This window comes from Rutidosis leptorrhynchoides, chromosome 5 (assembly GCF_046630445.1).
Source record: "Rutidosis leptorrhynchoides isolate AG116_Rl617_1_P2 chromosome 5, CSIRO_AGI_Rlap_v1, whole genome shotgun sequence".
Classification (NCBI taxonomy): Eukaryota; Viridiplantae; Streptophyta; class Magnoliopsida; order Asterales; family Asteraceae; genus Rutidosis; species Rutidosis leptorrhynchoides.
The window spans coordinates 433648246-433720334 of record NC_092337.1 but is presented as its reverse complement, the minus strand read 5'-3'; the positions used below and the strand labels follow the sequence as shown (position 1 = coordinate 433720334).

At 33.7% G+C, this 72089-nt stretch overlaps 2 protein-coding genes and 1 non-coding gene across 3 annotated transcripts; 2 read left to right on the top strand and 1 right to left on the bottom strand.

The window, feature by feature from the left end:
- Nucleotides 1–21341: 21341 nt before the first annotated feature.
- LOC139850074 (uncharacterized) lies at nt 21342–22033 on the top strand. The gene is made up of 2 exons (XM_071839669.1): nt 21342–21395; nt 21542–22033. Exons 1-2 carry the CDS (start codon nt 21342–21344, stop codon nt 22031–22033), a joined length of 546 nt encoding a protein of 181 aa, XP_071695770.1.
- Nucleotides 22034–22835: 802 nt separating this feature from the next.
- Nucleotides 22836–23894, top strand: LOC139847617 (abscisic acid receptor PYR1-like). The gene has a single exon (XM_071837326.1). It carries the CDS (start codon nt 22918–22920, stop codon nt 23596–23598), a length of 681 nt encoding a protein of 226 aa, XP_071693427.1. The 5' UTR covers nt 22836–22917; the 3' UTR covers nt 23599–23894.
- A 36835-nt stretch (nt 23895–60729) lies between these two features.
- On the bottom strand, nt 60730–60814 carry TRNAM-CAU (transfer RNA methionine (anticodon CAU)). The gene is given in 2 exon segments: nt 60730–60765; nt 60777–60814. It is a non-coding gene; the product is annotated as a tRNA-Met (tRNA).
- Between the last annotated feature and the right edge of the window lie 11275 nt (nt 60815–72089).

The following is a 72089-nucleotide window of genomic DNA, read 5'->3' as shown; positions in this document are numbered from 1 at the left end:
AGTTTTTGCTATAGTTATTTTTACTCCTAGATTTTTAGGCTTTGCCGTAGAATTCCTTAAGTGCTTTTTCTTTAGACTAAGATTTAGGTGCTTTAGAATTTTGCGACGCCTTTTTAAGTTTTAGTTTCTTTTTAAGTTATTTCCATTTGGGATTTAGTTTTTCCTGTAAGCCTTAATATTTTTAGACGACCTTTTACTATGTATCAATTATCATTCCAATTAGTAATTTCAATTTGCGATTATAATTTTAAGTTAGTTGTAGTAATAAGGTTAGGTTAGTCAAGTATTTTTAAGTTTTATAAGTTTCTTTTATTTTTTCGTCACCTTTTATTTTTCAACCATTTTTCTTTTTCGACCTTTTTCGACGAGCTCTTTTTCTTTCTTATTTCTCGCTATTCTAGTTTTAGGACATAGATTTTTATTCTACTTCTTATCTAAATTTCTTAAAATTACGAAAATTTATTTTAAGTGGTTAAATTAATAGACATCAAAATTTTCTGGTTCGTAGTAATAGTTGGATTTGTACGTGGACCGGGTTATTGGAGCCAAACAGTCCTCAATTATATTGAGACCAAACGAATCCTGCCCCTCTGCTGCATCTTTTGGCTATTCGAAACGTGAGCAAAATTAGAAAAGTCTATTGATTGGATAACTTATTATAATTTTTCTTTCCTTTTTAAAACTAATAGGATATTCAGTGAATGCACCGAGCAAGACGTTCACCACCTTTTGTACATTCACCACCTGTAACTAGATCAAGACATTTAGCAAATATAACCGCCGTTAATTTTTCTTTAGAATCGTCATCCAGTAGACCAAGTACTTCAGTTCAAATTTTCGATAATCCATTTTTTGAACCCGACCTCACAATTGAGAATCCGGAGAATATTCAGGAACGGTTCGTAGATCCTGAACCATTAAACTTTCCTCCGGAGCCACCAATAATTCAAACAGAGATTGTTGAGGAACGAACCATTAAATCAGAATCATCTAGTGATACCGATTCAACAAATTCAATTATGGAGAATCTGGAACCTCTAAGTATGGAAGACCGAATGAGAGCTAAACGCACTGGCCAAGGTCACGCAATTACTCATCCTGACATTAATGCGCCAGATTATGAAATCAAAGGACAAATTCTACATATGGTGACTAATCAATGCCAATTTAGTGGTGCGCCGAAGGAAGATCCAAATGAACATCTACGTACCTTTAATAGGATCTGCACACTATTTAAAATCCGAGAAGTGGAGGATGAACAGATATATCTCATGTTATTTCCCTGGACTTTAAAGGGAGAAGCCAAAGATTGGTTGGAATCGTTACCTGAAGGGGCGATTGATACATGGGATGTTTTAGTTGACAAATTTCTTAAACAATTCTTTCCTGCATCTAAAGCTGTAAGACTTCAAGCAGAAATTGTTACGTTCACGCAGAAACCAAATGAAACTCTATATGAGGCGTGGACAAGATATGGAAAGTTGTTAAGAGGATGTCCGCAACATGGTTTAGACACCTGTCAAATAGTACAAATATTCTACCAAGGATGCGACATCACTACAAGGAAAGACATAGATATAGCAGCTGGTGGTTCTATTATGAAGAAAACCGAAACTGATGCTTACAAAATTATTGATAACACTGCTTCCCACTCACATGAGTGGCACCAAGAAAAAGATATCATTAGATCATCTAAAGCAGCTAGAGCCGATTCTAGCCATGACTTAGATTCCATTTCCGCAAAGATAGATGCTGTGGAGAGACGAATGGAAAAGATGACTAAAGATATTCACTCAATACGAATTAGTTGTGAGCAGTGTGGAGGACCACATTTGACAAAAGATTGTCTCAGTATTGAATTAACAATGGAACAAAAAGAGAATATTTCATACATAAACCAAAGGCCTGGAAATAATTATCAGAGTAATTATCAACCGCCAAGACCGATTTACAATCAAAACCAGAATTATAACCGAAATATTCCATACAACAACCAACAAGGTCCTAGCAATCAACAAGTATCCAATAATACTTACAACCAGCAAAGACCGAATTTTCAAAACAAACCACCACAACAAACCGATGATAAAAAGCCGAATTTAGAAGATATGATGACGAAGCTAGTTGAAACTCAAACACAGTTTTTCACATCTCAGAAACAAACCAATGAACAAAATGCTCAAGCATTTAGAAATCAACAAGCTTCTATTCAAAATCTGGAACAAGAAGTAAGTAACCTAGCAAGGTTAATAGGTGAAAGAAAATCGGGAAGTCTACCTAGTGATACAAACGCTAACCCCCGGAATGAAACAGCTAAAGCCATAACCACAAGAAGTGGTACAACACTTAAACCACCTGAAATACCTGTAACTTCTGATGAAACTATTCCTACTCCACAAGAACCACAACCTGATCAAGATAAGGAAAAAGAACCGGTAGTTGAAAAAGTTAATGAAGATAACACAGTTAAGGATAAACCTTATGTTAAACCATACCAACCACCACTTCCTTACCCGAGTAAAATGAAGAAAGAGAAACTTGAAGCCGAGCAATCCAAATTTTTGGATATGTTTAAACAGATAAATGTAAATCTTCCTTTCATTGATGTGATTTCAGGAATGCCTAGATTTGCTAAATTCTTGAAAGATCTAATCTCAAATAGAAAGAAAATGGAAGAACTCTCGGCTGTTACTATGAATGCTAATTGTTCAGCAGTGCTGTTGAATAAGATACCAGAAAAACTATCTGATCCAGGAAGTTTCACAATTCCATGTTTTCTGGGTAGTCTTAGTTCAATAGAAGCATTGGCAGACTTAGGTGCTAGTATAAATCTAATGCCGTATTCACTATACACTAAACTAGACCTTGGAGAATTGAAACCAACAAGAATAAGCATACAACTAGCCGATAGATCAATAAAATATCCTAGAGGGATAATGGAGAACATGCTAGTTAAAGTTGGTACTTTAGTATTTCCAGTAGATTTTGTTGTTTTGGACATGGAAGAAGATTCTCAAGTTCCTCTCATATTAGGAAGACCATTCTTAAACACGGCTAAAGCAATGATAGACGTGTTCGGTAAGAAACTGACCCTAAGTATAGAGGATGAGAGTGTTACCTTTTCAGTTGATAGAGCAATGCAACAACCACAATCTGCAGATGATACATGTTATTATATTCAAACTATAGATGCACATGCAGAATTATTAGAAGAATTTCCAGAATTACAAGGAACAGGAGAATGTTCTTTAGGAGAAGGTAATGAACCAATTGATGAAGCTGAAATGTTAGCTACACTTATAGCTAATGGATATGAACCAACAACAGAAGAAATTCAAATGCTAAAAGAAGAAGACAGATATCGATATAAATCATCGATAGAAGAACCTCCGAAATTAGAGTTAAAGCCACTTCCAAACCATTTGGAATACGCTTATTTACATGGTGAATCTGAATTACCTGTAATAATATCATCTTCTCTTACTGAAAATGAGAAATCACAACTCATTTCTGTGTTGAAAGCTCATAAACCAGCCATTGCATGGAAGATTCATGATATTAAAGGAATAAGTCCTTCGTATTGCAAGCATAAAATCCTTATGGAAGAAGGTCATAAAACGTATGTGCAACGCCAACGAAGACTAAATCCTAATATGCAAGATGTAGTTAAGAAAGAGATTATTAAACTGCTAGATGCAGGTTTAATTTATTCAATCTCTGATAGTCCATGGGTAAGCCCAGTTCAATGCGTGCCTAAGAAGGGTGGCATGACTGTCATTACAAATGAGAAAAATGAGCTTATTCCTACTAGGACTGTAACATGATGGCGTGTATGTATTGATTATAGAAAATTAAATGACGCCACCAGAAAAGATCACTTTCCCTTACCTTTCATAGATCAAATGTTGGAAAGATTAGCCGGAAATAGTTACTATTGTTTTCTAGATGGATTTTCCGGATATTTTCAAATTCCAATAGCACCCGAGGACCAAGAGAAAACCACATTCACGTGCCCTTATGGTACTTTTTCTTACAAACGCATGCCATTTGGACTTTGTAACGCCCCTGCAACCTTTCAAAGGTGTATGATGGCGATTTTTCACGACATGATAGAAGAATGCATGGAAGTATTCATGGATGACTTTTCAGTCTTCGGTGATACATTTAAATCATGTCTAGTTAATCTGGAACGAATGTTAATTAGATGCGAAAAATCAAATCTAGTACTTAATTGGGAGAAATGCCATTTCATGGTTAAAGAAGGCATCGTTCTTGGACATAAAATTTCAAAAGAAGGAATTGAAGTGGATAGAGCTAAAGTAGATGTAATTGCTAAACTTCCACATCCCACAAATGTTAGAGGAGTTAGGAGTTTTCTAGGGCATGCCGGTTTTTACCGACGTTTCATAAAAGATTTTTCTAAAATTGCCACTCCTATGAATAAACTCCTAGAAAAGGATGCGCCATTCATCTTTTCAGATGAGTGTATCAAATCTTTTAATATTCTTAAAGAGAAACTCACTAATGCACCAATCATGATAACACCAAATTGGAATCTACCATTTGAACTAATGTGCGATGCAAGTGATTTTGCAATGGGAGCCGTTTTAGGACAAAGGATTGAAAAACGATTTCAACCTATATATTATGCTAGTAAGACATTACAAGGAGCACAAACGAACTATACAACTACTGAAAAAGAACTCCTTGCTATTGTCTTTGCTTTTGACAAATTTCGATCATATCTCGTTCTAGCAAAAACGGTGGTCTATACCGACCATTCTGCTCTTAGATACCTATTTTCAAAACAAGATGCTAAACCAAGATTAATCCGTTGGATCTTACTCTTACAAGAGTTTGATATTGAAATCCGAGATAAAAGAGGAGCAGAAAATCTCGCCGCTGATCATCTTTCTCGTCTTGAAAATCCCGAATTAGAAGTTCTAAATGAATCGGCCATACAAGACAACTTTCCTGATGAATATCTATTGAAGATAGATTATAAAGAAATCCCATGGTTTGCAGACTATGCAAACTACTTAGTTTGTGGATTCCTTGAAAAAGGATTATCGTACCAAAGACGAAAGAAATTCTTCAGTGATATAAAACACTATTTCTGGGAAGATCCACATTTGTTTAAAAGTTGTCCCGATGGAATAATACGCCGATGTGTATTTGGAGATGAAGCTAGTAAAATATTAAACCATTGTCACACAGGACCAACAGGAGGGCATTATGGGCCTCAACTAACAGCAAGAAAAGTTTATGAAGCTGGATTCTATTGGCCTACAATTTACAAAGACGCACACCTTCTTTGCAAATCCTGTGATGCATGTCAAAGGGCCGGAAAAATAAGTCAACGTGATGAAATGCCACAAAATGTCATCCAAGTATGTGAAGTATTTGACATTTGGGGTATTGACTTTATGGGTCCATTTCCAAAATCTCATAATAATCTATATATACTCGTAGCCATTGATTATGTATCTAAATGGGCGGAAGCACAAGCTCTCCCAACTAACGATGCACGAGTTGTAGTCAACTTTTTAAAACATCTTTTTGCAAGGTTTGGAACACCGAAAGCTTTAATAAGTGATCGGGGTACTCATTTCTGTAATAATCAACTTGAGAAAGTTCTTAAAAGATATGGAGTAACTCATAAAATCTCCACCGCATATCATCCACAAACAAGTGGACAAGTTGAAAATACCAACCGAGCTTTAAAACGGATTCTAGAGAAAACCGTAGGATCAAATCCGAAGGAATGGTCCATTAAATTGGAGGATGCACTCTGGGCTTTTAGAACAGCCTACAAAACTCCAATTGGAACCACACCTTTTAGACTTGTTTATGGAAAAGCATGTCATCTTCCAGTAGAAATTGAACACAAAGCATTTTGGGCTTTGAAAACATGTAATCTTGATTTACATGAAGCCGGACGTCTACTATTAAGTCAACTAAACGAATTAGAAGAATTAAGACATGAAGCATACGAAAATTCGTTAATCTATAAGGAAAGAACGAAGAAATGGCATGATAAAAAAATCAGAAGTTCAAAAGAATTTAAAGAAGGAGACAGAGTTCTTCTTTTCAATTCACGATTCAAGCTATTTCCTGGAAAATTGAAATCAAGATGGTCTGGACCATTCATAGTCAAAAGAGTTTTCCCATACGGAACGATAGAATTGATAAATTCAAATGGGATTGAATTTAAAGTTAATGGTCACAGAGTTAAACATTACATACATGGTCCGATGGAAGTCGACAACGAAGTTAATCACAATTTCGACACCACAGCTAACTAAGTGTGGGGAGAATCAAGTCTTTAAAGGATAATATGTATTTCTGTTAGAGTTAGATTGTCTGTTTTCGTGTAGTTCTCGAAAATGGAACCCGAATGGTCTTTCCCTAGCAGACCCTAAAGAACTAGTCTTCTCCCCCCATTCTGAATTTTTATTTTTTTTAGGTTTTTACAAAATGAAGACTGCCTGTGAACTAAACCATGGTCTAATGCTACACGCTTTGATCACTAAACGTAATAATGACATACTCCCGAGTGAATTAGTATCAGTAATCAGAGAAAGAATGGACGGAGTTAGAAAAGAATCCAGATGCGAAGATAATAAGTTACAATTTGGTAAAGGAAAATCAAAATCCGCAGCGAAAAGAAGAGCACGACACCTAGAAAGATGTCACAAATGCGGAAAATGGTCACATGGAGGTAAATGTTCAAATAATCAAACCTATTCAAATACCGAATTTGTTACTTTATGCAGAGACGGACCGTTCATATGTTTAGAAGAAAAGACACTGAATGCTCGAGGTTACGCTTATGTAGCTATGGAAAACCTATTAAACCGACTATCTTATGAATGGAATAGATCATATAACTAAGAAATCTATTTCACAGGTATGTCTGTACAGTTTTTATTTTTATTTTTATTTTTAACCTTTTGATAATAAACGCTAATTTGTTCGCTAAAAAGTATTAAATTGGTATTAAATAAAATTAGGTTTGGCGACCGAAATTATTGATATCATTCAAAAATTTATTACATCACTGCGAAATTTAACGTTTATTCTTAAGGTATAAATATCTTTAATCAATCAACCCAAAATATTTCAAAAATTCGTCATGAGTTAAATTAGGTCTTGGAACCGAAATTACTTTACCGAAAAGAGGGGCGCATATTTTTGATAATATTTGATTGATTAAAGTGGGATAAAAAGCCAAAAAAATTTTTAATTTTATTTTTACCATGTTTTTAAAATAAATATTTAAATCTTAAATTAATATTGTAAACTTTGTAAAAATAATATTTTTAAAATTGTAAATATTTGAATTTTTAAATTAAGTCTGGTGTGAATTTTTAATTTTTAAAATATGAATTTTTAATTTTATGCATTTCAAATTTTAAGTTTGGTGTGATTTTTTTAATATTAATTTTGAATTTTATATTTATTTTGTGTGAATTTAAAAACAAAAATTTACTTTATCTCATTAAGTTAAAAATATGATTTTTAAAATTCGTCGTAAGTTGAAGACTAGGTCTTTGAACCGAAATTGCTTTACCCAAGGGAGGGACGAGAACTTTTATTATCATTATTTTTAATCTTATTGAATTAAAGTATGCCAAAAACATTAAAAAATCCAAAAATCTTTACTTTTAAAAACAGCGCTTTGATTTGACAAATTTTAAAATTTTGTCGAGGGACAGACTAGGACAACGATCCGAAACGCCCTCGCTCCTAAAGGAAACCAAATTTTTAAAATTTAAATAATTATAAGTTTTATAAAGTATAAGGTTTTATAAAAAAAAAAAAAAAAAAAAAAAAAAAAGGCTGAAAACACTGTAGCCGGCACCCCATGCGATCGCATGTGGTTTGCACTTGGAACCCATGCGATCGCATGGGGACCAAATGCTGGTCAGGAACAAATACAGCAGAGGGTCTGTTCTTCACACAAAACACACACATACACCCGAAACTCACCCAAAAATTCTCCAATTTTCGCCATTTTTCCACTGTAATTCGTCATTTTTCTTGCTCTAATCATGCCTAGATTCTCATTCTTCAGCAAATTGGTAAAAATTACACTCCTAAACTCTATAAATTCCTAGTTTTTGTGATAATTATCAATTATTTTACCTAATACAATTTTGTTAATTTCTAGTGTAATTAGTGTTAAATTGTTAGTATTTTATGCATGTATAACCTAGATTGATGCTATTTAACATGATTTGAAGCCAAAAACTTCAAAAATTTTAGAAATCTAGGGTTTGTGTTCTTGAGCAATTTGGGGCTTTTTGATATAAACAGGTTATGGCCGATTTTTGTCATGAATTATTGCCAAATTGAGTAGTGTAACATGTTTAGATAGTTAAATGATCAAAACAATGATCCTAAACATGATTTTTAGAGATTAAAGTGGACTTTTTAAGTCCAAAATTCATGAACTTGATTAATTTGATATATTTGCCATTTGAGACTTGTTAAATTATTAGTAATGAATATTTTGACATGTTATTTGAGTTAAATGCTTATGAATTTTGTATACATTTTCATATGTGCTTATTTGAAAAGTGTAGAATTGTGAAAAATTGTGAAAATGTGTATAAGTTTAATTTTGATTTAACATGTTATAGTGATTGTTTTAAGTTGTTATTTTGCTAACACTAATGCATATTTGGATGCACAATTTTTGTGTTTAATGTGTTTTACAGAGAGCCGATACTGGAGGTTCAGGAGCATCATCATCTAGACGACCAGCACCAGCACCAGAACCAGAACCAGAAATGCAACACGAACAAGAACCACAACAGGAACAACAACAGCCTGATCAGCACATACCTTATTATGATCCTGTACAGTTTGTTGATGAATTCATAGTATTCCCAATGAGGCCGCCAGTAGAATTCCCAACGATTCCTGAGCACACTCTACATCCTAATCTGAGATTTGATAGAAGATGGAGAGATTACGAGACATATCAAAGGAACAAATTCAAATTGGTAACAAAAAATGTAGAGGTGCCAAGGGTAATTGATTGGGCCCCTTTGGAAACGGTCCATCTAGCTGACCGTGTTAGACAGCTTTTAGTTCAAAGGTATGGCAGTTCTTCTTTTACAGATTGGGAACGTCTTTTCACCATTCGTAGACCTGTATATAAGGAATGGTGTGTTGAGTTGATGAGTACTGTATCACTTGATACAAATATAGTTAGGATAGATGATAGAAGATTTCTTAGGTTTATCCTTGGCGGTAGGATGTACAGAATGTCCATGCTGGACATGGCCAGGGCCTTACAGATTTATACTCCTGGTGAGTTGCTATTACCCGATTGTACAAACTTGATTCATTATGGTGAACGGGTAGATAGTAACTTTGACGCTGACGCCATTTGGAGGCGTATGTCACATTTTGATGTTTTTACACGAGCAGGAGGACACTCCTATACACATATTGACAGAGCCGAGCTTCGTATTATTCATAGATTTTTGGCCAACTCGATTACACAAAGAGGTCATAATAAAGAAAAAATTACCTTATATGATTTATTCTACCTAAAGTGTATTCGGGATCCTAGAAGCTTTGTCAATATCCCTTACTGTGTTGCTTTTTATTTATCTAAAATGGTAGAGGGAATGCAGGACGGGAGTATAATAGGAGGAGGTATTTTTGTTACTCTCATTGGAGAGTATTTAGGTGTTGATAGGAACCAAGGGGGTCCATTACAGATTTGTAGAGAACAGGTTGAGCCCTTAGGATTGAAAGTTTATGTGGGTGCTAAGGTATTGAAAAGTAGACGTAACCAGGCAGTACCCTATGAGGGATCTCATCCTCAGGTAGAGAGAGGCTCAGACGAGGAAATGGAGGAGGCGGAAGACATTAGGGATGTCTTTCGAGATGCTATTCTTGACGTCCACGTTCGTATAGATGAGGAAGCAATGACGAACGCGGCAAGACATAGTATGTATGAGCAGTGGAACTCCGAGCGAGTATACGAGGATTATAGGCGACGCCAACACGATAGCTGGTTAGTTCATCAGCACCAAATCATGAGCCAGCTATCATATCAGGTACCAAATAACTATGTACCTACTCGACCTGCTCATTTTCCGCCACATAGCCCCGATATCCGACCACCCTTTAACCGGTATGACTATAACCAAGCCTATCAGAACACCTATAACCAACAATGGAACCCACCCGATGAGATGAACTGGAACCCCTATCCAGACTGATTTAGTTCCAATTGGTTATTTTTATGATTTTTATGTTTTTATCTTTTGACTTTTTCATGTTTAAACTATTGTTATTGGATAAATTTGTGTAATTTTTATTATTTTATTATTATTGTGTACTAATATTTCATATTTAGAATTTGAAAGTGGGATATTAAGTCCCATTTCAAATTGCCATGCACGATTATACTTGTATGTATGTATATTGTTGATTGTTCAAAACAGGGTAAAACAGCGCATTTTCAAAGACTGGCATTAAGTTCAGCAAAAGCTACTAATTTTGACGACAAGATGACAAATAAATGTGATGTCACAACTGACGGAATGAATAAATGATGTGCACCATTTATCATTCAGCAAACAAACGCCAATATATTTGGAAACTTTGGTAAAATTTAATCATTTTCACACAAATCACCCTCAATAATTTAAATTGTTACTGATTTCTTGCAAATGAGGGCATTGCAAGATCTTAAGTGTGGGAAGGAGTTAAATTCTTTCGGATTTTAAAATTTTTATTTTATACACTTGGTTACCATTAAAAATACTAGTAAAGCAGTAGTTGTATTAGAATCTAGTGCTCTCTGATAATAAAGAACAGCCCTGGTCTTATATACTGACTACCCAATTCTAGTATAATTTTTCAAAATTTTCAATTAAATGAATTCAAAATCATGTTTATACATATTTATGAACGATAAAACTAGGTTTTAACACCGAAATTATTGTTACCTCGGAAAGGACATAAATTGAGAAACAAACTAAAATGTTAAAATTCATTTAAAATGGAATAGAGGACGATAAAAAGGAAAATAAAAGCCAAGTGTGGGAAAATTTACCAAGTTATCTTAAACATATGTCACATATATCTGTAACAAATAACTGAAAATACTTTTGCTTTGGACTAAACTAAACTGTTTTTACCCGATGAAAGAAAAGAAGAGATGGATCTACATGATGAATCAATTCCATCATTAAAAGGAAGTAAAGTCTTCCGAAAAAGAAACGCGCTTCTTGATTTAGGTCATGAAGTTGTCGTCCAGATCAGCTGTAGGTTGAAGAAAAATCTAGAAAAGTCATCACTAAAATCAGCAGGAAATCCACGGACCTCAGCATTAAACAGGGTCGCCAAGTGGTCAGATTTATCCTAACCATGAGAAGGATTTATCTCGTACAATGGGGGGCACCATGCAAATTAGCTGGACAAGACTAATGAATCAGATCCCCAGAAAGGATAATCTCCTTTTAAAGATTAAAAATCAGCTTTTAAGACTGATATTACTCAATCCTTGAGATTGACTTTAAAGATTGAGAATTACAAACTCATGGAATTCGATGATATCTAAACTCGAGCTTGAACGAGAAAATATTTTGATCAAAATTACAAACCAATTTGTTTTCTAAAAACCCTATTTTCAATGCGTTCATTACCATTGAACGTAAAATCCTAGGAATTCACCTGGAATTCATTAGGTCACCTGAACTAAATCGGGTGTCAACCGTAAGAACGGTGGTTGCATAGCATGGTCAAAGACAGGACCTTGTGCCAGACCGAAAAATTATAAGGGTGAGCTTTACTATTGCTCCTACAAAGGATAGTAATTGCGTCCGACACGTTATAGACCATAATTAAAAGCATGTCAGGGGACATTGCCTTAACAGTTGCTTGTTCAACGCTTTCCTTTACAACCGGACGGTAGTTTACCGAAAGGTAATATACGGGACAAGTAAACTGGACGTGTTGCTTTCCAAATACAAGGTTAGCAAGTAGGTGACACAAAACCATAAGTTTTGAGCTAAAATTTTCAAATCTGAAACCCACCAAACCCACAAAAATATTTTGCAAACACCGGTAAAGGGTTATTCCGGAAAACTTATCTAGGGTAAAAACTAGATTTCAAAAGATCAAATGTTTTCATAAAGATCCAATTTTCTTAATGGATCTAAATTTTTATAGTCATGTGGGACTGTAAACCATATCGTTACTACCATTGTTTATACCGCCGTATAGAAATCACTAATGTACAAAGTGTGAAGAATAAAGAAGTGATTCTAGTATTTCAAGACGATATTGCTTGAGGACAAGCAACGCTCAAGTGTGGGAATATTTGATAATGCTAAAAACGAACATATATTTCATAGCATTATTCCTCAAGAAAGACAAGCTTTTAGTTGCAATTGTTCTATTTACAAATGATATTCGTTTAAATAATAAAAGGTGAAGACAAAAGACAGATTCGACGAATTGAAGACGCAAACGACCAAAAAGCTCAAAAGTACAAAAGACAATCAAAGAGGTTCCAATTATTGATAAGAAACGTCTCGAAATTACAAGAGTACAAAATTCAAAACGCAAAGTACAAGATATTAAATTGTACGCAAGGACGTTCGAAAATCCGGAACCGAGACCGGAGTCAACTCTCAATGCTCGACGCAACGGACTAAAAATTACAAGTCAACTATGCACATAAATATAATATAATATTTAAATAATTCTTATAATTATTTAATATATTATATTATTTATAAAACGTCGGCACAAGGAAACAAGCAACATGTGAACTCTCCCAGCTGGCCATGCGATTGCATGGCCAGGAAGAAGAAAGTCCATGCGATCGCATGGCATGAAAAGTCAGGCCACATCTCCTATAAAATCGAGTTTTGGTGAACCAAAAATCCATGCATCAATCTCTCTTCTCTCATATATACGTAAAATATATATAATTTATATTTTAATTTTAATTTTAATTATAATTCTAATAATAAGGGTATGTTAGCGAATGTTGTAAGGGTGTAAGTCGAAATTCTGTCCGTGTAACGCTACGCTATTTTTAATCATTGTAAGTTATGTTCAACCTTTTTATATTAATGTCTCGTAGCTAAGTTATTATTATGCTTATTTAAAACGAAGTAATCATGATGTTGGGCTAATTACTAAAATTGGGTAATTGGGCTTTGTACTATAATTGGGGTTTGGACAAAAGAACGACACTTGTGGAAATTAGACTATGGGCTATTAATGGGCTTTATATTTGTTTAACTAAATGAAAGTTTGTTAATGTTAATATAAAGATTTACAATTGGGCGTCCCTATAAATTACCATATACACTCAATCGGACACGATGGGCGGGGTATTTATATGTACGAATAATCGTTCATTTAACCGGACACGGGAATGGATTAATAGCCACTAGAATAATTAAAACAGGGGTGAAATTACATTCAAGGGTAATTGGTGTAATTGTTAACAAAGTAGTAAAACCTTGGTTTACACGCAGTCGATAACCTGGTGTATTCATTAAACAAAGTATTAAAACCTTGTTACAATTCGAATCCCCAATTAGTTGGAATATTTAACTTCGGGTATAATAATAATTTGACGAGGACACTCGCACTTTATATTTATGACTGATGGACTGTTATGGACAAAAAACAGACGGACAGATTAAATAATCCAGGACAAAGGACAATTAACCCATGGGCATAAAACTAAAATCAACACGTCGAACATCATGATTACGGAAGTTTAAATAAGCATAATTCTTTTATTTCATATTTAATTTCCTTTATTTTATATTTAATTGCACTTCTAATTATCGCATTTTTATTGTTGATTTATTTTATCGCACTTTTAATTATCGTACTCTTTAATTATCGCAAGTTTATTTTATCGCACTTTTATTATTCGCAATTTCATTATTGTTATTTACTTTACGCTTTAATTTAAGTCTTTTATTTATTTAATATTTTACATTAGGTTTTAACTGCGACTAAAGTTTTAAAATCGACAAACCGGTCATTAAACGGTAAAAACCCCCTTTTTATAATAATAATATTACTTATATATATATTTGTATTTTTATAAAAGTAAACTAATATAGCGTTGAGCTTTGTTTAAAGATTTCCCTGTGGAACGAACCGGACTTACTAAAAACTACACTACTTTACGATTAGGTACACTGCCTATAAGTGTTGTAGCAAGGTTTAAGTATATCCATTCTATAAATAAATAAATATCTTGTGTAAAATTGTATCGTATTTAATAGTTTTTCCTAGTAAAATATAAACTATTTCGTATACACCTCGCAAAACATCAATAGATCTATCGAGTTTAACAACCCCAACCGGGCTAGTCGCTCTAGTATCGTAAACGGTTGCATAGTACTTCGTTTTTACTACACTTGGTACAGTGTAGGGAGATTTTATAATAAAGGGAATATGCCACATTAATTGTTAAGTATGGTTACCGAAGCGCTCAACAACTTATAGAATACTTTTATACACTTGCGAGTATACGAATATTTATGAAAACTGAAATCTTGTGGTCTATTACTATTACGAAAATGATTGATTATGATAAACTATGAACTCACCAACCTTTTTGGTTGACACTTTAAAGCATGTTTATTCTCAGGTATTAAAGAAGCTTCCGCTGTTTAACTGCTATGTGCATGGAGTCTTACATGGCATATTTTTCAAGGAAACTTTGCATTCAAGCATTAATATGTATTATATTTTGACTGTTTAGGCTATTGATGTATTATTATGAACTATCATTTATCGGGATTGTCTATATGTAGAAATCACCACAAGTCGAAAACATTTATATACATATTTTAAAAATGTATATAGATTTTAATAGAAAGCGCGTCTTTTGAAATGAATGCAATGTTTGTAAAACGTATCATATAGAGGGTAAACCTCGCAATGGGACCGATGAATGATGTGCTGCGTCAATAGGGATTTTGGCGGGCCATCACAGTGAATTCCCATGCACATACCTAGGGTTACCTATTGGGAAAAATATGAATCGAGTAGAGAGTTGGAATCCCGTGATAGATAAATTCAATTCGAGGCTTGCGGTGTGGAAAACAAGAACGGTTTCATATGGCGGATGGTTAACGCTAGTGAAGTCGGTCCTTAATAGTCTACCGCTATATTACTTTTCCCTCTTTCATGCCCCGTCGAGTGTTCTAAAATATTTAGAGTGTATTAGACGAAATTTCTTTTGGGGCGGGTCGGGTGAGAGCAATAAAATCACATGGGTCAAATGGGAAGACTCTCTCTTGCCTTATAGCGAGGGAGGTCTAAACATTGGATCACTCAAGGGAAAAAATCTTGCGCTTTTAAGAAAATGGTTTTGGCGAGTCAAAGTCGAGTCTAATTCACTTTTGTAGTGACCCGAACTTTTCCATGTTTATATATATATTAAATAAAATTGTTATTTACATGATTAAGTGTTTCCAACATGTTAAGCAATCAAACTTGTTAAGACTTGATTAATTGAAATAGGTTTCATATAGATAATTGACCACCCAAGTTGACCGGTGTGACGATCGCTCCAAATCCATATGGACGAACACGTCATTCATTGATTTCATTGCGAGGTATTTGACCTCTATATGATACGTTTTGTAAACATTGCATTCTTTTGAAAAGGCACACCATAAATGTATATTTAAATCAAAGGTTTTCGACATCCGATGATTTCTACATATAGACAATCACCGTATATAATAGTTTACAATAGTACTTTCGTTGACAATGCAGTCAAAATAAGGTACATGGTGATGAATTGGTAAATGCAACGTTTTCTTGAAAAATATGCCATGTAAGACTCCATGCACATAGCTTGTATATCATAATAGCAAACAGCGGAAGACTTCTAGGGAACCTGAGAATAAACATGCTAACAAGTATCAACACAAAGGTTGGTGAGTTCATAGTTTGTATGTTTCGCATAATCTGTATATAAAGATGAATCACAAGTTTTCAGTTGTTTCATCCAGAAACGTTTATCAAAATATTCTACAAGATTGAGCACCCTGATAACTAAGCTTTAACGTCTATAATAAGTACTCCTGTTTAAACATACATGCAACCAACATTTACAATACACGCAAACCAACGTGTACTAAACTCAAATAGCATACGTCTGTTTTATGGTTCAGGCTAGGGTTTCTATACCTGGAACAGACGGGGATGTCAAACCCTATGGATCCATATACTACTACTCGCGCCCACCAATTCTTATAACTGGCAGTTACTAGTTACCAAAGCTAAGGGATTTTCGGTTCAAACTCAGTGTAGAATTAAGTATGTACTTGTATCAATTGCGTTTAAAATAAATTGCATGTATTCTCAGCCCAAAAATATATATTGCAAAAGCAATTAAAAAGGGAGCAATGAAACTCACCTTAGCAGCACCTAAAGTTGTTCATCGTAATGTGACCGAAACCCGGAATATCAAATAATCGTAGATCTCAACGTATCAATATTGTGATTCAATATTTCAGAAAAGTACGTAGACATAACGGAAATGATAAACACTAGGTTTGATTCACAAATATACCCCCGAACATTACCCATAACCTCCTTAGCAATAACCCATAATTTCCTTAACTCTGCCCCGCTCGTAAAACCCGTTTTTAAATTACTCGAACAGCACTCCGTCGTAGTATTTTATGTATAATACTAATAATAATAAGATTAATAATAATGTTAATCTTAATATTAATTTTAATAATAATAATAATAATAATAATAATAATAATAATAATAATAATAATAATAATAATAATAATAATAATAATATAAATATTAATAAAATAAATAACAGAGGGAGGTATGTGTGTGTGTCAAATGCCAGAACTCGATCGCGTTTTATAATGTTTCCTGAATCTTGATCCCATGCGATCGCATGGGTAATGTGGGTTAGTGCCATGCGATCGCATGGCCAGCTGTTTGGCACCCAATCTGTTTTGTTTTCATTCTGTCGACATATTTATATATATTATATATAATATATATAATTTAAATAATTAATTATATATTATATTAAATTCACGTGCATAGTTGACTTGTAATTTTCGTCCCGATAATTCGTACGTTGTCACTCGACTTATGCCCCGGTTCCGGTTTCTCGAACGCATTTTCGTATGCTTAGAAAACTATCACTTTACATTTCATGACTCGTACCTTTGTCAAAACATCGTCTTAAATTATCAATAAACTTTACCACTCGAGGTATAACTTATACATTTGAGTGTTTTGGTCATTTACTTCTATAAATCATCGTCTCGCTATTTGTTAATATATATATATATATATATATATATATATATATATATATATATATATATATATATAATACATACATTTTCATTTTGAAATAGTGTTTTACTGTAGCAATTCACTGTAGCAAAGTAAATTTTACTGTAGCAAATAGTGATTTTCGAAAACACTGTAGCATTTTGGGTACTGTAGCAATTTGAAAATACTGTAGCAAATTAGTATTTTACTGGTTCATCTTAAACGCTTTAGTTAACTTATCTAAATATCAATCGAATCAATAAACGAATGTTACTATCATTTACTAAATAACTTGAAATTATATATATGTATATATCTTTATTTGATATACATAAATCAGTTTTTAAATACACATTGGAAGTTATTTATAATTAATTTTAATAATAAATATTTCAACTTATCATATATATTCAAAAAGATATTTAAACCAATAAGTTTAATGTACGGTATCTAACAATTAATACATCGTTACTTTTTCAAGTTATAGTATATATGTATCTATTTACATATAATTGTTCGCGAATCGTCGAAAACAATCGAAGGGTATTTAAATATATAAAAGTAGTTCAAAAATTTTGAGATTTAAATTTACGGACTTTGCTTATCGTGTCGGAAATGTTAATCATACAAAGATTTAAGTTTAAATTTGGTCAGAAATTTCCGGGTCATCACAACCGGTGATTCAAGAACGTTAAAACTTGTAAAAACTATATGATGACATCTATATGATTATATATATAGTTAACATGATATTATGATAAGTAAGTATCTCATTAGGTATTTTAACAATGAGTTATATACATAAAATTGAGTTTATTGAATTAAGAAACTCGAAACGATATATATAACGATTATCGTTATAACAACGTCTTACTAAATACATATGAATCATATTAAGATATTGATACACTATGTTTAATCATGATAAATGATAAGTAAACATGTCATTAAGTGTATTAACAATGAACTACATATGTAAAAACAAGACTACTAACTTAATGATTTCGAAACGAGACGTATATGTAACGATTATCGTTGTAACAACATTTAACTGTATATATATCATACTAAGATATATTAATGTATCATAATATCATGATAATGTAATAATTTAACATCTCTTTAGATATAATAAATAATGGGTTAACAACATTTAACAAGATCGTTAACCTAAAGGTTTCAAAACAACATTTACATGTAACGACTAACGATGACTTAACGACTCAGTTAAAATGTATATACATGTAGTGTTTTAATATGTATTCATACACTTTTTAAAGACTTCAATACACTTATCAAAATACTTCTACTTAACAAAAATGCTTACAATTACATCCTCGTTCAGTTTCATCAACAATTCTACTCGTATGCACCCGTACTCGTACTCGTACAATACACAGCTTTTAGATGTATGTACTATTGGTATATACACTCCAATGATCAGCTCTTAGCAGCCCATGTGAGTCACCTAACACATGTGAGAATCATCATTTGGCAACTAGCATGAAATATCTCATAAAATTACAAAAATATTAGTAATCATTCATGACTTATTTACATGTAAACAAAATTACACATCCTTTATATCTAATCCATATACCAACGACCAAAAACACCTACAAACACTTTCATTCTTCAATTTTTTTTATCTAATTGATCTCTCTCAAGTTCTATCTTCAAGTTCTAAGTGTTCTTCATAAATTCTATAAGTTCTAGTTTCATAAAATCAAGAATACTTCAAGTTTGCTAGCTTACTTCCAATCTTGTAAAATGATCATCCAACCTCAAGAAATCTTTCTTATTTACAGTAAGATATCTTTCTAATACAAGGTAATACTCATATTCAAACTTTGATTCAATTTCTATAACTATAACAATCTTATTTCGAGTGGAAATCTTACTTGAACTTGTTTTCGTGTCATGATTCTGCTTCAAGAACTTTCAAGCCATCCAAGGATCCTTTGAAGCTAGATCTATTTTTCTCATTTACAGTAGGTTTATCCACAAAACCTGAGGTAGTAATGATGTTCATAACATCATTCGATTCATATATATAAAACTACCTTATTCGAAGGTTTAAACTTGAAATCACTAGAACATAGTTTAGTTAATTCTAAACTTGTTCGCAAACAAAAGTTAATCCTTCTAACTTGACTTTTAAAATCAACTAAACACATATTCTATATCTATATGATATGCTAACTTAATGATTTAAAACCTGGAAACACGAAAAATACCGTAAAACCGGACATACGCCGTCGTAGTAACACCGCGGGCTGTTTTGGGTTTGATAATTAAAAACAATGATAAACTTTGATTTAAAAGTTGTTCTTCTGGGAAAATGATTTTTCTTATGAACATGAAACTATATCCAAAAATCATGGTTAAACTCAAAGTGGAAGTATGTTTTTCAAAATAGTCATCAAGACGTCGTTCTTTCGACTGAAATGACTACCTCTTACAAAAATAACTTGTAACTTATATTTCCGACTATAAACCTATACTTTTTCTGTTTAGATTCATAAAATAGAGTTCAATATGAAACCATAGCAATTTGATTCACTCAAAACGGATTTAAAACGAAGAAGTTATGGGTAAAACAAGATTGAATATTTTTTTGATTGTTGTAGCTACGGGAAATATTGTAACAATTCTATACAAATCATATCCTAGCTAACTTATATTGTATTATACATGTATTCTAATATATTATGTAATCTTGGGATACCATAGACACGTATGCAAATGTTTTGACATATCATATCGATCCATGTATATATATTATTTAGAACAACCATAGACACTCTATATGCAGTAATGTTTGAGTTAGCTATGCAGGGTTGAGGTTGATTCCAAAAATATATATACTTTGAGTTGTGATCTAGCCTGAGACATGTATACATTGGGTCGTGGATTGATTCAAGATAATATATATCAATTTATTTATGTACATCTAACTATGGACAACTAGTTGTAGGTTACTAACGAGGACAGCTGACTTAATAAACTTAAAATATCAAAATGTATTAAAAATGTTGCAAATATATTTTGAACATACTTTGATATATATATGTATATATTTGTTATAGGTTCGTGAATCGACCAGTGGCCAAGTCTTACTCCCGGCGAAGTAAAAATCTGTGAAAGTGAGTTATAGTCCCACTTTTAAAATCTAATATTTTGGGATGAGAATACGTGCAGTTTTATAAATGTTTTACGAAATAGACACAACTAAATGAAACTACATTATATGGGTGAATGATCGAAGCCGAATATGCCTCTTTTGCTTGGTAACCTAAGAATTAGTAAACCGATCTACTAATTGACGCGAATCCTAAAGATAAATCTATTGGGCCTAACGAACCCCATCCAAAGTACCGGATGCTTTAGTACTCTGAATTCGTTTTTATCATGTCCGAAGGATTTCCCGGAATGATAGGGGATATTCTTATATGCATCTTGTTAATGTCGGTTACCAGGTGTTCACCATATGAATGATTTTTATCTCTATGTATGGGATGTATATTGAAATATGAAATCTTGTGGTCTATTATTATGATTTGATAATATATAGGTTAAACCTATAACTCACCAACATTTTTGTTGACGTTTTAAGCATGTTTATTCTCAGGTGATTATTAAGAGATTCCACTGTTGTATACTAAAATAAGGACAAGATTTGGAGTCCATGCTTGTATGATATTATGTAAAAACTGCATTCAAGAAACTTATTTTTGATGTAATATATTCTTATTGTAAACCATTATGTAATAGTCGGGTGTAAACGGTATATTTTAGATTATCATTATTTGATAATCTACGTAATGCTTTTTAAACCTTTATAGATAAAATAAAGGTTATGGTTGTTTCAAAAATGAATGCAGTCTTTGAAAAACGTCTCATATAGAGGTCAAAACCTCGCGACGAAATCAATTAATATGGAACGTTTATAATCAATATGAACGGGACATTTCAACTTTGGGTCAAAGTCTTAAAAAGCATATATGGATCGAATGGGCTACTCATACCTCCCGGTCCTCTTAGACCGAGAGGGAAAGGTAGTGTTTGGTTGAACATTGTCCATGCAGGTTGCGAAATCGATAAGCTCGGGCTGAACTTTGGCACTTCAATGATAAAATAAATTGGTGATGGCGCTACAACATGTTTCTGGACTGATTCTTGGTTAACTGATGGTCCACTAAAGGAAAGGTTCCCGCGTTTACATCATTTAGAGGTAAACCCTGAAGCTACGGTACAGGAAAGAGTGCGATGGATTGATGGTACATGGAGTCCTTCTTGGCATTGGAATCGAGAGCTTTTGGATAGAGCACATGACGAACTTCAAAAATTGTCCAAACTAATTGATCTTTATGCGAAAAAAGACAGAAACATTGATGAATGGTATTGGAAGTCTGCTACTAATGGCATTTTTACTACAAAACAGCTGGCGAAAATGGTTGATGATCGAGTTCTTACGGGTAGTGCAGGAAGACAAGCGACAATCAAAAACAATCTAGTTCCGGGTAAAGTGGAAGTTTTTATGTGGAGGGTGCTAAGGAAGCGACTATCGACGCGTGTTGACTTAGACAAAAGAGGAATGGATCTTGATTCGGTAAGGTGCCCCGTATACGACGATGATGTGGAAACAATTGACCACTCCTTAATTCTTTGTCGACACGCCCTTGATGTGTGGTAAAGAATATATAGGTGGTGGGGATTGGGTCCGGTAACGAATCTAAGCATCAACGAAGCTTTTCGGGGGAAAAACAATCAAACGATGTCATTATTGGGATCGCGTATATGGCAAGCTACGGAATGGACGTGTGCGTATCTAGTGTGGAATAATCGAAACCAAAAAGTCTTCTCAAACAAAAATTGGAATGGGCCTACGGCACTCATGGAAATCCAACTCAAATCATTTGAATGGATATCCTCTCGGGTCAAGGGATTGAAGATGGATTGGTTAACGTGGTTGCATAATCCGAATTCTTATGTCTTGTGAGTTTTTTGTGCTTGTTAGTATATAGGTTCTTTCATAATTCTCTCTGTATAGCTTTCATGATCAGTGTGTTGCCTTCTCTGCAACCTTGTTTCTTGTAGTATTCTGCTGTTAGTCGCGGCTCTAATGCCTGTAGTCAGGTTTCTGTCTGTGTCGAGTTGTATTCATGGGCTGGGCTCCCTTTAGCCCTTCGTGATTATAAGAATTTTTCCTTGCTGTTCGAAAAAAAAAAGCTATAAATTTCAAAAAACAAATGAAAAAAAATTATTTCTTAAAAGGGGATGATTCTCACACACACTTTTTTGATCCTCACACACCAATTGATTATTATTAGAAGAGTAAAAGGTTAAAATAGGTGTGTGAGGATCAAAAAAGTGTGTGTGAGAATCATCCCCTTCTTAAAAAAGTGTTTTCTGTTAATTAAAATATGTATATGTATATGTATATTATATATGTATATATACTTTTTTTCTTATCTATATGACTATATGACTATGACTATATCTACCTATCCCCCACAAACCCTTCATTCACTCTTTCTCTTTTAATCTGTACTACTACCAGATTTTAATTTCAAGAAAATGGAAACAACCGACAACATCACCGCCCCGGAACAAGACAACCCGCCGCAAACCACCACCACCACATCAACCGCCCACCACCTCTCAGTCCCACAAGGTTTGACCCAACAAGAATTCAACAAATTACAAAATTTCATAACCAATTTTCACACCTACAATCTCACATCATCTCAGTGTTCATCTCTACTCGCACAACACATCCACGCGCCAGTCTCCGTCGTCTGGTCCGTCGTTCGCCGTTTCGATAAACCACAAACGTATAAACATTTCATCAAGAGTTGCCACGTCAGCGAGGGTTTTACAATGACTGTTGGTTGTACACGTGATGTTAACGTCATATCTGGGTTACCCGCTGCCACTAGTACCGAACGATTGGATTTATTAGATGATGATAATCACGTGATGGCGTTCACTATTATTGGCGGTGAACATCGATTGAGGAATTATCATGCTGTTACTACTGTTCATGAATTGGATCAAGAAGATGATGATAAAGTTACAGTTGTTTTGGAATCGTATGTTGTTGATGTACCTGAAGGAAACACGGAAGAGGATACAAGATTGTTTGCTGATACAGTTGTGAAGTTGAATTTACAAAAACTGGCGACCGTGACTGAATCTATGGCACGTGACGTTGGCGGCGGCGGCATCAGTGGTTCCGCCGGTGTTAATATCAGATGATGATCCTTGTTCTGTTTCGGTCAACTGATTTCAATCAGACGACCCGACCCGACCCGGAATCCGCGAACAGTTTGTCCTTTTCTTTTTTCAGTTGAACTCATCCTTTTAATGTTTGTCTGCAATTACGGAAGCACCCTTGGAGTGTAGTGATGGGCTGCTATTGTTGAAAGTGTAAATTGGGGGCGTTTTGGTCAATGGAGTATTTTGTGGATGTTTATCTTTTATTTTATTTTTTTCTTTTATAGTTTTACTTTTTTTTTTTTTTTTTTTTAATGAAATTGTGTATTTGCGTTGAATTGTTGGATATCGGTTATAAGCTAGAAACGAAATTTGTAACTGACTAAAATTTGTAGTACAGTAACACTTTGTAAATAACTATTTAAAGAAAGGAGAACGAAAAATAACAAAAATAACTGAAATTTAATAGACTAGAATTGGCCCCACATACTTGAGTTGTAACAGAAAACTACAAAAAGAAAGAAAGGATTTTACATAACTAAAACAGAATTTGTTCACTACTTTGCTGGATCTGGAATGGCTAAAAAGTGTGCCGCTACAAGAAATGCGAAAATTTTGACTTGCTGATGTCACCTATATTTTCGGTATAGGTCCTTCAACTATTTTAAATGTTCCAAACATAATTATATAAAAACTTAACTATTTTAATTGTTCTAGCTGATTTTATGATTTGATTTGATTAGTTTATAGTTTATTCAGTTTGGGAGACAAACCAAGCCAAAAAAAAAAAGGATCGAAAGTTAAATCATAGGTTAAATAGTTTATTTAACAACTAAATATCTGCGAATAGGATGCGGATACGTTGATTAATGTAACGAGCACGAGCACTATGACTATTGTACTTGAGTCAAGTCAAGCATCATTGTTTGAACTGAAATAGTTAAATTACCAAGCCAAAAGAACAAGGATCGGAAGTTATGTCATAGGTTAAATAGTTTATTTAACAAGTAAATATCCGCGAATACGATGCGGATATGCTGACTAGTGTAACGAGCGTGAGCACTATGGCTATTGTACTCAAGTCAGGTCACGCATCAGTGTTTTAACAGGAGTAGTTAAACTTAAGAATAAAGAGTTAATAGTTGAAGTTCAGTCAGCAGAAAGACTTAGTTCACTAAACACTAAATGCTTATTTCTATTTGAAGAGCATCATATTGAAGCGATTTAAAGTTTAATTTGTGCATTTAATATCTAGACCAAGTGATGTGTTTACCATGTGTATGTGGTTGTTCTAGAAGTTTTAGTTGTCAAACAAGGATTGACATTTCTCATTGGTTGTTTTTATTACATGATGAACATTTCTAAAGGCAGGTTTTTACAGATTTTGTCTTATATTCTTATTGGTTGATTTCTTAGTGTTTGTTTCATTTAGTTTGTGTATTCCTTTTGATTTGTTTTATCTAGAGAGTAGTGGTTATCTTTCTTTATAAATATAGAGCTCAATGAAAAACTCATTGATGAATGAATATTGATAGAGTTTCTATATTTTAAATTTTTTTTTTTTCTTTTACGTATATGTCCCGGTGATTACGAGTGGTTTCATTTTCAGTATTGTGGCAACTCTACATATATTAAATACTGTGTGAGATCTTTAAATCTTCGTTTCATTTCTTTATAAATGTGGTGCATTTGTTTATATCAATTGTGGAGGGTAATTTGGAGTGTTTAAATATTTTGAGATGGCTCTGCTTCTATCAATTAAGGTTGGGTTCTTTATCTTGGTTAATGTTTTTGAATATTCATACTCTGTTTTTTTTGATTTCATTCTTGTTTTGATATTCGATTAAGCTTCCTCGAGTCTACTATTTTTCTTGAGATATATGCATTGTAAAATTTTTAGCATATTATAGTACATGTATTTATATTACTTCATATAATCCAAAAAATATAGTATAATGCAGTGGCGGATTCGAGATTTTAGATAACTGGAAGCAAAAAAAAATTCAAAGAATAATAAGAGTGATTAAAGTATTTCTGTTAAATAAAAATAACAAGTTATTAGAGCGGATAAAAACAACTTTAAAAAAAAGTGATATGTTACTACATAATTGAAAACACTTTTAAGAGATATGGCGAGACATTAAATACGATATATACACAATGAAAAATTATATCTATAAATAGTGTATATAGACTTTTATTTGAACCATACTACATTGACTAGTGCTTTGGGCATAACTAGTTACTCGTACAAGCTGATTCACCAAAATTAGGTACTCAGTAGTCAGTATTATCGTTTGGTTCATGGAATATAGAAAAATACATACGAAGTAATTAACAATCCAGTTATATACGATAAAATTATTAATTGGTAATATATATAGACTCTTGTATAGAGTATATAATATATATATATATATATATATATATATATATATATATATATATATATATATATATATATATATATATATATATATATATATATATATATATGCAAAAAATAAGTTTTTAAACTTTTATGTATAGATTTTGACGTTTTATATATTTTAAAAATACATCCTTTTTACATATACTGTAATAATTGTAATATTGTAATATAGAGTAGTGTTTATGATATTATAATAAAATAGTTGTGTTGTATCAAAACTCAGTTTTGTATCAAGTATTAGATGTAAGGACTACTAAAGTGTAAATATTATATAACTATATGGGAAATTAGTAAAAAACATTATAATAGAAGAGTTAACTCGTCTTTAACGTCATAACATATATAGAAACCCTCAAATTAGGTTTTTGCCATTAAAGCTTTTAAATAAATGCTTTGAAAGCGCTTAAATAAAACTCCAAAATTAAATTTAAGAAGGGCATTCTTGTGGTTGGGCTTGAAGCAAATCACAGAGAAGGTTAAAAAATAGTGAATAATCACAATCAAATACTACTAAGAAGATTCAGGGCATTAGAGCGATTGCCCTTCATGTCTTTCATTAGTTTCGCCCCTGGTATAATGTGTGAAGGAGTGCTAAAACCAAACATGTCACTAAGAATAATAGTAGTTCCATTTGAAGTTCAACGTTAACCAAATGACTACATTGAAAGATCGTTTCTTGCATTATGATTTATGATGTGATTTTTACCATGTGATTGAGGGGCCTCTTTTGCAATTTATACATTGATAGAGGATAATATAGTGTAATTGAAACATAATTATGATGAGTGGGGAATAATAATAAAATGTGGGGACGAATATGACATGGAGTACGAGCATGATCTGTATTAAACTTGTAACCAATCACAATATCCGCTTACTCTTATTACCTTATTTAATATTTAATTTTAATCTTAATTTAATAGTGAAGTGAAAGTGAATGAATGGCTAATATTAGATTTGCATGTCAATGCTTAATTATTAGTTGTACATTATTGTCTTTCCAGTCATTTTGTCACCAAATTGTATTAAAAAGATGCCTGGCCCCATACCCTTTGGGAAAATATACTGCTTTCACCCTTAAAGTTTTCATTTAATACATCAATTGATCATTCTTTGATTGGTCATAAACCATGCTTTTTTTCTTTTTTGTTTCACTACAAGAAAAATGCTAATTTGTGACGATGTTTTAGTGACGACTCAATATTTGGTCACTAATAATGCTATTTAGTTACCATTAAAAAAGTGGTCACTAAATTTTGGTCACTAAACGATATTAGTGACCAAACAAATGGTCACTATAGTGACCAATTTTGATATTTTGGTCTCTAAAAATATTTTGTGACGGATCTATAGTGACGAGAAGTGACCAACCTATTTTGGTCACTAATTTGATTTAGTGACCATTTTATTGTTATTAGTGACCAATAGTCTTCGTCACTAAAGCTCATTTTTCTTGTAGTGTTTTTTACATTATGATATACGGTAGTTATAATGAGTTTTAGTTTTAAACGAAGGAATGGTTAGTCGCGTGTTGTAGCGGGACGACTTTTTATTAATATTTTTTTGAACGCCAACATCAAGTTTTAAAAACTTCTAGCAAGAAACTAGAGGAAAAAAATAAACGCTTAAAATGACTTCAATAATCAACTGTTCAAATATGCATGTTGTCTACCTCTATGAACTGTTCAAGAAATAGAAGTAGAACGGATAAAGTCGCACAAATCTCCATTTTTAATCACAATAGTACATATTCGGGCTTTTAACGAAGCAGGCCCAACCCATGATTCAAACCAGTTTAACAACTCTTCCCAACAATCAATTTGCTGCACGGACGCATCCATTCAAAGCCTTACTTTGAGCCATAATTCGGAAGCTGTGGAACATGAAAACGTTATATGAACTCTCGAGTCCATTCTATACGTACACATAGGGCATCTAATATCCATGATCTCATGACCTCTTTAGATAATTAAGTTAGACCGCGAGCTAATTTTCATAAGAAAATATTAATCTTGATCGGCAATGATTTACTCCATCTTCTTTTCGGTAATATGGAGGGAAGGCGAATGTTGTCAATGTATAAACGAGTATCACTATGATTATTTATCTCCTATTGACCAACATAATGAATTGCTTAATTAGAAACAAAACATATGAGTCTCTATCTCCTATTCACAAACATAATGAATCTTCTAAATTAGAAACCGAAACAAGTTGTATAAGATTGATGAAATCCGAAAGACTTGACTTATTTCTACTTTCTACGAATAAATTGGGGTTGCCTTGGTCTCCTGTTTGGTCTTTTGCTTTTAGTTTGACATATTTTGTTGGCTAGTTTCGGTTGTGTATTAGTCTATATCGTGTTGTACGTTTTTTAGGTGTTTGGTATGTTTTTGTTGTTGTTGTCTGTTGTGGTTTGTCCCAGCTTGTGAGGATGACTGGAGGTCGTCTCTAGATGACTTCTAGGATAATTTGGTGTTTTAGCTTCGTTTTTTAAGTGCGAGGCTTTCCGAGGTTTGATGCTTTCGTACCTTTTTAATATTTTAATAGGCGTTTTCATCTTTGATGAAAACCTTTGATTGTTATTTTCGGAAAATAATAATAAAAATGTAGGCACCATTTAGGATGGATGCACAGATATAACTAATAGTAATTCATTATCTTGATGGAGGGCCATCACCATTTCAAAATATAGGCACATTTAAAAGCTATTATCTAGCAAGTACCAACTATTTGCTATTAAAATGTTACGCCATAATTTTTGTTTAATATGCTCTTATAAAATATCATAATATCAAATAAAGTCATATATAGTCATAATCTAACATCAATTTTCATTTCAAAATTAGAAAGTTATTTAAAAGTAAACAGCAATGAAAACATTGGTGATGTTTATAGATTGGAAATTGTTAAGAAACCTCAAAATAAACCTAAAATCAGGTTTAACATGAGTGATATATGTGTTTAGATAAGTGATGAATGAGACATAAATGTCTTTTAGTCTTTGGTGATGTGTTAGCTAGATCATAAATTGATCTGGTTCATTTTAAACCTGTATTATTACCGATAGACAAAGTTGCAAAATTCGTTATTCGACAACTTATCGGTCAGGACTTTAGAAGGAGTAGTTGGTAATTAGGGGATTAATCGAAATGTACTTTTTATACATCTAAATAATATATTTCAAAATTATATATGTAAATATAGAAGAAAATTATAAACATAAACATAATTGCATAAAATTGTTTATTTTGTTCAAAAACTCAAAAATTATAGTTTAAATACATGTTAAAATATTTGCCAATTTTAACTTTAACCAACTTTGATCACCAAATCCGATTTTGACCAATTAATGAACGTTAACAGATTAATTAAACAGATTTTGAAAAATCAAAACCGATTGTTCTTAAAAAGTAGTAATCGGGGATTAATTAGGAGTAATCGGAGTATTTTACAACATTGCCTATAGATACTAAATCTGTCGTACTTTTTTTTTGCATTGTTTAAAATTTAATTTATACTTTTCTTATGCTATACACTTTACTATTTTTTTCACTTTTTATTAAATCGTATTTTTATATGTGTTTTTATTATTGTCAATTCATTGGAATATTTATTTGCGGTATATTGATATATACTTTATTCATCCGAAATAACTGTGTCATTTGACTTTTAAATTTTTCTTTTCTTCTTATTTTTGACTTAAATTAAATTAACTTTGTTTTATATAATATTTGATAAAATTTATATGAACGAGTTACATTTTAAATGTGTTTTAATCGATATGATTATCATCAAATATTATATAACACAAACAATAATAGTGAAAGTCAAATTTGAAAAACAAATACTATAAAAGTAAAAAATGGACAGATATTTTGGGATGGATTATATATATATATATATATATATATATATATATATATATATATATATATATATATATATATATATATAGTGGTAGGATTAAGGGGAAAGTAACCAATCGGGAGGACGTGGGGGGAAGAATTTTTTTTTTTTTTTTTTTTTTTTTTGTTTTTTGAAAAAAAACTTTGTTCACGAACATTATAGATTGGATGAAAATATAAACATTAAAAAAAGACATTTTGTGATAAATGTTTTTATTTTGACGGGAAAACGCCCGAAGAATTAATATATAACAATTATCATGTTTTTCGAGCGTATGTTGAGGTTTTAGATATTAGGGTTAGATATCAGGGTTTATAGGGCTTAGATATTAGGGTTTAGAAATTTAGGGTTTAGGGTTTAGATTTAGAATTTAGATTGAGTTTTTTTAACACGAACAGTTTAGAGTTTAGGGTTTAGGGTTTGGATTTAGGGACTAAACCCAAAAAACTAAACCCTAAACCCTAAACTCTAAATCGGGCTAAATTTTACTTCACAAAACATGAAGAAAAAAAAAACGTTAACATTCTTCACGATCAATATTATTTTGAATGTTATTTTTGTCGGTCGTTTTTCCGCCTAAATAATAACACTCATCACGAAGTGTCTTTTTTAAATGTTCATATTTTCGTGTGATCTTGATGCCTGAAAAAAAATTCAAAAAAAATGAATTTTTTTTTTGTTTCCCCCCGCTTCTCCCCGATTGGTTACTTCTCCCTTGATCCTACCACTATATATATATATATATATATATATATATATATATATATATATATATATATATATATATATATATATATATATATATATATATATATATATATATAGTGGTAGGATCAAGAGGGAAGTAACCAATCGGGGGGATGAAAAATCTTTTTTTTCTTCATTTTTTGAAAAAACTTTGTTCACGAACATTATAGATTGGATGAAAATATGAACATTTAATAAAGACACTTTGTGATAAATGTTTCTATTTTGGCGGAAAAACACTCGAAGAACTAATATATAACAATTATCGTGTTTTTCGAGTGTATGTTGAGGTTTTAGATATTAGGATTTAGATATTAGGGTTTATAGGGTTTAGATATTAGAGTTTAGAATTTAGGGTTTAGATTTAAGATTTAGATTGAGTTTTTAACACGAACGGTTTAGAGTTTAGGGTTTGGTGTTTTGGGTTTATGAAATAAACCCAAAACACCAAACCCCAAACCCTAAATCCTAAACCCTAAACTCTAAATCGGGCTAAATTTTACTTCACAAAACATGAAAAAAAAACTGTTAATATTCATCACGAACAATATTATTTTGAATCTTATTTTTGTCGATCGTTTTCCCGCCTAAATAATAACATTCATCACGAAGTGTCTTTTCTAAATGTTCATATTTTCGTGCGATCTTGATGCCTGAAAAAAATCCAAAAAAAACGAATTTTTTTTTTTTTGCTTCCCCCAGATTGGTTACTTCCCCATTCAAACAGATAATTGTTCTATATTAATTCTTCAAGCGTTTTTCCGCCAAAATAAAAACGTTTATCACAAAGTGTCTTTATTAAATGTTCATATTTTCATCCAATATATATATATATATATATATATATATATATATATATATATATATATATATATATATATATATATATATATATATAGGGTTTAGGGTTTAGATTTAGGATTTAGATTGAGTTTTTAACACGAACGGTTTAGAGTTTAGGGTTTTGGGTTTAGGGACTAAACCCAAAACACTAAACTATATATATATATATATATATATATATATATATATATATATATATATAGGGTTTAGGGTTTAGATTTAGGATTTAGATTGAGTTTTTAACACGAACGGTTTAGAGTTTAGGATTTAGGGACTAAACCCAAAACACTAAACCCTAAACTTCAAGTCAGGCTAAATTTTGACAAAAAGTACTTCACAAAACAAGAAAAAAAAACATTAACATTTTTCACGATCAATATTATCTTGAATGTTATTTTTGTCGATCGTTTTCCGCCTAAATAATAACATTCATGAAACAATCCCAATCCGTTAAACCAAAAATGGAGTACATTTTTTTTTTTATAAGTTAGGTCCCATTAATACATTACATTTCCAACTCTGTTTTAACCAAAAAACATAATATCATATCGATACGTTTAACAAATTATAACGACCCTTGGTACACAATTAACATATTAAAAGCATTTGTAATAATGACTCAATCACACGAAATACGGGTCACTACTCAACAACCCAACCCGATACCAAGAGCATAATCCCGGGGACTACCACATCCCCGATCCGCGTCCGTTTACCCAAAAGCTACCCCATCGAGCCCAAGCGCTCCTACGCATCTAGTCTATCAACTAGCTAGCTTCACAATCACAATACCTGTAAAAAGGTAAACAACGAGAGGGGTAAGCTTGAAGCTTAGTAAATGCAATAATTATACATATACATATATAACCTACTTACTTGCAATCACTTACACAATTATCGCAAACACGCTAGCAATATAATTAGCATACCATCGCAAAGTATAACACTAAATCTCCAATACGCAAGCTAGCACAAACAATAACATATAACTCGAAAAATATAATATGCTACACTACAACACACAACCATGGTTAACCAATCATAAGGGAATCGTGCCCGCGAAAGACCATCGGAGTTCACAACATCCATTAGTGTACTTAACACCTCGTATCACTAACCCCCGGGTGGCATCTTAACACCTCGATACTTCACCCCGAGTGGCATCTTAACACCTCGATGCTTCACTCATCAAACATTACGGAGTGGTGTCTTAACACCTTGACACTTCACTCCCGGGTGGCATCTTAACACCTCGATACTTCTCCCCGGGTGGCATCTTAACACCTCGATGTTTCACCCCGGGTGGCATCTTAACACCTCGATTCTTCACTCGTCAAACATTCCGGAGTGGTGTCTTAACACTTCGACACTTCACTCGTCACGTGAAATGTGGCGCCTTAACACTTCGACACTTTACATCTCACGCTATGCAAATAAATACATCATATACATACACGTATAATTATTCCACTCACCTCGAAACGCCCGCACAAATCATGTATGTAAAATCGCCTCCAAACGCCACCGAGCAAACCTTTACCTATAATATGCATACAGGTATACACATAATCAACATACATTCTCTACAAGAGAATTCGACACAACACCCTTAACCAAGGGTTTATACCTACCTCCGCAATCCGCCCATTTAGACACCTAAGTGCAAAGTTCACCTTTTTATACATTTAATGACACCCGAAGGTCCAAACTAACGAGACTAGTTCCCGCGTTCCCGAAATACCAAAATACAACAACTTTAGCCTTTAAACGCATACTATCTCATATATTACCCAAAAACCCGCTTCATGGTTGACCAAGTTTGACTTTTTGGTTAAAATGCCCATTTTAACCCGAAATCATTTCCCACATTTACATTCAATCAAAACGCCATTTAACACTTAACAAAAGTGTTTAACATCCCTTTGACCAAAACTAGAGTCATCATCAAGTTTGACCCAACTCAATTTACCCATTTTAACCAAAGTCGTAAAAATGCCCAAACTAGCCAATAATCACTAACACAAGTGAAAATGGCCCTAATACTCGAATTAAACCAAATCACAAGTGTTAAATACTTAGCTCACCCAATTTGATACATAAACCCTAATTTTGACCCATTTCAAAATTAGTCAACCCAAATACACCCAAAAGGGTTTCAACACTTTCAAAATCACTAAACTAAGTGATTACACCCAAAACTAAAGCCTAATCATGGCCAAAACGTCAAACAACCCAAAACCCGCCATGAATCAAAAATAACTAGTTTCCATAAACCCACTTCATCATCTAAATGGGTTTTACCACTAAAAAGCTCAAAACCCTAACTTGAATATCAAAACATAAAGATGAATTTCGGAGTTAGAATTTACCGCTAGTATCAACTTGTAGCTAAGAACGAGGAGGACAACGTTGTCTCTTGCACCAAAGATCGAATCACAAATCTTCCTTTCCAAATTTCACTTTGAATCAAATGGGGTTTTGAAGTTTTAAGAGAAAATGAAGAAGAAAAGGAAAAAGAAATGAAGAAATGAAATGAGTGGATGAGATTAAGATCTCAAATCTGGCTCACACGCGAAAAGACCAAAATGCCCTTGAACCTTATTTAAAATTACTAAAATCTGGTACCAGTTCGCCCAGAACGCCGCGCCGCGACCCTCATTGTCGTGCCGCGAGAATACGCGTGTTTTAATGCTTGTTTGTCAAGCCTCCTGAAATTGAAACCAGTGAAACACCGCGCCGCGACGATCCTTGTCGCGCCGCGACCTTGGCCGTGGTCTGGTGCCTTTTATCCAAGCTACAAACATTCGCATAAAAACCCATTAAAACGCTTAAACAAATCCTTCGATCACCCGCGTACTCTATTTACATACATGTAACATGTATATGCCTACTCGATACACCTATAATCATATACGGGGAAAACGGGGTGTTACAACTCTCCCCCACTTAGATTCGATCACGTCCTCGTGATCCTAGTCACTTAACCAATCCGAACCTACACGCTATGGTTCTCAAACAATCATTCCAATCCGACTTCCAACACATTTCTCATTAATTCGAAGCTTAACCCATTTACCAAAATACACCCGTGCACGCATTTCGAGATATGCAATGCACAAATCATCCGAAAACTACTACAAACATTTTGCATACCTGGAAACATCACGCATTTCTTCCAATTCCTCTAGGCGATTCTCCCAACGAATCATCTTAATCACCAAATCGTCATCCTCGATTTATCAAATCCAAAAATTCGAGCACTAGAACTTGCTCAATCGCTCACATTGGGAACAACTCGACCAATCTCTTACCGAGATATCAATCCCTTAGCATACCCTTACCAAGTACAATGCTAATAGCAACTAAGTCTCAACCCAAGGTCAACAACTCGAACGATGAAGACCGAACATAACGAATCCTTACGGATAACACTTATCACTAAACATCCCTTGTTTAGTGCGCAATACGACTAATACGCGACTATCGTAACATCATAAGAAAATGGTTAAAACCGATAGCGTCCAAAACGACCATGGCAATGCTAATCCCAAGGTGTACAAAATCCACTATTGTAACACCAGTAACAACATGTGTGCGAAACACGGCTATCGCATCACTAATCACACAACATGGTCCTGACGACCCCACCATTAGTGTGTAAAACGACCGATAAGTTTTCAACACTAACCACATGAAGGCTTTCTAGTACTAGCACGGAGACTATTCATATACTAGAATCTCATCAACAGCAAATCATCATGATGTTATGCGAGGGGTATATGAAATAGTATTAATTTTTGCTAGGAAATACTATTAAATACGATACAATTTTACACAAGTTATTTATTTATTTATAGAGTGGATATACCTAAACCATGCTACAACACTTAGTGTAGTTTTTAGTAAGTCCGGTTCGTTCCACAGGGATCTTAGCCAAGCTTAACGCTATATTTTTAAAAACTATATTTGTATAAATATAAATATATATATAAGTAGTATTATTATTATAAAAGGGGAATTTTACCGTTTAATGACCGGTTTGTCGATTTTAAAACTTTAGTCGCAGTTAAAACCTAATGTAAAATATTAAAAATATAAAAGACTTAATTTAAAGCGTAAAGTAAATGACAATAATTAAAGTGCGATAAATAAAATTGCGATAAATAAAATGACAATAAATAAAATTGCGATAAAAAGTACGATAATTAAAATGACAATAAATTAAAGTGCGATAATTAAAAGTGCAATTAAATATGAAATAAAAGAATTATTCTTATTTAAACTTCCGTAATCATGATGTTTGACGTGTTGATTTTAGTTTATTACCATGGGTTAATTGTCCTTTGTCCTAGATTATTCAATATGTCAATCTGGTTTTTTTCCATAACAGTCCATCAGTCATAAATATAAAGTGCGAGTGTCCTCGTCAAATTATCCTTATATTTGAAGTCAAATATTCTAACTAATTGGGGACTTAAACTATAATTACACCAAGTGTCCTTGTATATAATTCACCCTTGTTTTAATAAGTCCATTGACTATTAATACATTCCCGTGTCCGGTTAAATGAACGATTATTAGTACTTATAAATATCCCGCCCATCGTGTCCGATAGAGTGTATATGGTTATTTATAGGTACGTCCAATTGTAAATCTTTATATTAAATTAACAAACTATCATTTAATTAAACAAATATAAAGCCCATTAATAGCTCATAGTTGACTTGTAATTTTTTAGTCCGTTGCGTCGAGCGTTGAGAGTTGACTCTGGTCCCGGTTTCGGATTTTCGAACGTCCTTTCGTACTATTTAATATCTTGTACTTTGCATTTTGCGTCTTGTACTCTTGTAATTTTGAGACGTTTCTCATCAATAATTTGAACCACTTTGATTGTACTTTGTACTTTTGAGCTTTTTGGTCGTTTGCATCTTCAATTCGTCGAATCTGTCTTTTGTCTTCACCTTTTATTATTTAAACGAATATCACTTGTAAATAGAACAATTGCAACTAAAAGTTTGTCTTTCTTGAGGGATAATGCTATGAAATATATGTTCGTTTTTAGCATTATCAAATATTCCCACACTTGAGCGTTGCTTGTCCTCAAGCAATATAGTCTTGAAATAAAAATACTAGAATCACTTCTTTATTCTTCACACTTTGTACATCAGTGATTTTTATACGGCGGTATGAACAATGATAATAATGATGTGGTTTACAGTCCCACATGACTATGAAAATTTAGATCCTTTAAGGAAATTGGATCTTTATGAAAACATTTGATCTTTTGAAAATTAAATCTAGCTTTTACCCTAGATAAGTTTTCCGGAATAACCCTTCACCGGTGTTTGCAAATTGTTTTTGTGGGTTTTGTGGGTTTCAGATTTGAAAATTTTAGCTCAAAACTTATTGTTTTGTGTCACCCACTTGCTAACCTTGTATTGGGAAAGCAACACGTCCAGTATACTTGCTCTGTATATTACCTTTCGGTAAACTACCGTCCGGTTGTAGAGGAAAGCGTTGAACAAGAAACTGTTAAGGCAATGTCCCCTGACATGGTTTTAATTATGGTCTATATCATGTCGGATGCAATTACTATCCTTTGTAGGAACAATAGTAAAGCTCACCCTATAGTTTTTCGGTCTGACACAAGGTCCTGTCTTTGACCATGCTATGCAACCACCGTTCTTACGGTTGACACCCGATTTGGTTCAGGTGACCTAATGAATTTCAGGTGAATTCCTAGGATTTTACGTTCAATGGTAATGAACGCATTGAAAATGGGTTTTCAGAAAACAAATCGGTTTTAATTTTGATCAAAATATTTTCTCGTTCAAGCTCGAGTTTAGATATCATTGAATTCCATGAGTTTGTAATTCTCAATCTTTAAAGTCAATCTCAAGGATTGAGTAATATCTGGCTTAAAAGCTGATTTTTAATCTTTAAGGAGATTACCCTTTCTGGGGGTCTGATTCATTAGTCTTATCAAGCTAATTTGCATGGCGCCCTCCCCATTTTACGAGACAGATCCTCTCATGGTTAGGATAAGTCTGACCACTTGGCGACCCTGTTTGATGCTGAGGTCCGTGGATTTCCTGCTGATTTTAGAGATGACTTTTCTAGATTTTTCGTCAACCTACAGCTGGTCTGGACGACAACTTCTTAACCTAAATCAAGAAGCGCGTGTCTTTTTCGGAAGACTTTACTTCCTTTTAATGATGGAATTGATTCATCGTGTAGATCCATCTATTCTTTCGAGGTATTATAATAAATCGAGTAAAACTGATTAGTTTAGTCCAAAACAAAAGTACCTGCAATAATTTTGTACAAATATGTGATATATGTTTTGAAGAACTTGGTAAATTCTTCCCACACTTAGCTTTTATTTATATTTTTCTTTGCCTTTTTATTCTCCTTTATTTCATTTTAAATGAATTCAAGCATTTTGGGTTGTTTCTCCATTTATGTTCTCTCCGAGGTAACAATAATTTCGGTATTATATCCTAGTTTTATCGTTCATAAATATGTATAAACATGATTTTGAATTCATTTAGTTAAAAAATTTTCAAATTTTCACAAAATTTAGCAATTTAACTAAGTGTAAACCCGAGAGAATTTATAACCCTTCCCCACACTTGAGATCATGCAATGCCCTCATTTGCATGAAATCAAAACATAATTATAAATTCATGAGGGTGATTAGTGTAGAAAAGTGATTAAAAATACCGAGTTTGCAACATATTATTTTATATCACATTTGATATTTTGCGTCTTGTCGTCAAAATTAGTAGCTTTTGCTGAACTTAATGTCAGTCTTTGAAAGTGTGTTGTTTTACCCTGTTTTGTATATAAGATAAACTACAAACATATATATAATATATATAAAAATATTTTTTTTATAAAACCTTTATTTATTAAAACAATTTAAATGAATAATTTTTTTAAAATTTTGTTTCCATTTACTTTAGGTAGTTTCGGTATGTTTACCTAGCCCGTCCCTTGACAAAATTTAAAATTTGTCGTTTTTAAAGCGATTGTTTTAAAAGCAAAGATTTTTGAGTTTTTTAATTTTTTTGGTATACTTTAGATCAATAATATTAAAAATAATGATAACAAAATTTGTCGCCCCGCCCTCGGGTAAAGCAATTTCGGTTCCATGACCTAGTCTTTAACTTACGATGAATTTTAGAAATCATTTTTTTAAACTTAATGAAATAAAGTAAATTTTATTTTTAAATTCACACAAAACTTAAATTTAAAAAAGCGTATTAATTTCATACAAAACCGACAAAAATTCAGAATGGGGGGAGAAAACCAGTTCTTTAGTGTCTGCTAGTGGAAAAGACCAATCGAATTCTATTCTCGGAACTACACAAGAACAGAACAACAAACCCTAGACAGCATTATTTCTTAGAACATTTGAATCTCCCCACACTTAGGTAGCTGTGGTGTCGAAATTGTGGTTAACTTCATTGTCAATTTCTCTTGGACCATAATCAACTTGCATATCTGTGACTTTTGCTTTAAGCCATTGGTCGGATTCTTGTGTAATATCCACAAATTCAACTAGTTTTGCCTTTTCTTTAGGCGATAGATTGGATACTAACAGGTTACATAACTTAAAGTTCTCCTTAATTCTAGCATCGCGAATCCGTTTAATAAGTTTCTTCATTGAACTATTAATAATGGAGTCATTTAATTTCGTATCAACAGCGGGGTTATTTGTTATCAGGTCATCATTAGGTTTTACTTCATCTTCCCCACACTTAGGTGTTTTATTATTGTTAAGCACTACCGTTGGAGTTGGTAAAACAATATGGTTCTTACCAATCATTTTTGTTGGTTCAACAGTTTTGGTTGGTGGAGATTTAGACTTTCGACTCACAAAGGTGATCGATTTTTCATCATTACTAAGTGTCATTCTACCATCTCTTACATCAAATAACGCCCCGGTGGACGCTAAGAATGGTCGACCTAAAATTAGAGAAATGTTTGAGTCCTCTTCTATGTCAATGACAATGAATTTGACTAGAAAGGTTAAATTACCTACTTAAACGGGTAGGTTGTCAGCAATTCCAACTGGGTGCCTAATGGTTTGATCAAAGAGTCGGACACTCATCTCTGTTGGACTTAACTCACCTACTCTTAATCTCTTATATAATGAAAGAGGCATAACACTTATGCTCGCACCTAAATCTGCTAGTGCATCATATATGACACAATCACTAAGTAGACAAGGAACAATAAATTCACCCGGATCACCCAACCTGGGTGGAGGTTTTGGTGGAACTGTCTTCATCGGGTTTATCTTTACGGTTTTTGTTTCTTGCACTTTCTTATTCTTCTTCTTCTTTCCAGAGGTATCACAAACTTTATTACCTATTACTTTCTCATACTCAACTCCTTTTCTTGGAAACGGGATGGGTGGTCTGTATGGTGCCACCACTGGCTTTACATACTCGGGTGGTGGTGGTGTTGTAACTTCTTCATTGTTACTCACATCTAAAACCTTTCCATCTTCTGATGCTGGTTTTTCAGAATTCGTTGATACCATATTAACATTCTCATTCCGAGGATTTACTTCAGTATTACTCGGTAGCTTTCCTTGTTCTCTCTCACTCATCATGCTAGCAAGAGTACCTACGTGTTTTTCTAGATTCAAAATGGAAGCTTGTTGAGTTCTTAGTGATTGATCAAACCTCTCATTTGTTTGGGTTTAAGATGTTATAAATTGTGTTTGAGATTCCATTAGCTTTGCCATCATTTCTTCTAGATTTGGCTTTTTCTCTTCGGTTTGTTGTGGTGGTTTATATAAGCCAGGTCTTTGTTGATTGAAAGTGTTGTTTTGAGTTGGTTGGTTATTCGGACCTTGTTGGTTATACGAGTTATTGTTGGGTCCATTTGGATTGTAAAGAATATTTTGATTTTGATTGAAGTTTGGCCTTGGCGGTTGATAATTATTTTGATAATTATTTCCCGGCCTTTGGTTCATGTAGAAAACATTCTCACGTTGTTCCATCGTTTGCTCGATGTGACAATCTTTCGTTAAGTGTGGTCCACCGCATTGCTCACAACTAATTCGTATTGCATGAATATCTTTAGTCATCTTTTCCATTCGTCTCTCGAAAGCATCTATTTTTGCGGAAACGGAATCAAAGTCATGGCTAGAATCGGCTCTAGCCGCTTTAGATGAACGAAAGATATCTTTTTCCTGGTGCCACTCATGCGAGTGGGAGGCTGTGTTATCAATAATTTTGTGAGCTTCGGTTGCGGTTTTCTTCATAATGGAACCACCAGTTGTTATGTCGATGTATTTTCGTATAGCAATGTCGCATCCTTGGTAGAATATTTGTACTATTTGATAAGTGTCTAAACCATGTTGCGGACACCCTCTCAACAACTTTCCAAATCTTGTCCACGCCTCATATAATGTTTCATTTGGCTTTTGCGCGAACGTAACAATTTCTCCTTGAAGTCTCACAGCTTTAGATGCCGGAAAGAATTGTTTAAGAAATTTTTCAACTAAAACATCCCATGTATCAATCGCCCCTTCAGGTAACGATTCTTACCAATCTTTGGCTTCTCCCTTTAAAGTCCAGGGAAACAACATGAGATAGATTTGATCATCCTCAACCTCTCTAATTTTGAATAGAGTACAGATCCTATTAAAGGTTCGAAGATGTTCGTTTGGATCTTCTTTTGGCGTACCACTATATTGGCATTGATTAGTTACCATGTGTAGGATTTGTCCTTTGATTTCATAATCTGGCGCATTAATGTCTGGCTTAATAATGGCGTGACCTTGGCCCGTGCGTGTGGCTCTCATTCGATCTTCCATACTTAGAGGTTCCGTTATTTCCATATTTGAAATTGTTGAATTTGAATCACTAGAGGATTCTGATTTAATGGTTTCTTTCTCAACAATCTCTGGTTGAATGATTTGTGGTTCCGGAGGAATAATTAGTGGTTCAGGATCTCGAAATTGTCCTTGAATATCCTCCGGGTTCTCAATTGTGAGGTCGGTTTCAAAAAATGGATTATCGGAAATTTGAATTGGAGTACTTGTTCGACTAGATGATGATTCTAAAGAAAAATTAACGGCGACAATATTGGCTAGATGTCTTGATCGAGTTACAGGTGGTGAACGTATGGAAGGTGGTGAATGTTTTGCTCGGTGCATTCACTGAATATCCTATTAGTTATAAAAGATAAAAATTATATAAGTTATCAAATTAATAGACTTTTCTGATTTTGCCCACGTTTCGAATATCCAATAGATGCAGCAGGTAACCAGGACCCTTTAAATCAGAAGCCCACAACTCGCCACTAACAAATCCAACTATTACTACGAACCAGAAAATTTTGGATGTCTATCAATTTAACCGCTTAAAATAATTTTTCGTTGAAGTTTAAAGAAATTTTAGAGAAAAAATAGAAAATTCTATGTCCTAAAAATCTAGAGCGTCGAGAAATAAGAAAGAAAAAGAGCGCGTCGAAAAACGTCGAAAAATAAAAATAAGAAAATAAGCGTCGAAAAATAATAAAAAGAAAAAAAAATGTAGCGCGTCGAAACTTAAAAGTCTAAAAACTAAGAATTAAAAGTTGCGTCTAAAAGTATTAAAGCTTAGCGAAATACTATCTCCAAAACGGCAATAACTTAAAAAGGTACTAAAACTTATAAAATATTAAGGCGATAAGTGACGTCGTAAAATTCTAAGGCGTCTAAATTTTAATCTAAAGAAAAAGCACTTAAGGGATTTTACGGCAAAGCCTAAAAATCTAGAAATAAAAATAACTATGGCAAAAACTATGACTTAAAACTAAATACGAACGAAAAATACAAATATTACGCTAAAACAAATAAAAAGATACAAAATATAAAAATAAACTTAAAGTTGTAAAAAGTACAATTTTTATAAAAATATTATTTTTATATTATTTATTTATAAAAGTATTAATTTTTAAAGTAAATGAACTAATTAAAACTAAAAATACAAACTTAATTAAATAAAACTAATTATTATTTAATATAAACCCTAATTATTATTAATTATATATTAATTATATAATTAATCGAACCCTAATTCTATCGGCAGAGGTATCAGGCCTGTCAAATCAAGCCATGCGATCGCATGGCTTCGAAGTTATAAGTTCATGCGGTCACATGGAGTAGAGTTTCGGGCCAGGTGTTGGGATGCTACAGCTCTCGGCCCGATTACTTTAAATATATATATTTTTTTTACTTTTTACTTTTGTTTTTAATTTTATGTTTTTATAAAATATTTATATAAATAAAAACTTATATTTTAAAAACTAAAATAAAAATAAAGACACTTTATAATTTAACAAACTCTTAAAAATATATATTTTTCTTTTTTATATTTTAATATTTTTAATAACTAAAACGTATTTTTACAAAAGCTTATTTTTACAAAAGTAAACTAAGAATCTTTTTTTTTATATATATTGCGTTTCGCTTCCGGCGTTTAAGCAAGTCCCCGGCAGCGGCGCCAAAAATATTTGATGTTATGCGAGGGGTATATGAAATAGTATTAATTTTTGCTAGAAAATACTATTAAATACGATACAATTTTACACAAGTTATTTATTTATTTATAGAGTGGATATACCTAAACCTTGCTACAACACTTATAGGCAGTGTACCTAATCGTACAGTAGTGTAGTTTTTAGTAAGTCCGGTTCGTTCCACAGGGATCTTAGCCAAGCTTAACGCTATATTTTTAAAAACTATATTTGTATAAATATAAATATATATATAAGTAGTATTATTATTATAAAAGGGGGATTTTACCGTTTAATGACCGGTTTGTCGATTTTAAAACTTTAGTCGCAGTTAAAACCTAATGTAAAATATTAAAAATATAAAAGACTTAATTTAAAGCGTAAAGTAAATGACAATAATTAAAGTGTGATAAATAAAATGACAATAAATAAAATTGCGATAAAAAGTACGATAATTAAAATGACAATAAATTAAAGTGCGATAATTAAAAGTGCAATTAAATATGAAATAAGAGAATTATGCTTATTTAAACTTCTGTAATCATGATGTTTGACGTGTTGATTTTAGTTTATTGCCATGGATTAATTGTCCTTTGTCCTGGATTATTCAATATGTCCATCTGGTTTTGTCCATAACAGTCCATCAGTCATAAATATAAAGTGCGAGTGTCCTCGTCAAATTATCCTTATATCCGAAGTAAATATTCCAACTAATTGGGGACTTAAACTATAATTACACCAAGTGTCCTTGTATATAATTCACCGTTGTTTTAATAAGTCCATTGACTATTAATCCATTCCCGTGTCCGGTTAAATGAACGATTATTAGTACTTATAAATATCCCGTCCATCGTGTCCGATAGAGTGTATATGGTTATTTATAGGTACGTCCAATTGTAAATCTTTATATTAAATTAACAAACTATCATTTAATTAAACAAATATAAAGCCCATTAATAGCCCATAGTCTAATTTCCACAAGTGTCGTTCTTTTGTCCAAACCCCAATTATGGTACAAAGCCCAATTACCCAATTTTAATATTTAGTCCAACATCACGATTACTTCGGCTTAAATAAGCATAATAATAACTTAGCTACAAGACATTAATTTAAAAAGGTTGAACATAACTTACAATGATTAATAATAGCGTAGTGTTACACAGACAGAATTTCGACTTACACCCTTACAACATTCGCTAACATACCCTTATTATTATTAAAATTAAAATTAAAATTAAAATTATAATATATATATATATATATATATATATATATATATATATATATATATATATATATATATATATATATATATATATATATATATATATATATACGTTGAGAGAAAGGAAAGAAAAAGATGTGTAATTCGTCGACCAAACTTTGCAATTTATAGGACCTGAGCTGAAAAAGTATGTCATGCGATCGCATGGGATTATAACTGCCAGGCCATGCGATCGCATGGCCCCCTGGGACAGCTCACATATGTTTGTTTGCTAGTTTTCCGACGGTTTATATATATAATATAATATATATATATATATATATATATATATATATATATATATATATATATATATATATATATATATATATATATATAATTTTAAGAATTAATTATATATTATATTATATTCATGTGCATAGTTGACTTGTAATTTTTAGTCCGTTGCGTCGAGCGTTGAGAGTTGACTCTGGTCCCGGTTCCGGATTTTCGAACGTCCTTTCGTACTATTTAATATCTTGTACTTTGCGTTTTGCGTCTTGTACTCTTGTAATTTTGAGACGTTTCTCATCAATAATTTGAACCACTTTGATTGTACTTTGTACTTTTGAACTTTTTGGTCGTTTGAGTCTTCAATTCGTCGAATCTGTCTTTTGTCTTCACCTTTTATTATTTAAACGAATATCACTTGTAAATAGAACAATTGCAACTAAAAGCTTGTCTTTTTTAGGGATAATGCTATGAAATATATGTTCGTTTTTAGCATTATCACATCATCACCACAATTTCGCCACTCGACACACGACCCATAAAAATATTCACCGATGTTGGGTGAACCCTCCCACCTAGACCGTCCATTAAGGGTGGCCTTGACATTTCCATGCAACCAACGGGTCGCATCACTAGGGAACACACTCTCGCAAACAAACAACAACCGCGTGTCTCGACGTGAGACAATAAGAACCGGCGCTCCCCGCCTCACAACCATCCACAAAGTGGGATAATCCACTGAAAATTCTCACTATCACATTTCCGGACGGGGAAAATACAGTATTCACCACCATCTCGAACTCGTACTCACTCGACAGTACTATCCGCGTTTCACACCAACCCAAGTTTATATCACGAGAGCACACGCAATAACAGTTACATTCTCTCACTCCCGTGATCTCAAACTTCACATTTCGTCTCACACCGCACTTTGGTACTACACGACCACCTTACATAAGAAGTCTTACACTTCACTTGATCTAGTACCACGGGAGCTTCCTCAGGCGACAGTAAAAACTCCCCCACTTAGGATTCAGCTCCACATTCTCACCGCCTAGATGATAACATCCCGCGGAATTACCATTCCACAACACAAATGATCCTTCTCATCACTGATCATAAACACCGAATCACTGCAAATTCACTTTAGGATCTCAGAGCAGTCATACAAAATTACCAGAGATGTCGTACACGCGACGACTTCGCACCTTCATACCACAAATCACAATCGACTGCCTTAATCGTTCGCAAAGCGAACTCCACCGAAGTCCCACATACATCGCTATGCCTAAGCATACGTCACTCCGATAAATCAGTCATGCATCTCAGTCGAGATCACCTGACCTTCCACTCAACGAACCTTTACCAACAATTGCTCACTCTCATGGAGAAGAGTGACCAATCCGACACAATAATTGCGTCGACCGCAATATCAACATTTCATCATAACCTTCGGTCTTAACCGAACATTAAGTCCGTCACCGGCTCGCCGGTCATCTTCACCCGTCTATCACAAGAGCAACCAGATTCGCTCATCCGTCCCTTCATAGGAAGTATTTACCGCAATGCTTTTAAACTTCGGCCTTCACAACCGTCGAATTACTATCACTCGTCGATCACTATTATAATCTCCGATGCTTCCAAGGGTATCTCACAGGCACCCTAAGCACAAAGTGATCACACCACTACCGGAGTTGAACATTACACTAGCAGGTATAAAGAGGCACCTGGCGCAGTGTCATGTCGACTCCCACCACAATCTACCGAAATTTAGAAACTCGATCTTTGGGTTTCATACACCCGATGTCACCCACTTCTCCACAATAATGACCCGAAGTCATACCTACCCGACAAACCTTACGGTTTATTGTCTTCTCAAAAGTTCCTAGCGATCACACGCTACCCACAATTTCCACAAGGCCAAAATGATGTAGCCTCACAAACCCTTTCATCTAACACTAAAGAGATGCTTGGAAACACCAAGTCTTACACCCTTCCGCACATCGGCACAACAACCACAAGGGATACTCCGTTAGGAATATTACCCTATAATCTATAACATGCTAACACACTAACGCAATCATCGTCATACGGGTCCCACTCCCATGAGTTTAATGACCCAAAGACTCCTCGATTCGCCAATTCCAAGGTGACTCACAACAAGAATCCCAACACGATTCTCTAACCACACACTCTACCGAGTGTAACTCAAAACTACAATCATTAGATTTGTCGCATTCCATTACGGAATTTAAGTCCTCGACGCTCACACACGCATACAATAAATCGGTCATCCTAGTTATGATGGGTAACTAAAACCAATAACAATCTCAATAGTGCACCCACTACTTAGGGTGACTAAGCACGCACCAAACTCGTGAGTTGGCTCACTCACTTAACTAACCGAATCCACCGTAATACTTCCCGACTCACAGAGAACCTGATGTGATAACAAGCACATCACTCGAGACCACTATAACCTAGGAAACAATAAAAGATTCCTAACTCGTCCCGTTATACCCCACCCATGCCACGTTTCCTCTGTTCGGTACTTGTCATGTCATGCTTGGTGTCAAGATACACTTTCATAATAATGGTGATCGGTCATTATTACAAATGCGTACCTTACCATTTCCACATGGTCACGCAAAGTACTTTACCCGGACTGACACGACATTCACACAAAATAACACGCAATTAACTCCTAGTACCCGAATGACCAAAGTCCTTACCGTGAACTTGATCACTCAAAACTGCCAAACATTCGAATCTCTCAAATAGATTCATCCCTAGGATACCGCACAATATATACCTGTATATATACACCTATATACAATATAATAATAGATATACACAAGTACACCGTAACTACAAGTCAACCTACAACCTAGGCGACTATCACTAAAACAACGTCCAAGTTCGCCTACTTACATTAGGCACTAGCAATCGAAGGCACTTATTTAATCACGAAATAAGGCCCCACATAATCCCGCATTGGACAAACACAAGTCCTAGTTAGTCACCTACTCTAAGGCACTAACAAATCTCAATCTGACCCATATTCCTACAAGTCCCGCAAATAATACGTAACTTTTAATAAGTCTAAGACTAGGCACCTATTCCAAGGTCACCTAATTCCCTTAGACTATGCTCTGATACCACTTGAAACAACCCCAATCCGTTAAACCAAAAACGGAGTACATTTTTTTTTTATTATAAGTTAGGTCCCATTAATACATTACATTTCCAACTCTGTTTTAACCAAAAACATAATATCATATCGATGCGTTTAACAAATTATAACGACCCTTGGTACACAATTAACATATTACAAAAGCATTTGTAATAATGACTCAATCACACGAAATACGGGTTACTACTCAACAACCCAACCCGATACCAAGAGCATAATCCCGGGGACTACCACATCCCCGATCCGCGTCCGTTTACCCAAAAGCTACCCCATCGAGCCCAAGCGCTCCTACGCATCTAGTCTATCAACTAGCTAGCTTCACAATCATAATACCTGTAAAAAGGTAAACAACGAGAGGGGTAAGCTTGAAGCTTAGTGAATGCAATAATTATACATATACATATATAACCTACTTACTTGCAATCACTTACACAATTACCGCAAACACGCTAGCAATATAATTAGCATACCATCGCAAAGTATAACACTAAATCTCCAATACGCATGCTAGCACAAACAATAGCATATAACTCGAACAATATAATATGCTACACTACAACACACAACCATGGTTAACCAATCGTAAGGGAATGGTGCCCGCGAAAGACCATCGGAGTTCACAACATCCATTAGTGTACTTAACACCTCGTATCACTAACCCCCGGGTGGCATCTTAACACCTCGATACTTTACCCCGAGTGGCATCTTAACACCTCGATGCTTCACTCATCAAACATTCCGGAGTGGTGTCTTAACACCTTGACACTTCACTATCGGGTGGCATCTTAACACCTCGATACTTCACCCCGGGTGGCATCTTAACACCTCGATGCTTCACCCCAAGTGACATCTTAACACCTCGATGCTTCACTCGTCAAACATTCTGGAGTGGTGTCTTAACACTTCGACACTTCACTCGTCACGTGAAATGTGGCGTCTTAATACTTCGATACTTCACATCTCACGCTACGCAAATAAATACATCATATACATACACGTATAATTATTCCACTCACCTCGAAACGCCCGCACAAATCATGTATGTAAAATCGCCTCCAAACGCCACCGAGCAAACCTTTACCTATAATACGCATATAGGTATACACATAATCAACATACATTCTCTACAAGAGAATTCGACACAACACCCTTAACCAAGGGTTTATACCTACCTCCGCAATCCGCCCATTTAGAAACCTAAGTGCAAAGTTCACCTTTTTATACATTTAATGACACCCGAAGGTCCAAACTAACGAGACTAGTTCTCGCGTTCCCGAAATACCAAAATACAATAACTTTAGCCTTTAAACGCATACTATCTCGTATATTACCCAAAAACCCGCTTCATGGTTGACCAAGTTTGACTTTTTGGTTAAAATGCCCATTTTAACCCGAAATCGTTTCCCACGTTTACATTCAATCAAAAACGCCATTTAACACTTAACAAAAGTATTTAACATTCCTTTGACCAAAACTAGAGTCATCATCAAGTTTGACCCAACTCAATTTACCCATTTTGACCAAAGTCGTAAAAATGCCCAAACTAGCCAATAATCACTAACAAAAGTGAAAATGGCCCTAATACTCGAATTAAACCAAATTACAAGTGTTAAATACTTAGCTCACCCAATTTGACACATAAACCTTAATTTTGACCCATTTCAAAATTAGTCAACCCAAATACACCCAAAAGGGTTTCAACACTTTCAAAATCACTAAACTAAGTGATTACACCCAAAACTAAAGCCTAATCATGGCCAAAACGTCAAACAACCCAAAACCCGCCATGAATAAAAAATAACCAGTTTCCAAAAACCCACTTCATCATCTAAATGGGTTTTACCACTAAAAAGCTCAAAACCCTAACTTGAATATCAAAACATAAAGATGAATTTCGGAGTTAGAACTTACCGCTAGTATCAACTTGTAGCTAAGAACGAGGAGGACAACGTTGCCTCTTGCACCAAAGATCGAATCACAAATCTTCCTTTCCAAATTTCACTTTGAATCAAATGGGGTTTTGAAGTTTTGAGAGAAAAGGAAAAAGAAATGAAGAAATGAAATGAGTGGATGAGATTAAGATCTCAAATCTAGCTCACACGCAAAAAAACCAAAATGCCCTTGAACCTTATTTAAAATTACTAAAATCTGGTACCAGTTCGCCCAGAACGCCGCGCCGCGGCCCTCATCGTCGTGCCACGAGAATACGCGTATTTTAATGCTTGTTTGTCAAGCCTCCTAAAATTGAAACCAGTGAAACACCGCGCCGCGACGAGCCTTGTCGCGCCGCGACCTTGGCCGTGGTCTGGTGCCTTTTATCCAAGCTACAAACATTCGCATAAAAACCCATTAATACGCTTAAACAAATCCTTCGATCACCCGCGTACTCTATTTACATACATGTAACATGTATATACCTACTCGATACACCTATAATCATATACGGGGAAAACGGGGTGTTACAATTCATCACGAAGTTTATTTTTTAAATGTTCATATTTTCGTGTGATCTTGATGCCTGAAAAAAATTTCAAAAAAACAAAAAAAAAATTGCTTCCCCCCGATTGGTTACTTCCCCATTGATCATGCCCGTATATATATATATATATATATATATATATATATATATATATATATATATAGGGGCAGGATCAATGAGGAAGTGTAATGACCCGGAATTTTCCGACCAAATTATACTTATGAGATTAATATTTACATAAATTAAACCATACCAACATGATAAGCAATCCAAATTGTTGAGACTTGTGTTTTTGAAAAGAGTTTTACACAACGTTTGACCGTCCAATATGGCCGATGATATCACGAACTATATAACATACGATAATTATACGTTTATGTATATATATGTATTTATATATATTTAACATGATCTAAGGATGGTTTAACATCTCATTGTGTACTAATGACAATGAGTTATAATTATATTTTGAAACTGCTAACTTAAGTTTTCAAAACGATAACTATACGTAACATTCTTTGATATATATACTTATAATCTATAATGCTTATACATGTATCGTATATATAATGTATTTAATCACTTTTTAAGGACTTAAATACATAAAACAATATAAGTATATTCACAAAAGATAGCTATATTTGAATTCTCGTTCCGTTTCCTCAAGATTTCTATACGTATATCTAGGGTATATGTACCCGTATCATACCCAGCTTCTATACGTATTTACTATTGGTATATACACATCAAATCAACATCCTAATCAACATTATTACTGCCCTAGATATGAGGTAACTAGAATTTGTCAAGTAGTATGAATTATTAGTAAGAAAACAAAATTAGGAATCCTTTTCTTTCTTTATAAACTAAAAACGTTTTTATAAATGAACACCATTTCTTCACTCCATTTTCTCATACCTACACCCGCATTTCTCTCTCAAAATACTCCTAACTTCATAATTGATCATCTCCAAGCATTTTCCCCATCATTTAGCTTCAATTACAAGCCTTAAACACCATAAGAAAACTCTTTCAAGAACATATCAAAATAACCACCCATTTGAAGAAGTTTACTTCCAACCTTTTGATCTAACTCCACCACTCTTTGATTCCAAGATTATTTCTTATCTTTTGCAGTAACTTTGTCCAAGTAACTTGAGGTAGTAACCTTGTTCATAATCTTATTCAATTCATATTCATATAGCTATCTTATTTTGTGGTATAAAATTTTAACAACAAGAACATAGTTTGAATGATTTCAAACTTGTTCGCAAACTAAATAGATCCTTCTAACTAGACTTTTAAAACACTTCAAGACCTATAATATATCATAATGATATGCTAACCTAACAAGATATAACTTGGTTTTACAAAGAACATCTTAAAAACTGAATCTACGTCGTCGGAGTGCAACCGGGGGCTGTTTTGGGTTGGATAATTAAAAACCATCTTGAACTTTGAATTGGAAGTTCATGTTCTGGAAAAATGATATTTCTTATGAATATGTTAACACATAAAAATTTCATGGTTTAACTCAAAGTGTAAGTATTTTTAGAAAAATGATCATTAAATGTTGTTTTTATGATGGAAAATGATCACTTTCATAAGTTTCACCAAAGTTTGACCTATAACCTATGATTTCGAATACAAACTAAGGTATTTTAAGTTCATATTCTTAAAATTTGACTCGATCCAAGGAAGTGGCAAGTTGAACCAACAAAAACGGAGTTGTAATAAAGAAACTACGACTAAAACAAGATTGGGTATCCGAAGCTAGTTTAGCTACGAAAATATTTGGAGAAAAAGTAAATTAATCATATCTTTTCTAATTAATATGATATTTTATATATAATTACTTATGATTTGATTTTATATATTTCAGGACCACCCGTAAACAACACGAGAAGATTAATCATAAGACCTCATGATTGTACGCAACACGTCATTTGACAACACGGTACTTTATGTACGCAACACGTCATTTGACAACATGGTACCATGGGTCGAGATTAATTCTGATCAATACGAATATGATGGGGTCTTTATTTATTTTATTTAAGCAACTAATTGTGGACCACTAACATCGGACTGCTAACTACGGACTAAGAAAATATTAAAAGTATATATATATGTAACGATTACTTAAAAAGAAAATATGTTGATATATTATATATATGGTTAGGTTCGTGATATCTATCGGAGACCAAGTCGAATTAAATACCTTCAAGGCAAAAGTGAGTTTCATTTGCTCCCTTTTTAATTGCTTTTGCAATATATATTTTTGGGCTGAGAATACATGCGCTGCTTTTATAAATGTTTACAAAATAGACATAAGTACTTAAAAATATATTCTACGTTGAGTTGTACCACTGGCATATTTCCCTGTAGCTTGGTAACTACTATTTACATGGGTATTGTAAACGCGAATCCTGTTGATAGATCTATCGCGCCTGACAACCCCAATCGGACTGGACGACCAGTATTCAACGGTTGCACAGTACTTCGTTTTGGTGACTACACTTGGTACGGTGTAGTGAGATTTTATAATAAAGGGAATATGCGACGTTGATTAAATGTTAAGTATGGTTACCAAGTGCTCAACCACTTAGAATGCTTTACATACACTTGCGAATGTATTATGTTTATGATTATGAAATCTTGTGGTCTATTAACATATTGAAATGATTGTTATGATAAACCTATGAACTCACCAATCTTTTGGTTGACACTTTAAAGCATGTTTATTCTCAGGTACGAATTAAGTCTTCCGCTGTGCATTTGCTCAATATAAGGACATTACTTGGAGCCGATCATCGCAATGGGACCAAATGTTGATGACTTCGTACACATTATTGGTTCTTAAACTTATATATAAAATAACGTTATTATTGAGACTGAATATCTGTAGTATACAATTATAATTAAGAAACCCTTAAGTAATAAATAACATTTGTACCGAAAGTAAATGTATTGAAACGATCAGTATTGTAGACGATCATGTATTGTAAAATACTGTATACGTATTATAAGAACAATACATGAGCTTTTAAAAATAAAGCGAACTATAAATTTTATGATATATGATGTATATCAAACATTATCTTAGCATTCATAACTATACACTATTATCATAGATGACGAAATGATAAAAACATGCAAAACTAATTATAGCTAAACGACCGATGTTGGTTAATATTAACCGTAAATACAAAGTTGCGTGTTCTAAATGGTCTATTATAAGAAGATTGATAAATGAGTTTTTAAACATAAAGGGAACGATAGATTTTATAATAGATAATGTATATCAAATATTGTCTTACCATTTCATAACTGTACACTATTTTCATAGATGACGTAAATGATAAAAACATGCAAAACTAATTATAGTTAAACGGCTTACGTTGGTGAATATTGACCTTATATACAAAGTTGCAGGTTCTAATCTACTGATGAAATTGTATATCTCAATAACCCTTGAAACCCAACTAAGAGCATCATGCGTTATACTTTCCTTTTCGTGTATGTCAACCTTGATCATTCTCAAATCAAAGCATATCCCCCATGTTTGCAATCATTAATTAATTAAACATAATGATTAATAAGAAATTAACCAACCTGAAAATGTACATATGTGGCGTAAGTGATACGGAGTACAATAATAATGACCCTACATATATTACTAATCACAATAGAACCAATAAAAATAAAAAACAGAAGGAGTTAACATAAAATATGAGTGACCTACCGCGTCATGTGTCAAGTAAAAAACAATCAAACTATGCGTCGAAATTGTATGAGCCCGTTGTAACCTGTATGAGCTGTGAAAAAAATAAAAGTAAACACACTGAGTCGGATATGTATGAGCTAGTCGCAACTTGTTGTCCATCTCCACTCAGACAACAATCAAACTTGTTTCATGTTCATTGAATCGTTTTCGAACATATCACACATCTCAAACTCGTTTCATGTCCACTTTGCAACTATAGTTTTCGTTATTGGGGGATTATGGACTTGTGAGCAATATATTGCCTTATGTCTCTAATATTCATGAGCATGAAAAGTTGGTTATATAAGTCCATATTTATTATATCCACAGCTGAGATTTATTTAAGAAAAGAAACTACATCTTATTAAAAATTAAAAAAGTTAAAAAATTAAAAAACTATAGCTGAGATAAATAAAATGGAATGAATTATTACTAAACTAATATTATTTTGAAATTATATAAATGATCAAAGAAAGACGGTCTACGAAAATGTTACCACCTTCATCCAACCCCGAGTTAAAAATGACATTGTTTTAATGTAAACACTTTCTAAGGGGTTACTTGACCCACCTTACATTCCCATCTTTCCATGGAGAAATAGATGTATTAGTCACGACAAATTTTACCCATTTAGTTATTATTTTATTTCATTTAGGTTTTGTTGTATCTCTAACCGGTAGTGAAAATTTTGACTCGTGGACACTCATTCAACCAAATTATAGAAAATTACATGTTTTAGACCAAACTCACTCGACTTTCATATCTTTACCTCTAGAAATACTCATATTTTAGTAAATTCCTACCTTCGAGCACTTTACATGTTTATCATTAGCAAAGAGCAGAATACCATTAGTGTCATAAGGTCGATCACCATATTCGTTTTCTTTTATGAGTCGACTGGCCTGATGGAGCTAACGCTTTGTATGCATCTGATATAGTTTGTTGATAGTATTGTTAGTGTTACTTGTTATATAATAATTTTATCATCTGGTTACAAAAGTAATCACCTGTAGTAAATGGTTCGTGTTCGACCGGTTCTCTTATGTAGTCGTATGTGTTGAAATCAAAGTAGTTGCTTGGGAAATTGTCCGCTGGTATGCTCTTGAATATTGTTGCTAGATCAGCTAATACAGAGCTTGTTCCATCCTGTCAAACACTAATAAGTTACATACATTAGTAAAACTGATGATAATAAATATCCAAACATAAACCATATGATGATAGTAGATTAATAGATATACATACATACAAAAGTTATACTGTAGGATTTACCGATTCAAACGTATAAGTCCATGGTAAAGTTGTTTTTCATCCTAAAACATAGACATTTTAACAAACGCTTAGAGTGCATTAATCTAAATTGCGCATCACATAATCATTGTAGCCTTCGACAAATCTTATAAATATCTGATGTGGAGATACTTCAATCCATTTTTCTCCTTACATCATCCAATAAATTTGACCAACACAAATTTAAACTCAAAATTATTTCTTTTAGAAAAAGACATAAATGCACAATTCTTAAAAATATAAGGAAAGTTTATTGTAACATCAAAAATACAGAACAATAACAATTATGAAATCAAGAAGGCACAATTCGTTAATATTAATTTATAACAAAAGTGATTAATAAAAAAACTTCAGGTGCTTTTGGACCCATTTAACCAATTTGCATGATCCCTCAGTTAACATTTTAAAGATGATTGATCTAAAAAAAAGCAACTCAGATTACCCTATTTAATGTAAATGAGACACAATATACAACATCTTGACATATTAAACGCAATGTTGTTATATAACATTATCATTCACTCAATTCAGTTACTAATAAGATTTTGCCGAACCTTTAGTTTACAATATGAGTGAATACAATCCTATTATTTTTAAACAATAATCAAAATAACCAAATAGGATATAGTTGATCACAGTTGATCAGGTTCAAGTTTTTATAAGATCAGAGCTGCATAGGTTATGGCATCTTTTTTTACCACACAAGGTTTGTTAGGTGATGCACTCATAAGTAAGACCCTAAATTATTTGAATTTTAACCTGCCCGACCTGACCGAGGTGTTTTTTCTTTATTTAATTCCAATATGAACCTATTTTTTCCCAGTTAACAAACCATGTTAACCAATCTGGTAAAACTACACATCTTACCACTCGTAAATAAAAATGGGTTGATACATCTGGAACTAATCGTGAGTTGCTACAATGAGGAAATATGAGTAGAAGAACTTTACCTAATACATATGGCTTGGTGGTACTTCAAGATGAATCTTCACGAGGGGTGAAACTACTTTTGCTTGAGATTTGTCTGTGTACACTTCGTCCATATAAGTTTACAACATTTCTCGCATCTTTTCAAACCTGTTTATTTATGTATGAATATACCACGAGTCAATATAAAGTATAAAAAATGATTAAGTTTAGGAATACAAAAAATACAGTAAAATGCTTCTTAGGAAACTAATGTCCAACTCACTGCTATGGACTACAATTGGACTATATGTATCTAACATTCAGGAAGGGAAATCAAATAATTTTCAATTAATAAAAGTGAAGAAACATATTATAAACTATGAGTTGGTACTCATCTAGAAAGGGTTTAAACAGTTTCTTAAGGTCAAACAAACATGTACTTTGAGTGAAAAACGAAGGAATTATTTTACAAAACGGAACACGAAGAATCGACACGTTGATAAACATAACCGCATCACATCATCAATTGACACAAACATTTAATCAAACAATATAAAGCTATGTATATATAATAACGAATTCATGTCAGTTTGTATAATTTGACTGATACTATGATAACGCTATTTATATAAAGCTATCAATATAAAGCTATTTGTATAAAGCTATTTGTATAAAGCTATTTATATAATAACGTATAAAATAACGAAAATTATATAATTTGGCGAATTCTATGATTTTAAATTCATGTCAAATTAGGAGGCAGTAAACATTTAAAGCACATTGCATCAATGATAAGAATCTTACATAAGGTTGATATAAAGGAGGCGCCTCAGGAGCCATCGACTAATATGCCCAGATTCTGATGTCCATAACACCAGTATGTTTCTTCACTTGCGTGACACCAATATTAGTTACAATAATAACCTATATACGAATACGAAATATACATGAATTAATAGGTGACCACCAAGAATACACCATAAATAATATACTTATGTGTCATAAAGTTAAAAACACAAAATCTCCTAGTACTTTCTTACTGTAATTCAAGTAAGGTAGCTGTTATGCAGCTCCGAAATTGTGCGATACAACTAAATTGAAAGACACAAAAAATGAAGAGGCACTATGAACTTATTAAACAATTATTGTTTGTGAGTCATAGCTGAAATAATCTTAAAAAAATGAAGAGCCATGATTGCAATATTATTTAATCCCCTGCAAATAGAATATACCAAAGCTAAAGTCACTAATATGGCTTTGTTTATCATTCCATCTTTCAATAAATGGCTTTGTTATAATACACGTTATTTTAGTTATAGAAAAAAACAATTTCACTAAAGTCAATTGCAGCTCTCGTTAATAATAATTTCATTGGTTCTATTTCGGACAAAACGTTGGATGGAAAAAGACATTTCCATCACGGGTGAAACAGAGTGAAAATGGGGGAGAAGTTAAATAGTTCATGACATACTTCATACTAATATCATTTTTATTACTATAGTAACATTAGTTACCAAAACAACAAATAGCAACGACAATGAATTAGGTAGGTAATTTTTTAACCTTGTATACAATTTACACATACAATCTCAAATCGTATGAGTATTACATCTTAAATCCAACCACATTATATATAATCAAAATATCAGTATATATACATGGAATAAAAGTTAAAATGACTTGCAATATGTTTTTACTATAAATTCAACCATTACATGTTTCCAAAACCAACGTCATTTACACAAGAAAATCATATAGGTTCATACTTTATGTACAAATGGCGATCAATATGTTGGGGAAAAAATAAGGAATCTAAGTAAACACATTAGACCCCTGATATGTACAAATCCATAAAGGTAATCAAAAAAGTGACCGAATCAATTGGTATGGTTACTTACATATTTCTTTTGACAGCATCAATGAATGAAGAATCTGATTGCAGAGACTTGCGAAAAACTTCTAATGGCGCTGAATTGGCAGGTGTTGGACCTGTTGGCGATGATCACAGATAGACGATAACCATCTGCCGATAACTGATTCGATATCTGTATTAGGGTTGTTTTCCTGCGGTTTATTCTCACCTAGTTAATGCAGATCAGAAAATAAAAATAAAAACAACGATACCTGCAATGATCAAACATCGGTTTAATTATGAATGGATACTAACGGCGAGAACCACCACTTATCCAATCCTTCATCTTCGTTCCATCAACATAGTAACAATATCATTAATTCTAATCAAGAATTCGGATTCATTCGATGATAATAAACACCACAAACGATTGGATCGTGATAATCTGAAGGCAATTGATTGTATGTTTCATGCGATTGGAACGTTATGTGCGTGAATTTGATGAGGAATTGAACACCGATTATGAAATCAAAACCCTAATTATGGAGGAAAGGATTGAGCGGATGAAGAACGGATGTAGGATTTTCTCACGATTGATCGGTTGATAGAGAACTGGAAAACGATTTAGGGTTGATTTTTTGAAAGAAACCCTAATTTTGAAAAAACGATAGTTAAGCGGATAGTTATAAAGGACGCGTGTCATTTTCTTGCAATTATTGAAAATAATTCAAAATAATGAGAAAAAAGATAAGGCTGAGGAGGCACCAGGACTCGCCACGTGGATTTAAATTACCGGATTAGTAATATAGAAGATGCATGCTATAAATGTATATAACCGACCATTTATTGTTGCAAATGATTTTTCACTACAATGTGCGTGTCATCTTTACTACTGAAACAGTATTTAAGGTATATACCAAAATCTTTTTCTGTAGCAAAGCACGACCATATTTCCTCTCATTAATTCTATATAGCGATATTCGGATTAATAATACTATGATAAATTTGATGTACGATGTTATGTTATGTAAGAAATATATAGCAAAAAATAATAATAACACTTAGAAAGCGATAGAGCAACTGCTATGACAATTAGAAAACAACGATGGACTTTGATTAACTAATTATACACTTGTGGGTCATGAGAAGCTTGATAAATTATTAGCAAAAGTAGATTATTATAAGGTGTTCGTACATTTGAATAATTGGATGGCTTTAAATTGAACTAAATAGGTGAAACCAACCATTTTTTCCGTTTCTACAACAAACCATCAATACACTCATCACTCAAGAACGAACCCAAATCAAACCAAATAGGTTTGGATCTACTTAGTGATGTAAAAGTAAGCACGTTTTGGTTAATTAACTAAATGAATCTGAAAAAACAAAATATTACAAGGCTGACTTGTATTTATATGGTTCATCCAAGCCCGTTTATATAAAGTGGGTTGGACTGAAGTTACCCGTAATTCATTCTCTAATGCCAAGAATATGTCCTTGGTCGCTATAAGTCTGAGTAATACGGTTATAAGTAATTTGCATATGTTGTGTAATTTGCTCAATAAGATGCATGCCATTTAGATGATAATTCAAATTATGTTGTTGGTCTTTCAGTTTTGGTTATATTATGATAAAAACCAGCTGATTAATAATTATTTATTTGTTGTGATACAATCATATGGTTAAAAATTGAAAGAGAGAAGAAATGTATTGTGATAAAACATGGATTGAACGAATGGGCCAATTTAGGATTTGATTTATAAGAATTTATTAACAGCCCAAAGGTATGAATGGAAAGTTCAATGATGGATGGATTGAACGAATGGGAAAATTTAGGGTTTGATTTATATAAGACAACAGTTAAATAATAAATTTATGTTACATATTTGTTGTACTAGAATAGTCGTGCACCATCAATGTATTGTTACTAGTCAATTGTATATCTCTAGAATAGTGGATAGTTAGTTACAAACAAACCCATGTATATCGTCTGTATTGATCTGCATATAAGGCAGACTCTTTCATTGAATAATAGACAGATTACATTCCCTATTCTTTTAATTTATGAGAAGAGAATTATCACCTTTTTACTCATTTTTTTAAACATTTTTGCGTTATAACCAACCCCCCCCCCCCCCCCCCCCCCCCCACACCACCACAAAACACACACACACACACACACAAAAAGTTGACCATTTTTTCTTGCAAGGTGCAAGGTGTCTTGCGTCCTTGCGCCCGGGCCATGGAATAAATAGGTCAAAACAAGATTTCTACCAAGTGAAAGCAAGGTCGTAAGGACGCAAAATGTCGCAAGGTGACATTTTGCTACTTGCTCCCCGGTGGAAGCAAGGTCCTAACAGAAACCTTGCGTCCTTGCTTCCACCTGGGAGCAAGGAGCAAGGTGTCTCTTGCGACCTTGCTTCCACCTGGAAGCAAAATCATTTTGACCTATTTATACCAGGCGCAAGTTACCTTGCGAGGGCAAAGCATGAAGGTTTTTTTTTTTTTTTTTTTTTTTTTTTTTGAGCTCTAACACAAAAGGTTAAAGAAAAATGGGTAAAAAGATGATAATCCCTTATGAAAATTTATTAACAGCCCAAAGGTATGAATGGAAAGGTCAATGATGGGCTAATCTACACAATTAGATCAATGGGCTAATCTTTACAATTAGATCCAAATGTATGAATTTATTATGAACTGGCTGTCTACGTTATAGAAAGGACAAAAAGTAAACAAAAATGGGGTGAGAGAGGCTCGAACTCTCGACCTCAGGATCACTCTTAAGCTATGAGACCTACGCGCTAGCCAACTGCGCCACCACCCCTGTGGATCATCGTAACCAACTTTATTGATTATGATAGAAATTTATAGAATTTTGTATCAGTAACATTTCAAAAAAACTCTTAAACTTGAAACTATACACTTCAATTAATATCAATTACCTGCCTTGCCTAGGCCTCTTATGGAGTTGCCAAGGAAAGAAAGAGTCGATAACAATCACTTAATAACTCGATTAAGTCGCATACATCTAAATAAAATACTCAACCTTCTCAGTTAACCAGAACAACGAAAATCTCAATCAATTCGTTACCCATTTGGCCATTTAGCGTTTACATCAACTATCCTCAACTTACCATTTTACCAAGTTTTTTTGTGGATCACAATATTTCCGTGAATGGTTGTCGTTTACGGTTTAAAGTTGATGATTAATGAATGATAGTTATAATATCATCATCTAAATACGTAAAACCATCATTAAAAAAGACATTAAGTACTAAATTTATATGTGATGTAGCATAATTCAAGGAATTCATACTAAATATAGATGGTGATAACGAATGCCAATAAATATAAAAGAGGACTCATAAGGTCATATAATCATACCTAATAATCTTTCCCATCCTAATCTATCATGAACCACCAACAATTTTGACACAACAATCACACACAACACTACATCTCCTCTCCCTCATTCCCACATTTATTAATCTCATCTCATTTATATATACCTCCAAAACAACCTACATAATATCTCACTTATTTATCTATTTTGCAATACTTTGTAAACAACATGCATATAATTTGTCTCGGTTGTCATAGCATTCCAAGAACAATATCAAGTAACGACGTTACAGAAGGATCCGGGGTTGAACAAGGGCCTTGTCAAAGACCATTAGCGGGTCGAGAGGTTCAACGTAAACCTCCTTTGACGTTGGTTCGTGGACCATCGAAGAAATCGAAAGGCAAACAAAATGGGATTGTTGGTGTGCCGCCAAGTGGAGTCATTATCAAAGATAGAAGCCTTAAACTCAATGATATTAAAAAAGAAGGTTGTAAACCAAGGTTAATGAGAAGTGGTGGGATGAGAAGAGATTGGAGTTTGGTGGATCTAAATGAAATAATGAATACCTCATAACAACGGTAATAATAATATAATATATACATTTAGAAGAAAATTGTATATATGCATATATTTGAATTTTTTTATATTTTGAAGATTGTAATTAGTTCTCTCTTAATCATAATGATAATACTTTTTATTGATCTTCATAAATACTTGTATGTGCGAAATTGAGTATTGTTGTTATTATTGATCTTCATAAATAATGACACATTTCACCTATGAAAATATTGCTAACCGCCATTTAAAGCCAGATTTCATTGGTATGGTTCACCAATTTGGAAAGGAGGTAATTTCATTTTCAACGCAAGAAAATTAAAATAAGGAAAATAATTAGTAATTTATCATGTTGGATATACCATATATCATGTCAAAGAATAAAACATTGAATTGGATATTTCAAGTAGATAAAATGACAAATATATACTTGCTCGATTTGAACGAAATACTCTTTTCAGAGTTTATCCATTATAGTTTATTGTCTTTTTATTGAAAAGCTTGATAATATATTCATAATGGATCCAACCATTCAAGTGATACAATTATAACGTTACAAGCTAGATGCCAACCTAAAAATTATAGGTTGTGATAGGTTGTGGTCTATGATACGACCCTAATAAAGTTAAGATATATTGAAAATATTGATAAAATTGTTAGATGGATATATATATATTTGTAGCCCATTGGGCCATTTAGCTTTATTGTCATTCATGTTTAGACGGACTAGGTTTTATGTCTACTCTCTATATATGTATAGTTGTAGGCTTGTAGCATTCGTTGGAAGCAATGAAAAACAATCAAAATATTATTTCCATATTCATCTGTATCACACATACACCAATTTAATATGGTATCAGACTGCCTTAAAAAACCCTAATTGTTTTCTTCTCCTGCGGCTCAAATCAAACGCACCTTCATCTTCATCATGTCGACTCCAGGAAAATACAATAAAATTTATACTGTAACCTCGATTACACACCTTATACCGATTAAACTTGATCTCAATAAACTCAATTATACCCATTTGAGCACACTCTTTAGCACTCATTGTGCTGCTTTTAACGTACATAGCTTCCTGAACGAAGCTACTGGTTCAGACCCGCCAACCGAAGAATGGACAAAAGCAAATGTCGTGGTTATGGGGTGTATCTTCTTAACGATCTCCGAACCTCTTCTCTAACGCCTCCCCAAAACTCAACCAAAGACGGCTCATGAAGCGTGAAACTTTTTGAATAAATTGTTTCAAGATAACAAAACGATCTAAGACTATCGAATTAACCGCAGAACTGCGAGCCCTTTCGATCGGAGATTAGACAGCTGAAACCTACTTTAGAAAAATCGACTCCATAGCTGCTATGCTTCGTAACCTCGGTTCTAAAATTGAAGAAGACAACCTCGTCACGTACGCCATCAATGGACTTAACAATCGAATTCCACACGCCACTATATCATTCTTCACTCATTTTTCGGATTCAAACACACTCCGTTCAATGATTACGTTCGAGGAGATGTGATATCGGCTAAAAAGTCACATTTTTACCTCGATATTACGGCCCAAAAATAATAAATTTCCAAACTTTGTCGGAAAAATAATCACTTTATCGGTTAATTTGGTAGATTTAGTAATTACAAAGGAGATGCAAAAAGAATCAAGTAAAACGGAGCTAAAACGAAGATTCTAGAGCAAAAACGGTGAAAGACAAGTTACGACCCCGGAAACCAAGTTACGATCCCGGGAATGAGCAAAACGATCCAAGCCAAACGGCTTGCCATATGGACTGCCAGGGTGCCATACGGCCTGCCATACGGCCTGCCATACGACCTGCCATACGGCCTGCCATACGGCCTGCCATACGACAAAAACGACTTGCCAGCAAACGGCCCAAGTAAACGGCTTGCCTTGGCAAACGGCCTGGCCATACGGCTTGCCATACGGCCAGCCAGCCATATGCCAACAAAATCCAAGCCTATTTAAAGGGCATTTTTCATCCATTTTTACACACCTTACTCACTTCTCTCTCTAAAACATCTCTCTATTGTCACTCTCTAGTGATCAGTAGGAGATTAATTCTCTCTCTACTTTCTTTCTCTAGATTCTAGAGAGAGAAAAGTACAGAGATTAGGAAAATAAGTATCTCTCTATTGTCGCTGTCTAGTGATCAATAGGAGATTAGTATGTAGTTAGTAGTAGAAGCTATCAAGCATTGTAACGCTATGGTATGAAGAAATACAAGTATTATTCTGTCGACATTATTCGGTAATATCTATCATTTCTTTTATTAATTTATTATAATATTCTTGTTTGATATTTATGATTTATTAATATTAGAAATGTTTGTTGCCATGATGTGTGAGTAATTACTTGATTGTTTGCCATGATTCAAAAATGTTAGTTAGAGATGATTATCGTTTCGTACTCGCTTTCTGTCTATAATATTAAACCTCATTATTATCGTCCTTCCACCAATAAACGTGATTAAAACCTTTTTATAAAGTCGATAATTATAAGGTAATTAAATATCTGTGTTTATACATTGGTCAATGTATGAATCCATCAGAAATACTATAAAGTACATGGGGGATTACCGTAAGACCAGATCAAGACATTGGTCAAGAGTATAAGACTCGTGTCGATGTACTATAGGACCACTTGAGCATAATCAAGGTTAGAAGCTATGGAACCACTATAAGTGTAGTACATGGTAGATAACTAAGGGATTTATTGGGTAGATTTAAGTAAGTGCTGGTTTAAATCATAAATGAAAATTTAACACACTACAATACAAACTAAGCTTATAAATCTTTAAGGAGGACTAAGAACTATCTGAAGTTCTAACTTGTCTACAAACCCTTAGATTTTTATCAAACCATTGACAGAAAGGAAATTCGAAATACAATCATAACCACTCACTTGGGTGATACACTAAGGTGTTAAGAAATGATGGATATATATATATATATATATATATATATATATATATATATATATATATATATATATATATATATATATATATATCGATGGATATATATATATATATATATATATATATATATATATATATATATATATATATATATATATATATATATATATATATATATATATATATATATATATATATATAGCCATGCTACTTTTTTCGTGCGCCCAAAGTATGCATTGCATCCAAGATGGGCCGCTTATATCCTTAAACCGGATAAAGCGTCGAGAGTTGAGCATAGTCCATCCGATCAAAATCACGATAGTCTAGTTCCTCGTGACATGCTAATCGAGAAATCAATTAGTAGGGAATCTAGTGTTTACACCAAGATATATCTATCCAATGAGTGTCTCGCAATCATCCCGACACTACGTTATCTTAAATCATGGTGAACCACGTCTTCTCTTTCCTTAACTGTTGCATGCTAGCTAGCTTATTTTGATTATATTGCTTTAATATTTTAAATACAATTATAAATCAAATCAACCCAACTATAGCCTTTACACAATTTGATATTCCAGATAAAGTGATGTCTAGAATAAACGGTTGGACTTGGTTGTTGGATTTTTCGAACAGTCGCCAATTTATTGGGACTAAAAGGATCCTGCCTTTCCACACAAGGTGTACCTGGCCACTAGTCTTGGATACTAAATTGTGTACAAACCCATCTTAATCCCTAAATTATCTGAATAAGCTCCGTTTCAAATTCCACCGCTCAAGGAACGACCCTAGGTCATATTTGCCCTTGCTAACCCATAGGAAGGAATAATGGATTTAGGCCCAGCAATATATAAATAAACAATTAGCTTCTGTTGATATCCTGAATTAACGTTTAGCGACCTAACGACATCGCACTAAATTAGACCGTCCGATTTGGGCATATCAAGATGTAACTTAATTGTCGAACTCGTGCCTCAACCGAATTGCTAGGAACACCATCTGCACCAAATGTTCTTATTGCTCAAACCAACTAAAATAACCCGAGCAATTCTCGTCTTCAAAAAAATGCCACTCAAGTCTGTCGAAACTTCAGTCACGGCCACTGCAAATTTGGTGAAAAATGTCGGTTTGTGCATCAACTAAATCGCAACAATGACGGGCAGTTTGTTTCCAGCAATAGTGGACCGAATCGCCCAATTGGTAACTGTAAGTAACTAGAGGGGGTGAATAGTTACTTAGTGTAATTTTTAAAAATGTTTTTCGATTTAGAACTTGAGATTACTATAGTGTGATTCAAATAGTTTGTTCACAAGTATAATAAATAAGTAGATAAAAAATAAGAGAACAAACACGGAGATTTATAGTGGTTCGGGAAGATGTTGACTAATCTTCCTTAATCCACTCCTCAATTCTAACGAATTGAGAGTTAGTTTCACTATGATGCTCCAAACTCGGTGAAGTGTCCAGATACAACACTAGCTCCTTGATAAGCCGCAATTTATGAACCCTTGCGTCCCGTTAAAGAATTCACAATCACCAATCAGCTCTTACCACAAGATCCTAATGCTACCACTAAGTGAAACGTCACTTATCTTCTTGATCCCTTTAAGAAGATAATTTACAAGTAAACTCACAACTAAGTTTACACACACTCTTGCTTGAATCACTCTACATTGATTACAATGAGAATTGAATGATATCAGTAAATATATTGAAATGTAAGTGCAAGAGGTGAGTCTTCAAGTGCTCCAAGGTTTGAGTTTTATAGGCAAGAGAAATTCAAACCCGGATAACTGCGGCTCACCCTACGGTCTACCGTGGGTCGACCGTGCAGACCTGTCCTCTGAATTTTATAGCCGTTTGAGATCTTTTACATTGGCTTTTTTCCTTATTGGATGGCTGCAATTAGATGCCAAAAACATCTGAAAAGACCTGCATTACCCCTTTTGTCTTGGAGGTATTCTTTGAGGTTGACCTTGACTTGAAAGGGGTAAGTCACTTTGTACTAGAGATGTGTCATTGATTTCCTTTTAAGGCAAATGCAGAATTTTGATCCCATGACAACCATATGATTCCAAACTTCAAGTCACAAGTCTTCAACTCTTTTGTCACTACTAGTTTTGCAAGTATGTGTTCTCATTGGTTACTTGCAGCGTTGTAAATCTCCCGAGATCTCGCCGAGATCTCTCCCAAAATCTCATTTTTAGAAGGCAACCGAGACGAGATGTTCATCTCCCGAGATTCCTCGGTCAACGGGGTCAAACTTAGTCAACGCCACGATTTCTCGGATTTTCTTGCTAGTTTATAAGATTTTCTTGTAAAATTCGAAATTTCTAAGATTTGCTCGCTCATTTCTCGGATATTTTTGTAAAATCTTGTAAAAACGTGTATATATATATATATATATATATATATATATATATATATATATATATATATATATATATATATATATATATATATATATATATATATATATATATATATATATATCCAAAAAACTATAAAGTCAACGTAAGTCAACGTCCGAGATCTCTCCGAGATTATTCCGAGATGCCGAGATCTCCCTAAAAAAGTCCAAACGAGATCTCCCCGAGATCCGAATTCTTCAACCTTGGTTACTTGCAAGCTTTTAATTTAGACTACTTTGTTTCTATGTGAAGACTTTTGGGAATTTACACTAAACTCTTATTAAACATATAATTAGTGCTTAATGGTAAATCAAGTGGAGAGCATCTCTTTAATTGGGACTTAATGACCATCTTTAAGTTTTATTACTTTTTCATTTAGATTTATAAAAATACATTTTGAAAAAAATTTGGCCCTACTTGAATGTTTAATCTTAATCATAGGCTAAAAGTGTCATTAAGAAGTCATTAAGAGTATTAACCAAAATTAGTGTTTTGGTGACCAAAACTCATTTGCATATGAAAGAGGCAACTATTCTAAGTATGCTTAAATAATTTTTGTAAATTATAGATGCCCCGAAGTATTCAAATATTTTTCAATCAAAAATCGTACAGTGGGTTTCTGCGGTCGACCCACGGCTGACCGTGGAGTTGACCGTGTACCTTGTTTCAAAGAACAAAGGTACAGGGTATCCACAATATGTCCTATGGTCGATTGTGGACCGACCGTGCTCCTTCAGTGTGCTTTCAAATGACTTTTTTGACTTATCGATTTTGTGTATTGGTCGTTTGCTAGAGATAGTGCAGGCTTATGAACGTGTGTTGTTTTATACCTTGATGTAAGCACACGAAACTTGGTGTTATCATCAAAACAAAGTGTTTAACATTTGAATATTAATATTTGATTACTAACCAACAGTAACAACCAGGACCAACTACTTGGGATTATAGCTGCCCAACAACAACTCATAGCCCAGCAGCAGCTATCTTAGCCCAATCTTACTTTACATCTAACATTAGGGCTGCGAACTCCCTTAGCCTAGCTTACAAGTCCACAAGCAAACTTTATTCGGCTGCCATAATTCAATCAGGCCCAGCTTCCAACCAGGCCTTTTATTCCTTCACAGGCTACTTATGGTGGGCCTCAATAGCCCAACACTGGATCCTCTTTTGGTTAGCCGCAAACAGAAAATGGACATGCTTCCTTTTACAGCGGACCGCCACACTTTTTCAGCCCAACAGCAACTCCACAACAGTCCAAGCAGGAAACAATAATACCACATGCTTTCACTACTAACGCTCTTCCATATTATGGTAATTTAGGTTGGACTATGGATATTGGTGCATCCACCTATCTTACATCTAGCATTAATACTTTGAGTATTGTTTTTAATCATTGCATGTATCCTTCTATTGTTGTTGGTGACGGGAACTCATTCCCGTCATCAATAATGGCCATAGCAATTTGCCTAACATCCATCGTTCACTTCACCTTTCCAATGTCCTTGTCACACCAAATATAGTTAAAATTCTTATATCTGTTCGTCAATTTACTCGTGATAATAAAGTCTCTGTCTCTTTTGACGAGTTTGGTTTTTCTGTGAAGGATTACTGTACCCACCGCCAACTCCTCCAATGTAACAGCACCGAAGATCTCTATCCACTCACCACACCGAAAGCTACACCAGCTCATCATGCACTCATCACCACTCCTAGTATCTGGAATCAACGTCCGAGACATCCGAGCATTGATGTTTTTCATCGTAATAATACGAAGTCTCCCGTGCTTTGCCATGCATGTCAACTCGGAAAGCACGTTAGACTTCCATTTAGTAGTATCGTTACTAATATTTCGTCTTTATTTGATATTGTTCATTCAGATTTATGGACATCTCATGTTCCCAGCAATAGTGGTTATAAATATTACGTTATTTTCCTAGACCATTATTCACATTACTTATGGATCTATTCATTACGAAACAAATCTGATGCATTTAATATATTTGTACAATTTTCATGCTTTTGTTAAAACTCAATTCAACTGTGAAATTAAAGCCTTCCAATATGACCATGGTGGAGAATTTGACAATAATCAAACCTATTAAATCTTTAAACAAAACGGTATTCAAATTCGCTTCTCTTGTCCCAAAACATCTCAACAAACTGGCAAATCCGGACGCATGACTATCAATAACTTGATTCACACTCTCCTTTTTCAAGCTCATTTACCCCTAAATATTGGGTCGAAGCCTTACAAATGTCCACCTATGTAACGACCCGTCAAAATCGCTATTGACGCGGCACGTTAATTATTGATTCCACGGTGAGGTTTTGACCTCTATATGATACGTTTTGATAAAATATTGCATTCATTAAAATAAGTGACTTTCTAAACATAGAAAGTTATAAACATGTGGGCGAGTGCTTAGGTATAAGCAAAACCCCAAAATACATAAGTCTTTAATTTACAGGTTGACATCACAGTTCAATTATTTATTACACAACGCAGTTTTATTTTGAATGCAGTAAACTTTGTACAAAGCATGAGAGACTCCATGCAGGCAACAAGCACATCACAGCGGAAGCAGTCTAAGGACCTGAGAATAAAACATGCTAAAAAGTCAACACGAATATTGGTGAGTTATAGGTTTAATTGCTCGAGTCATAAACATATATAAAGATAGACCACAAGATTTCATCAAAAGTTTATCAATAGATTCTACGTAACAGAGCACCCTGGTAACTAAACTTAATGCTATAGTGATAATTACCCCATTCTTTTTAATACACGCAAACCAACGTGTCTTAAACTCAAATAACATACGTCCGTTAAAAGACTAGCGCTCTAGCTCGGACGGGGATGTCAAGCCCTATGGATCCATATACAATTATTCGCGCCCACCAGTCCATATCCTATGTACTGGCAGCTACTAGTTACCAAAGCTAAGGGATTTTCGGTTTAACTCAGTGTAGAATTTAGTATGTACTTGTGTCTTATTGCGTTTAAAATAAATTGCATGTATTCTCAGCCCAAAAATATTTAAAGTATTTAAAAAGGGAGACTATAAACTCACTGTTCAATATTGTAGGCAAATTACGTAGACGTAAAGATAGTGGATGACTGTATGGTTGGTCTTGGATTCACGAACAATACCCCGAACAATACCCCGAACAATACCCAATATTTCCTTAGCTTAAAACGGTTTGAAACCCGAATTAAAACACCCACGTATATACCTTATTATTATTAAACTTTAAATTATAAATTATAAATTATAAATATTATCACTCTTACAGAAGAAAGAAAAGAAGTGAAGGTGTAAAAAAATTCGTCGAGCGAGCTGACTTTTTATAGTACTTTTTCGTTTACTGTAGCTCATGCGATCGCATGAGTTTTCAGTATTTTTGCCATGCGATCGCATGGCCGCCTTTTTCGATTTTTTTTGATAGTTTGTCGACATCAAATAGTGTTTTACTGTAGCAATAGTGTACTGTAGCAAATAGTGTTACTGTAGCAAAAAGTGTTCACTGTAGCAAATAATTTTCACTGTAGCACTGTAGCAAAATACGGTTTCACTGTAGTAAATAGTGTTTTACTGTAGCAAAGTCATTTTTACTTGTATATATATATATATATATATATATATATATATATATATATATATATACATACATACATACATATAATTGTTCATGAATCGTCGAGAGTAATCAAAGGTAATTGTATATATGAAACAGTTCTAAAATTTTGAGACTCAATCTAACAGACTTTGTTTAACGTGTTAAAATAATAAATCGTATAGAGAATTGGTTTAAATAAGTCAAAAATTTTCGGGTCATCACAGTACCTCCCCGTTAAAGAAAATTTCGTCCCGAAATTTTGAGTAGTACATGTTTCATGAGCGATATCAGTGAACAAATGTGGATACTTTTGCTTGATTTGATCTTCACGTTCCCAAGTAAACTCGGGTCCTCGTCTTACGTTCCAACGAACCCTAATTATCGGTATTTTGCTTTGTTTTAGTTGTTTGACCTCACGGTCCATGATTTCAACAGGTTCTTCGACAAAATGGAGTTTATCATTGATTCGTATTTCGTTAAGAGGAATTACGACATCCTCTTCAGCTAAACATTTCTTCAAATTTGACACGTGAAATGTGTCGTGAACACTACTAAGTTCTTGCGGTAGCTTTAATCGATAAGCAACTGCTCTCTAATTCTTTCGGTGATTTCAAAGGGTCCTACGTACCTAGGACTTAGCTTTCCTCGTTTACCGAATCGTACAACGCCTTTCCAGGGTGACACTTTCAACATGACTTTGTCGCCCACTTGAAATTCTAGCGGTTTTTTTCTTACATCAGCATAACTCTTTTGACGACTCATCGCCGTTTTCAATCGCTGTTGTATTTGAATGATCTTTTCAGTGGTTTCATGAATAATTTCTGGTCCAGTAAGTTGTCTTTCTCCTACTTCACTCCAACAGATAGGAGATCTGCACTTTCTACCGTAAAGTGCTTCAAATGGCGCTGCGTTGATGCTCGTATGATAGCTGTTATTGTATGAAAATTCTGCCAACGGTAAGTGTGGATCCCAACTGGTTCCAAAGTCAATCACGCATGCCCGTAACATGTCTTCCAATGTTTGTATGGTTCTTTTACTTTGACCATCTGTCTGTGGGTGATAAGCGGTGCTCATATCTAATCGAGTTCCCAATGCTTTTTGTAATGACTGCCAAAAACGTGATGTGAATCGGGTGTCGCGATCAGATATGATAGAGATGGGTACACCATGTCTGGAAACTACTTCCTTCAAATATAGGCGTGCTAATTTCTCCATACTGTCTGTCTCCTTTATTGGTAGAAAGTG

Coding starts and splice junctions, on each gene's coding strand:
- LOC139850074 (XM_071839669.1), top strand. CDS start 21,342: ATGGATCGAATGGGCTACTCATACCTCCCGGTCCTCTTAGACCGAGAG. Junction 21,396..21,541: donor TCTTAGACCGAGAGGGAAAG/GTAGTGTTTGGT, acceptor GGTCCACTAAAG/GAAAGGTTCCCGCGTTTACA.
- LOC139847617 (XM_071837326.1), top strand. CDS start 22,918: ATGGAAACAACCGACAACATCACCGCCCCGGAACAAGACAACCCGCCG.